Here is a 70,672-nt window from a genome sequence, read left to right as displayed (position 1 = left end):
AGGAGCCAGGGCCTCGCGTGGGGCTCCATAGAAACAGGCAGAAAGCTCAGCTTGCTCCCATCTGCTGACTTAAGAAAATTTTTTTTTTAATTATTTCTTTCCTGCAGCAGCAGTGGGAAGCCCATCCAGCACGGGCAGCATCAAAAAACAGCAAGGGTCCCGGGCTCCCAGGTGGGGACGGTGTCCCCGGGGGCGGTGTGGGTGCTGTGCCCGTGGTGATGTGCTCAGCAGGGGCACGGGTATGGCTGCAAACCGAGGGGGGTGGCTGCAGGACACAGCTCGCAGGAGGAGGGAGCAATGCTCCCTGGAGGACCCAGCTCCGTGGTGGCACAGCTGAAGGGGGCTGCATAGCCACGGCACTGTGAGCTTCATCCATCTTCCAGCTTTCCACCTAATGCCAGGCTTTCCAGCGCATCCCCAGTTCCACAGATGAGTTTGGCTCAGTCCTAGGAGGGATGTGAACTGGAGTTTTCTGCATGCCAAGGCTATGCTGTAGCTTGTAGGGCATGTTGTGTCCTCAAAACTGTGTCAATAGTGCTAGTTCAAATTAAACCACGTCTGTTGGTGGAAAAGAAGAAAGGTTGGCAAGGTTTGCCCAGCTAGGAGGTGGTGCAGACTGATGCGAGTTGCTCAACTTGAGCCGCGCTGCAGCGTGTTTCGTGCTGCACAAACCACACAGATACCTCCTGGAGGAGTTTTCTGCGGGTTCAGGGATGGAGTCACGGCTGTGCTGTCGTGATGCTTGGCCCCATCTTTGCAGAGAAGGGGAAAAAGTGATCCAAGGCAAGCTGCTGGGCTTTGCTCTTGGCAGTCGTGTGAGGACAAGGACAGCAGTAGGGTCTGGGCTGGCAGGACACGGAGATCCTGAGGAGCGTGTGGCCCTCTGAGATCTCTACCCTGTCCTCTCCTGCCTCTGCAAATGCTGGATCTCATGCCTTCCAGAAAAGCTACATCTTAAGTCTAGTACTATGACTTACTTCCATTCCTGCAAGATTTGCTGGGCAGAAGCAGACTGACTTTCAGACTTGGAAGTAAAAGATTTCTCAACAACATGATTCAGAGAGTAAAATAAAAAATTATTTTGTGCTTTAATCCTCACCCTGCCAGGACTGGAGCACTGCAGAAGGAATGAAGCTGAGAGAAACACTACAGGAGGCTGAAATGTTCACTGCAAGAGTTCATATGATGGGAGATGCGATGACCTGTGGTCCTTTGCTGTCCTCTACACCCACGCACGTGTGTGAACACAACCATCTGACTATGTTAGAGCATGCAGGCAGGTTACAATTACAGCATGCATTGGGGTGACGCAGTGGCACGTGGAGGTAAGTAAATACTCAGTAAATCTGAAGCATTTGTTTCCCAAGTTGGAAGAAATTCAGTTTTGTCTCCCCAGGTCCAATGCTGCCTTACTGATTTTTGATGCTGGAACAGATAGAGGCAATTAAGCAGATCATTTATTTTCTGGTTTTGGCTCTGGCACAGCAAGGCTTTTGCAAGAGCACCTTGGGGGCCCGGGACACCCACACACCCCAACGGCAGCTCTGCCCCCCGCAGCGGCACAAACCCTGCGGCGGAGGGGAGCGCGCCGCCAGGCAGCCTCTCCTTGTTTCACCCCGGATAAATCACAGCTTCCTGCTAACACACACACAGAGTCAGCCCCAGCACTGCAGAATTACATCTGCTTCATTTGCTTCATTTTTTTTTTTTTTTTTTCCCCCTAGGGAAAAGTGATATTTAGTCTTTCTTTAAGGGCCACGCGGCACATGCAAATAGCAAATATCACTCATTGGGGTGTGCACCAGAGCCCAGTTTGTTGGGTTTTTTGTTTTTTTTTTTTGGTGTGCAACAGTCCCAAAACACCTGTGGTGTGCATCAGTGGGGGGAATTGCTGCCACTGAGCCCCACCAGCTCGCTGTGCCAGTGGCAGCCGAGACTCGCTGGAGGAAGGCGGGGATGGGGATGAGGAGGCAGGGGACAGCCGAGCAGTTTGCAGAGCGTTTGCCGATGGAGCGAGCGATGCCAGGGGAACGGGGCTGCTGCCTCCCAGCAGGAGGAGAAACGTGGGACCCCATGGGCAAAGGGTGGCCATGGAGGGTGGCCGGGAGGGCAGTGCAAGCGCCCATGCTCCTCCCGAGTAGCCGGTCCCTGTTTTGAAGCAGGGTGGCCCATGGCCCCAAAAAGCTGGTCCCCACTGGGGTGACTGTGCAGGAGTGGGCTTCACCTGGGTCCCTGAAACCGGGGCTTGGTGGGGTCACGGCAGGTGGCTGGCAGGCACATGGGCTGCCATACACTGCTTTTGCACCCATTTCTGCAAGTGCCACAAGGAGGAGGGGCAAAATCCGCCAGCGCATGTGTGCGATTCATTGTGTCTCTGTCACTGCTTTAAATCAGATTAAACTCTACAAAAAAAGAAAACAAGGTTTTTACAGCAGCACCTGTTATGCTACTGCAATTAGGGCTCCATTATAGCCCCCCACACTAAAAGGTTTCAAAACACAGCTATATAAATCCCCTCAGATTGAAAAAGGAAGAAAATTGCCAGCAGACTGGTGCGTTTGGAAAGGGCTGTGGACAAGCAGGACCGACGACAGCTCCGGGGACTGAGTGCTTTGGGGATACTCAAATTATACACTTGGGCCACTAGAATGCACGGGTGATGTTCAGCCAGTGTGAGCAGGAGCTGCTCCCACTGACCCCCTCAGCACCTGCCCATGCTCCTGCTGCTCCAGGGGGGTCTGGCACCATTTTCTACCAGTCTCCAGTTTTCCATGGGGGCTATGTATTGAACAAAATAAAGGACAAACTCCTAGGACTGGTTTACAATAACATTATTAAACAGACTTGAGTCAGCCAGAAGAGGTGCCCAGTGTTTTGCAGCACCAGCAGCAAGGGTTTGCAAATGCTCTAATAACTGGTTAGCAGCAACCACCTTCGGAGGCTTAATAACCAGCTGCAGCTTAACTAGTTCGCTCTGAACAAAATGACATCATGATTTCCATACTGGCCAGATGTGGACGTGCCAGAAAGGTCCGACCACCCCACCACCGTCGCACAGAAAAGATGCATGACTCGCTGCAAATGATGGGGAAGACTGTGAGGGTCAGACTGATGGATTGCATATGAAATAGTGTGGAGCAAATCAACCAAAGAGGGTGACCGGGCTCTGACGCTTGCCCTGAGCGTGGCTTGGTTATAAAACCTTCGGCTGCCTCATATGGACGAGGCCCCTCTGCCACTGCCGACCACCCACCCTCATGGCAGTAGCTTCTTAAACGAATTATCTCCACACAGATGAGCCCTTGCAGACATTCATTGGCACAATAGATTAGAGCAGTTTCAGCAGATTTATGGATTTGGGGTTTATGGAGTCATTGATATGTGAATTAAGCACTGACTGACTGAGACTAACTCTTCAAAAGGAGTCATTATAATCTCTATAGATGCATAATGATTCTAGTGACAACATCTTCAATGAAACTTCAAAAACACTTATTAAAAAAAAAAAAAAGTACGGAAATATATATTTAAATAAAGCTCTAGTTCTCAGTTTTTCCCAGCCACCAAAAGCAAGGAAAATTCACCTTTCCAGAGGTCAGACATTTGGGCTTCATCCAGGGAGATGTTCAGTAAAAGCCTCTTCCCCCTTCCCTGGGGCATTGCTGGTGGCACCACAGTTCACACTGGTGTGGGCAATACAAAGGTGTGATACATGCACCCTCTGGCACTGGGAGAAAGCCATGGACTCACAGTGTGATATAGATAAGAACCAGCCTGCACCTTTCCCCCCTCCATCAAACCAAGCCTGGGATTAAGCTGGAGAAAATTCAGCCAGGAGGGAGAGGCCAAAGAGGTTTCTCACAAGGCTCCACTGTTTTTTCTCAAGGTCCTTGTGCTTGAGAATATCCTGCATCAGTGTGGCAAACAAATATTAACCTGGCTTTCATAAAGTTTTTGAGCAGTAATTTTGGTGCAGGAAAGCAAAATGCTGCAATGGAGAAGGACAAGCTCCTGCCCACCATGACCTCCCCTTCCTCTGCAGCAGAGGCAGCGCTGAGCTCCCAGCTCAGTCCTCAGCTTCCCTGGCACATCTGCAACAGCAGACATCTAGCTGTGGTGACGTGCCCAGCAGGCAGGTGCCTTTGCTCCAGAGGAGGTTTGCTCTTAACCACTTCACTTAAATAACAGAGTGGTGGAAGTTTGCCTGAATAGCTCAGGGGGGGCTTTATCCCTGATGACAGGCTGCTGGACACAGTGGAGCAATCAGCCCTCAGCCACCTCCAAGGGGAAACTCTCCCTGATAAGTGCAACCACCTCCAGGCGATGGGGCTGGTTATCCCCCCCAGCACTGACACACCTGGGGCTCCATCCCACTGCAGCCCATGGAGCCAATCCACGGTGAAGGGCCATGGCATCAGGCTGGTGTTTTAGCAAGGTGTAGGGCGAGTTAAGCATGGAGACACAATCGTGTCGATAATACATGGTCACTGTCATGCACAAAGCGCTTGTGCTCTTTGTGGTCCAGTTTGGCAGCTCCTGTGATGAATGGGATGAGGGCAGCCTGCTTGGCAGGACAGCGGCTTCTTTCTGAAGCCAGTGAGCTGTGGCATTTCAATCTCAAGGCTGCTCCAAGGGCTGGGGTGACGGACTCCACCCTGGCCTTGCTGCTGTTCACTGCCAGCTAACAGGCTACTGAGCACACAACCTGGACAGCTAATTACCATCCATCTACTCACCAGCTCACCACTAATGAAGAACAAGCAGAAGGAAACGCTCGGCAGGCGGCACCGCAGCGTGACCCTGGTGCACCAGCGGAGCATCCCCGGGGAGCAGAGCTGCTGCCGGGACCGGGGGGAGCCCGCGGGCGCTGCGCCCCAGCTGCGCCGCGCAGCACCGGGGCTGGCCGGGGCCGGGCCAGGCTGTGCTGGAGACACCTGCTTGGCGGAGCTGGTGGCGGTGGCGAGCACAAGGTTTGTGGCTGGAAAGGCCAGCGCCAGGAGAACGGGGGAGCCTGCCCCCCAGCCACACCATCCCCACTGGCCTCGCGTGAGGTCTGGCACGCTTCGGCATAGCTCCCGGCACGGCACGCAGGGCCTGGAGGGTTGCTCAAAGTGTTAAACAATTTAATTATACCAAAAAAAAAAAAAAAAAAGAAAACCAGTGTGAGAGATCCTGCTCACACAGGCCTATTTCAGACCTTTTCTGAGAGGAGGGGAAGGAAAACTTGGATGCTTATCCTTCAAAAACACCTAGGATGGGCTTTTTCAGCAGCAGCAGTTCACATGGAAAATTCTCCTGGCCCATCTTTCTGCGATGAAATGAGCAGTCGTGATTTTGCTCCCCAGTGAAATATTTACTAATGCCAGTGGTTTCCTTCCATGGCTTCACAGAAACAGTGTAGGATGTCACCAAACACCCATCCCTGGGTCTGGAGCACCCTCTTCTCTCAGGCAAAACTCTCATACTTTGCCGAAATGCATCTTCCAAATGCTTCCACTCAAAGCCAGGGGCCAGCATCCTCACTGCAGAAGCCAGTCTCCAGATCACAACCTGCTTCTTCCCTGCTAATGGACTTTTCAGTTTAAGGCTCAGTCCTCTCCTACCTACACCCTACACCGTAAAAACAGGAAGAAAAATATTGCAGGTGAAGCAATATATCACATTGCACTCCAAACCACCCCTCAGGAGGCAGTGGCTGCATAGGCACGTGCAGCCTCTGAGCAAACCTTTGCCTCATCCATCACTGACAATGCTATTAAAAATATCAGGCTAGCTTCTCCGCTGCAATAAATCACTGCAGCTGTGGGGTCTCCTCCACCCACGCGGGCTGAGATTTTGGCCCCACCACGATGCGTGAAACCTGCAGAAAGGGAGCAGATCAGGGCACACCCTGCTGAGGCCCTGCCAGTTGGGTTGCCAAGGCTGGGACTGGAGATCCAGCATGGCTTTCTGCAAGTGCATCGGAGCAATATGCCCCCATGGTCTCGGCAATGTGTGTTTTTCTCCTGGCACTTGGAGCTGATGAAAACCTTGGGTATTGTGGGAGACCCCTCCACGCCCCTTTCCCTGCCCCTCACCCCCACCAAGGAGTGCTGCGCCTCTAGAACCTTTGAGCGTGCTCCGTGGATGTTAGATGCAAGAAAAGAAATAAGCAGGAAGGCAATAAATAACCATAGAGAAGGGAAGAGGGAGAAAATAAGCCTCAAACCAAATATCCAGAAACATCAGGAGGCAAAGCAGCAGTGTGAAAGCCTCACAGAGGTTAGTGGGTGCAGGGCATCAGGGAGCTGTTGGCCAGCAACACCCCTGCAGATTCGGGCTGCGTGTATCCTTCACATTGTGGCTGAGAAAATCAAAACCCCCTTGAAATTTTCTTATAGCAAGAGGTCAATCAACACATGTCATCTATATGACCCTCCTAAGGACGGTAAACTGAATACCTGCATTTCACAGATGGGGAAACTGAGGCAGAGGGCACAGCAATGTGCTCTGGAGGTTGTCCTGATTCAGCTGTGTCTGTTAAACTCGGATTAAGCCAAAACGAGGACAAGACAAGCAAACACAGGGGCCAGGGACATCTACAAGCTGCATGAATACTTGCTGGGAATAGATCCCAGAGGGAGGGAGGGAGGGAGGGAGCAGGGGACCCCATGACTTCTCTCTGGCCACAGCCAGAGTGGTATCTCCCCATGCACAAGGCAGATAGGACAGGAACCCTGCACCTAAACCTCTGCTCACAGACACTCATCCAAATCCATCCTGAAGATCTCAGGTGGTGCAGATTCAACACGCAGAAAAACACTGTCCCGTTGCAGAGGGAGGGCAAGTTATTCTCTTTCTTTTTTTCAGCAGTCTTTTCCATAGCTGAAACCTGTTGAGTGGCCTCTCTTAACTGAAACAACCCCAGTGTTCTCAATCACTCTTCACAGCCCTTATTTTCTAGATCTCTGAAAAGCTGATCTGACCCCCTGCATGACTGTGACATTTTCTGCACCCCCCTCCATCCTGATTCTCTCCAGCTCTATTTATAGTCATTTTTATGCACCTACAACTTGACAAAATTTTTTGCAAAAGCCATGTGGAGAAGTGTGCTTGTGCATGGAGGGACTTCACTTCTGCAAGACTCAAAGATCATCAAGAGCAAAAAGAATTACATTAATCCTCTTTTCATGGAGAACAGCAACAGGTGGGAGAGTCCTGCAGCTTCAACCAGCCCTTGTTTTCAGCTGGGCAGGCTGCATTGAGATGACCAGACTTCTTTCACTGACCAGACCCTTCTCGTTTAATAAACACCAATGGAAAAACTTTGTTTTGTGGAGCATTGGTTGCATTGTCATTGACATTTCACCCCAGCTACACCCCTCAGTTCTGATATGAGCTGTGTTGGAAGAAGAGGTAAACCAGCATGTGAGGAGGAGCTGGATTTGATCCTCAGGGTAATTTTCATGTTTTTTGCTCCTTTGAGTGCTGCTGAGGCAGGGCATGTACTAAGGGCTCTACTTGCGAGCTGGTGCGCATCGGCATGATGAAGGCTGGAGGGGGTCTTGCCCCATGCTGGCCATGGTAAGCGGTTCTGCAGGAGGATCCAGCAGGCAAATCTCCAGATATATCTCCTCTGCCCTGAACCGGGCCCCAAAGCTGAGCAGACTGGGACTGTCCCGTCCTGGAAGGGGGTGGCAGTGCTGCAAGAGCATGTGCCATGGCCATGGGAACCAGGGAGAAATGTGCTGGACTTCAGGCTGAATTTGCTGCAAGAAGGCAAAAAGAAGAATCCCTTTCCTCGCAAACTGAGTGTAATGGATGGGAAATGGGACTGGGTTGCCGTGGAAATCCCCAAGGTTGTCACTTTTTGCCATGGTGAGGGGAAAGCCATATGTATTTGAAAGCCTGTGAGGCAGAAGCCTCCATTCTGCCTCAGTTGTGGCCTGACTCTCACCCTTTGCCATCATTTCCAGAAATATCTAGGTATTTACAGACACAGAGCTTGTACTTTGTTCTCTAACCCTTACCTAATGCCTAGATCTCTTCCAACACCTTTGCATCCTCATTAGCCTGGCAACAAGCAACTCCTCACCATTAGCATCTATCATCAATTGGGCTAACCCTAAAAAGACAGAGTGAAAACACTGCGACACTGCTGCATAATGAAGTACAGTCAGAAAAAGGAGCCAGGGTCACACAGCCAAGCAACTGAGAACAACCCTGGTTTGCCATTAAATCCAGGCTGCAAATTTCTCATAGAACATAGCTTGCAAAAATTGGCTACTGATTTGCAGCAGCCACTTGCCATGAGATCCCTGACCACAGCTCTGAAGCACCGATGCTTCCACCTGGATTTGCCAGCTTCTCTCTTGTGATTTCTCAACCCATTTTTGCCTCTTCTGTTTTCTTCTCCCTGGTTGCGTTGTCCTTGTAGGAAGGTGCAAACTTAGGCTGTTCCATCAGCCTGCTGCTGGCTCAGCCTGAGAACATCAATATTCAAAACCCCAGACAGTGATTAATCCGTTCTCACAACTGTGACTGGAGACCCAAAAGGCAATTAAACTGGTACTTCTGGGTGGAAGGTAGTTTCACAATGCTTCCTCCAGATGGCCAGATTTTCTCAGGAACATGTGTTCCTGTTGATGGCAGGGCTGAACAACCGTACAGAGCACCGCACGAACAACTGTACAGCGCAGCCAGGGTGCTGCATGACTGTTGCTGCGTCAGTGGGTAGATTAGCAAAGGCTGAGCAGGAGGTGATCTGAGGCATTGCTGGGGGAAAACAGTTGGAGGCCACCTGCTGCAAGGATTGGCTTTTCTCTCCAGTTCACTCATCCACTTTAAAGTAAGAGCATGGTTGTGAGCTCAGCATCAGAGGGCTGCACCTTCCTGGGGTCTGGGAGGGATGGAGGAGCATCATGGGCCTGTGATTCCCTGGCAGGGCTGGCTTGGGTGCCCCACGGCTCGCTGGGGACAGGGTAGTGTCCATGTGGTGCCCATGGCACTAAGGACCATGAGTTTTTTAGTGCAAAGTTCTCTGAACACTCACCAGCTCCATCATGGTACTGCTGAGAAAACATACGCCTGATATTGCAGGGCTGGTAATGGTGGCATGTGAGGGACCAGGGCTTCTTGAAGACTTTTCTCTCCAGGAAGGGATAGATGTATTACAGCATGACCCACCTTCACCATTTTATTGAACTTCACCACAATCTGTGGGATTTTTTACCTGAAGCCCCCTCCTGCAGTAAGAAGGCCCTTAGGTTTCATTTTTAAAGAAAATTAACCCTTGCAGCTAGCTTGAGGTTTATGACCTTCTAGCAAAATTGAAGGAAAATGGTAAACAACTGCACAACATAGCAAATTTTTAAATTCTCATGACTTTCTGGGGCCAGACTCCTTGAAATCAGCATTGCCCTGATGGTACTTCCAGGAGCAGGCATGCTCCTTGAGAGTGGGTACTGGGAGAGAGCACCGGAAAAACTGCAGGGAGGGAGATGGCCTAAACTGTGGGGTGCAGAGCTCCCCCAGGGATGTGTTTATTAGGTGCTAGCTGTGTTTTGGGGTAGTTAACAGCTCCCAGGGAGGTCCAGATGAGACCCCATCCATGTTGGACCTGCCACCTGCTCTGACTGCACCCCAGTTGTAGCAAGCCTGTCTGTACAAACCAACACCCTGTAAATGCCAGGCAGAGGAGACAATTACCAACCAGGATGGAAAGAAGTTTAGTTGGACTTTGAGTCCAAAGGGGTTTTCTACACCTCGGCATGTGACTGAGTAAATAGCTCCCTCCCTTTGTCCCTGTTGTCACCCTTCCAGAGCAGCAGAAGCATTACCCACTGCCGTTTTTCCCAGCACAGCAGGGTAGTCTCTGGCTTAAATGTGGCTTTGAAGAGCCCAAGGACGAAAAGCTCAGCACTGGGCCAGCTGGCTGGGGGAAGCTTCAGGCAGGATTCCCCCTGCACAAGGGGGCAGCCCCGAACGATGCTCTGCCCAGTCCCATCTCAACATCAGGGCATCTTCCCCCCAGCCCGTGCTGCTGCTCTTCCCTGTTCAGCTGATCATAATTATTCCCACCCCCCACACTTTCCATTGCCTGGACACACAGCCTCTCCCAGCCGTAGGAAAGTGATGAACCTCTCTGTTCTCTTCTGTGCGGCACAAAGTCCAAATGCCACAGGACTATTGATCAATCCCTCACTAAACCCTCTGATCTCCCCTACCACACTGACAAGTGACATGCTGGCAGGCTCCTAAAGCAAAGAAGTGTATGTTGCCCGTGTCATAGTGGTACCTCCTGATTTACCCCTCTTGCTTTACACCAGGGCCTTGCCCAGCAGGACTGCCTGGCTCACCTCCATCCTGGCACCACAGGCTCCCCAAGGTTACACCACTCAGTGACAAGGCAAGTAACTGTGCTTAATGTCATTTAAACATTCCAGACCCCTTTTTTGCTCCTTTGCTCTGAGTTCCCTCCAGGGTGCTCCGGGAATGGAGGAATCCAGGGCCAACATCCCCATGGAAATAACTTTCCCTGGGGCAAACTGTGGAGCAGGGAGGTGAATATATCAATGTATAACTCCAGGACACAGTGCTCCCTGTCCCTCACCCACACCTGGCAATCATTACTGGGACCAATCCACCCCTGACCTCCGGAAATAGAGCAGAAGGGGTTGAAGACATTTCAACACAATAGCTCTGGGGCTGCTTTAGAACCACCCACCCACACAGACACCGTGGGGGATTCACCCTGCCCGGGCAGGACCAGGTGCCAAAATCCTTCTCCCCCCAGCTTCCCTAGGCTGGCTGGCTCAGCCCAGCAGCCCACCCTGTTGTCAAGCCTCTGGTCTCACCTCCATCTCTATTTGTAGAGTAAATAATTAACCTTGAATGCTTGGAGCTCGTTCAACAGTTTTCCCCCGCCTCTCTCCTTCTTTTAGATGTCCAGACATAATGAAAGTGCCGGAAACAGTGACGGAATCTCTTCTGGGAAGCAAACAGGTGAAGGTGCTGGAGATCTTGGGCAGGTGGGGACAGGCCTTTTTTTTTTTTTCATTTTCAAGAGCCCTTTTCCAGAGGGCAAAGGAGGATGGAGAGTGGTGCCATGCCCGGAGGGAGCCCCTCGGCCAGCACAGACGTGTGAGATGATGCTCCAGGCAGCTGAAGTGGGCAAGCTCACCCAGACCTCTGTCCTGTACAGCTGCCCACCCACCACCACATCTCCCTGGGATTTCCTGCGGCACGGAGCTGCTCTCAGTTTCTGTGGATCACGCCTGTGTTATCCAACCTTGCTGCAGAAAGGATCAGTTCAGTCAGTAGCAGGGTGCGTATATATTCTCTTTCCTTGTTCTTGGTCTCACATCTTACAGTCCTCCTTCGCTGGCTCTCTCCACCGCACAGCTCACCCCTTTGATCCTCACTGCCGCTCTGCTCCAGCCACAGAGCCCCCATGCAGGGTTTGAGCTAGGGACTTGTCCCCCTTCCCACTGAAATCCCTGGAAAATGGGGTGTCCTCCTCTCCCTCCCACCCTCCGTATGGGCTGTGATGGGGTTTGCTCCTGAGCAAGGCAATGAATGATTAAATATTCCCCTGAGACGGAGCGGGTCTGAGCCCCACTGTGTGAGAAGCTCAGCAAACCCACAGGAAGATGTAATCACTGCAATTTATAGCCTGTGAAATAACCATGCACAAGGGAGCAAAACTCTGGCCAAACAGATTGAGGAAGGATGAGGTCTATTTCCAGAGTCCCAACATGTCTGCTCACTGCAATCATGCTTCAATCTCTGGCTCCTGTGAGCTGGACAGACCTGAGACAAGCAGTTCCTGGCTGACCTCAAGCAATAGCTGTTTCTAATGATTTAAACTGATCACTGAGCTGCCTTGAGCCTGCTGTGGGGAAATGTGGCAATTCCCATCCTCAGAGCTCTGCAATGTACAACCTCCCTGTGAACCGGACATGTTATCTGGTGACCTGGTGAGAGCTCTTTGCAAGGGTGGGAAAGCAAAACCTCTCCCTCTTCGCCCTTCCCAAGCACCTGGGTCGGCCCTCAGGGTGGGCAGAAGGGAGCTAGTCTGTCTGCAGCAGGACAGGAGCTGAGCAAGTGCAAGAGATGCGACTGCAGCCCAGCAGCACTGACAGGACCACTTCTGCTGAAATCTGAAACCTCCTGCAGCATCCCCTGCAGCTCACAGGAGCTTGCTTGGCTCTTGAGATACCTGTTCTTGGCACGCCAGGATGCAGTGCTCTGAGGCAGGATGAGTGACACGAACCCTCACTGCATCATACAGCCTCCCACGCTGTAACCATGCCGATTGTGGGGGGTTTGATGGAAGGGGCTAGGGGCAGGCTCAGCCACCCTCCGGGGACCGCTCACCCCTGGGCCACCTTCCAGCAACGACAGGTCAGGGCTCGAGCAGGGCAGAAGCAGCAGCACAACCCCAAGCTGCCATACCCACATCAGAAAGTGGCAGCAGCTCGGTGGGACTCACAATGGGTTATCATTCCTACATGGCTGGAAAACTACCTAGAAGAATGGAAAATAAAAACATACCTTGTTACCAACCAAAATGGTACATTTACACAGATTTCAGCATCTCTGACGTTTAGTGATTCCGCGGTGCTGGAGAAATAGCTGTCACTTGCCTGATTTATGGAGTTAAGCAGAGCTTTCCAGAGCTAAAAGCAGGCCAGCACCTGGTATCTGTGGGTAGAGTGTTTCTGTAACTACAGGCTAGAACAACTTGCTCTGTCCTTGTATCAGGCACAGGAAAGCGATGGAGCAGATTTTCAGTCCAGGACTGACTTTGGAGACACAGTCATACCCTGTTATGAATATCTCGTCTAATTCTGCTGTTCTATGCATTTCAGAGATTACTGACAACCTGTTTGGAAAACTCCTTATTGAAAGACGAGATGAATAAAAATACGGAGTTAGACCCAAGGAGCATGACCTCAGAACCAGCCTCTCCAATGAAGAGTGCAGAGGAGGAAAAGGTGGAGGTTGCCTCTGAACTGAGCAGCCCAACTTTGCATAGCAGGGACAGTGGGTTCTTTGAAAGAGGTATTAAAACAATGTTAAGCATCCGGAAATCAAAACGAAGTCTGAACAAAGAGAAAGGAAAGGAAGGTACTGGCACTTGGAAAGGAAAATCACTTTCTTTTCGATTCTCCAAGAGCTATGAGGAGAACAAAACCACGATCTGTAATGGTACAGAGGAGATTGGTGAGAAGATAGAAGCAGAGCCCATTCAAGGAAAACCTCTCTCAGGTAAGAAGCAAAGCCACTAGTATAATTCTCTCGGCAGGTTATATCTAACCTTCAAGTAATTTACACTTTGCAAGTCTTGGGCCCAACAGAGGTGCTAAAGAACCGGGCATCCCCTTACAGATCAGAGACAACTGTCACCCCTTGCACAAACTCGTCGGGGTGCTATCTGGCCCAGCCTGGGCAGGCTGCCTGTCACTGAACATGCTGCTCTGTGGCCTCCACTGTGTTAGTTTAACCATGTCAGCAAACTACCTAGCAACCTGTCGGCTCATATCAGCAGACATATTGCCCATCATACATACCAGTCACCAATCTGCTGAGCACAGTTTGGGAACTGCTGGTCTGACAATAGCTGGAAGTGCAATGTGGGCTATTCTTACACTGTTGCCTGCATTGCACTCCCAGACAATTTATCCTCTTCAGCTCTCAGACTGATGGTCCCCAGACTGTACTCTCTAGGTTGCAGCAAGATCTTGACGGGGAAAAAAGATGGTCTGGATGTGATCTGGTTTGGCACCTCCACCTTGTTTTGTTTCCTAATCTTAGAGACTGCTCTGCAAAGAGACCTCCCCAGATACTTTGCTCCCTCACACTGACTTTCCATCTGTTCTTCTCACAACAGTGATGCTGCAAGTATTTCTTTGGTTTGTTTTCCTCAGGCTGGCTACTCTCATGCATTTTGTCAGGATTATGTAGACAGGTCTTAGTGAAATTATAATGACTACTTTTAGGATAGCTCTCACCTTTACCCAAGTGTGGGCCGACTACAATGACTTTGGTCTTGGTTTGAGCACTGTTCTTCTCCATCTTCTCAAGGCAGAGGTACTGCAATGCATCCACCAGGAGATAGACTGAAATGGGTCAACATGGCTTGACCTTTCCTCAGCCTGAATTTCTAGAAAGAAATTCTTAGTCGACTGCGTAGGATGTTATGGGGATCAGATAGAAGGGCTGACATTGTCTCACTGCTGTAATGTGCTCTACTGTGCCATGAAGTTATTTTCTCCCTTTCACTGATACATTATGAGGTTGGTAAGCTGGATCTGAACCCATCTCATAAACTTTGCTACTCTGTTCTTGAAGGTCATAGATGAGGAGCAACAGGAAATGTTACCACAAGCCCTTTTCATCTCCTGCAATAAACAAGCTGGGAAATTGCATGAATAAGGCCCATCCTGTGCCCAATAATTCTCAATTGGCCTAGACTAGAGCAGATCTGACAGAAACAAATCCCATCCTGAGATAAATGTGACAAGCGATGGAGACTCCATCATGTGCACCATTAAGCTGCATAATAGTTAATTGCCTTTCAATTGTCTTCCTTCAACCACCAGCTGGCTGATCTTGTATTGTTAAATTAAAGATCTATTTAGCACCCAATATCACCTCCCTGAATAATTATCCTAGATGGTGATTAAATGGTGTTTTCTCACTTTGATAAACAGAACAGAATGTATTCCTTTAGTCTTTCACTGTAAGCACTTGTGCAAACACAGGTTTCGTATTAATTTATCTAGAAGAGACTAAGTTAATTGGCACAGTCTCTCTCTCCTTTGAGTGCAGAAGCAACTGTAGCTCCATATAGGCACTCAAAGCTCTATGCATTCTATGCTGCATCAATAATTGGATCATTTGGTGTATTTCTGTCTTCATACAGATATGCTTATGCTACACAGGTTATTTGGTGCATATGGTATAAAATCTGTGTGCAAACAAACCCAAGGACATTAAATTATGGCCTATGAACCAGTCATTCATATCTTCTTTGAGTGCTCTCCAAATTTTCCATATCATTTTATATGCACGTATTGGTCCCAGAAACAGTGGCCACACATGCCTAAATAATACCCTTCCCCTTCTCCTCTTCAATATTTGCCTTATGCCCATTATCACAGTGGGATCTGCTGTTCAGAGCATCTGTTATGATTCTGGAGATGGTGAGAGCTTTCTAGGGCCTCCCAAAATCTACCAGTGCTCTTGGATCTCCTCAATACATGGCAAATACTTATAGAACTGGCAAATAGACAGTGGCTCTTGCATCAGCAAGACTTTGAAAAATAAATTTAAACATTGGTAGACCTCAGCCACTTTGAGGGTAACAGTATTTGGTGACTTTCCCCCAGCCTCAGCCAACACCAGCCAGTACCAGGAGTGGGTGACAAAGGCAAAGGAGGTGGGGAAAACCCACATGAGACTTGAGCACCAAGGGAAAGCACCACCAGATTTGGATCCCCCTCCAATACACACACCTCCACAAATCATCCAGGGACAGCACTTGAAAAACAAATGTCACTGGTGAGAGCAGAGCTGTGCTGAGCACACTGGTATGCTGGGACACAAGGACACCAGTGCTAAAGGAAATCCTGCTGGTAGGGTATATCCTCAACTGTCCCCACTACCAGTCCCACTTCAGCTCCACACTAAGAGGGGCAGAGACAGTTTTGTGCAGCCTGAGACCCATGTCCCTCTCTGCAGCCTCATTAGCCATTGCTCGAGGTTTTCCTGCAGGGCTCTAATCAGTTTTTTTGATATTTCCTACCTCTGAAACCACCAGTTCAGAGATGTGGCTCAATTTGCAGTGATTACATTTCCATTGCTTTCCTCTCCTGCATCAGGCAGGAGCTGGAGAGATGGGGGAGGGGGGGGGGGGATCAGTCTCAGAGGCACTGCTGGGACCTGGCTACTCCGAGCAGACCCAAAAGCCTCCCTGGGGAGCATCTTGTTCTGTCACCAACTTGTCAATCACCTAACGCCTGCTTTGTCCCAACCCATTCCCCGCTTCTTTCTGCAGTAATGGAAATCAACGAACTTATTCAGAAAAAGCAACTTTTGGAAGCTTTTGCAAGCATTAAGTACTTGGAAGATGAGGCTATCGCTGAACGGGATGCTGAGAAATACAAAGATAACCCCCAGGAGTTTGTACGGAAGTCCAAGGATGTGGATTTGCTTTATAACTCCATCACGAACACCATCCAGTCCATCGTGGTGGCAACACTGGAGCATCCCACTGTAGAGGACACCATGCTGACCTCCCTGGTGACTTTAATTGCCCGTGAAGAAGCAGCTCATCCTAACACAGACAATGGTGCTGGTCCTGGGTCAGACTTACTTGGCACACCCAGAAAGTGGAGGGAGGAGTGGAGGGAGGCTATCAATGAGAGTGCTAGAAAAAGAATCCTGAGGGTACCCATGGCATCAAAGGAAGAAGAGAGTTCTTGGCTTGATCTCCACTTGGGTTTCCTCCAGAAACACCTGAGTGAAGACTTACTGAAAATCAAGTTATCAGTAAAAAAGTGCTATCCAGAGGAATATCGGGTGTGTGACATATATGTAGAGGCTTTTCACAAGGCCATTGCCTCACACTTGCAAGAGCTCTCCCAGAGACCACTGGAATTCAACGAGCTCTACACCTTGCTTGACTGGGTGGCCAACATCTACCAAAGGTAAGATGCTGCGTTTGCCATGATGCTTCAACCTCCCCCGGAGAGCGGCAGGACCACAGCATGCTTCAAAAGCACCAACCTGTTTTCAGTTTCCTGAGCAAGCAAGAGAGACACAGTCGCTTCTACAGTAGAGCCAGATAGCTAATCTATTAATAGATGGGACAAAGATTTGTGGAAAAAACACTTGCTGCTTTTCACAGATCTAAATTGCCTCATTTTCCCCTCCCTCTCCCACTTGCTGTTCTCACATGCCAGGAATCTCCTCCTCACACCTCTGATAAAACTGCTCCCTCTCGGCAAATATTTTGCAAGGTCCAGCAGCTGCTCAGTAACTTTTCTAGGCACAGGGAGGGACCTCTGGGGGACCCCTGCCTTCTTCCTGTTTAATTAAAACTGTGAAGGGTTTGGAAACAGACGACATTCCCCCCCGCCAATGCTTAGGGGTCAGACTCATCTTGAGGAGGCACCAGGATGCCACAGTGAAATTAGACACATTAAAACAAACGCTCTGTCTCAGACGTGTCCACTAGTTGAATGGGAGGTCCCTGTTTTTTAGAACCTCTTAAATCCCTCTGTAATTCAGGGGTTTCTAAAATATTATAGGAGCTATACAAACATATTTAACATCATCCCCAGGTCACCCTGTGTGTGGGGGAGTAAAGGCAGAAATTCTTCACAGCAACAGTAAGAACTGTGCTGCTGGACATTGCCTCTTTTTACAGCCAAAGGAGACATTTAAGATAGACACCTATGTAAGGTCCAGGCATTGTGTGTCCTCAGTTGTTTGTTGGGCTAGACTGCAGCCTATCATCCTGGCCTCAAAGAGCTCCCAGACTAAAACCCAACAGAAATATGCAGTGGGGTGGGAAGGAGGAGAGAGGCAACATCCACAGGAGATTTGTCTGCTAACAAGCATGTAAGAACAGCCATGACAGGGCAAAATCATCTCTGCCCCAATAGCTGGTCTCCAGGAATGGCCTGAACCAGATGGCCAAGGATGGGGCAAATGCACACCAATTGACTTCCCTCAAACAAACAAAAAAAGGAGTGAAGGCAGGAGTATCAACACTGAGTCAAACAGTGGACAAAAATGGGCAGGGAGGGGGCAGTGCTGGAACAGGTCAAACAGCAGTGACACTTGCCCAGAGCACCCCTAGCCTGGGGTGGCTTTTGGCACAGGGATATTTGGACCGCAGATGGTCTTTGCTTTGAACTGCCCTCATCTGATTTATCCTGTGAGCTCGCTTAGTTGCTTCTAAACCCCCATTTATGGTGCGGTGACCCTGATGACATGTGTATAACTCAGCATCTTGGCACTGGCTGACCAGTGTTATGGCAGGACCACTATGGGAATGACACTGGCACCCATTGCCCATCTCCCTCGTGTGTCCCTGCCAATCTCATCTGGAGGGAAAGTCCTGCATGTCCCCAGCCCCTGGGAGTTGTACTGAACCCCAACATTGCAGCAGCGGGGAGGAAGAACCAAGCTGCAGCAGCCAGGTTGTACACCAGAGAAAAGTGCCTCCATCGTATTTCTCTAACTTACTGTGAAAGAGTTCATTGAGAGCTTGCAGCCGTTTGGGGCGCTTCCTGCAAGCCCCTTGCTGGGTTGGGCTGTTTCTATTTGATTTTCCCATTCCAAAAGAACTTCATCCCCTCTCGGTATCCAAAAAAAAGAAGAAAATGTCTTACCTAAACTCATTATTAATGTTACAGGTCAAACAAATAGAAAAAAAAAAAAAAAAAAGAGAGAAGAAGGAGAATAAGCTCCTCAAGTATACATCTGAGACAGTCCTCTCAGTCACAGAGGAGAGTTCATGTTTAAATCTGTGCTGTCCTTTAATCTGCTGCTCCTGCAGCAGCTGCTCTGTGCAATGCTCCACATGTGCAGAAGTACCTCTCTGGGAAATCTGAACCATTATCACAGGAACATTGATGCCAGGACACTATCAGCAGGCTGAGCTTTTTTTCCTGCTGAGCAGCCACTCTGCACCAGCCTGACCTTGTACAGTACAGCCCTCACTTGGATCCAAACCTAACTGGCGCTGGTTTGACAACGGGACCCCTTTTTGGTGGATGGGCAAACGAGCCGGCTGTGTGCAGGTCGTTGCAGCTGTGTTCCCTGCCAACCAGGTGACTGCTTGCAACTTACGTCCCACATTCATCAAGTGCATGAATATTTTCTTCTTTCCCCCCCTCTACCTTCACTGCCCTGAAAGATGCAATGTCCGCGGCAGATCGCAAGGGTAGCACATTCAACTCTCACCCCAGAGGGAGAAACACAAACACCCACTCCCTTTCCCTGCCTCCCTGCTAATCAGCTGGCCTGATTACACGGCAATCCAGAGGAAATCGAGCGGTGAAGTTGTGTGTCAGCTGAGCGTACTTCAGAGCCGGACTCTGCAGCGGCACGTCCACCCACCGCTTCCATCGGCGGGGGAACTGCGCCGCTGCCGTGGCCGGTGGCCCAGGCATGGGGGTGCCTCCCCGAGGCTGCCCTGCGCCCATCAGGACCTGCTCTGCCACCCCCCCCCCCCCGAGGGATAATGCTCAGGGCAAAATAACAGGCTGACATAAGCCGCGATGTGACACCGGAGAGGAGCCAGGGAGATCAGCTAACTACAAAGCAGCACGCTGCTACAGGAATTACCCTGAAAGGCATTTCACAAGCTCGTAGTCAGATGAATCAGCTTCGGGTTGTTTATTTAAAAAAGTAAATTCTCATAGCACTTTTCATGTCCAAACAAGTCAGAAGTCTCATGATTTCTAAGGTGGGCTGGAACCTTAGATCATTTTGATTTTGAATAATTAGGATTTTGAATAGCGAGGAAAGATTTTCTTGTTAAAGCTTGAAAACAAGCATCGCAATTTAAGCTTTAAGTGTATTTCTCACGGCTTAATAATTATGTAGCTCATGCCACATGAATATTCCATCAGTTTACTCACGCTCTGAGGCAACATAATTTGTTCTTTTGAATCTTTCCAGTGAACTCTTTCTGGGTCACCCTGATCTCAAACCAGAAGTTAAGACAGAAAACCTGTCCCTGCTGTTAGCACCAGCTGATTGGGAGAAACTGAAAAATGACTACATCACTTCTGCAAAGGTGAGAGTTTTGACCTTGTCCCCACACGCCCCCCGGGGAAGGTATGGGAGCCTCCCGGGCAGCGGTCTTGGATAGCTGCGTTGTGGTTTCTTGCTCCACCAGGTGCTCAGTCCTGCCAGCTCCATGCAGAATGGCCTTTAATCAAAAGCAAAAAAAGCCCTGAATACCAGTTCAGGGATCGAAGCAGGCCATGGGCCTGAACCTGGATGATCACATATCCAAAGGGACTGTACCAGACCCTTACAGTATGGCAGAGGCTTACTGAAAAGTCATAGCTGGGCTTCATCAGATTGAGTGCATTGCAAAGCTAGATGTAAAGGCATTTTAGCTGCGACTTTCACAGCGTATGATCTCCTCCAGCACATCTGAAGTTTACTACAGGACAGCAGCTTTGGGCATGTCCCCACCAGAGGACCTCCCCCTGGTTCAGCTTCTCCTAGGAAGCCCCTTCTGCAGATGTCTTTCTGCTGTCCTTGGCTGGGACCCCGTGTGAGACTATATGCTTTGCTGGGCTCAGACATTTTCTTGCAAATGATTTCTGAAACAAGGCACTGCTCAAGGTGAGTTCAGGGTACCCAGCTGAATAAAACTGGTATTGCTCCCTCGTGCTGGTGAAGGATCATCGTGTTTCACCGACAACAAGATTGATTTATCAGCCAGGACTGAACAGTGCTGCTACTTATTCGAGTGGCTATACTGCCAGAAAGAACCAGTTTTATCTTTAATCCTGACCTTGTTCGTTACACGTGCTAGAGGACTTTGCAATCAAACAAACAGCTGACACAATATTTCTCTGCCAGGAGAATGATTCTCCCTTAATTTGGGAGTACCTTGCCCTTACACAGCACAGCTCCTGATTTTTCCCAAGATCCTGGGTACACCCATGGGGTCTGGAGCAAGACCTTTGCCTCTGCTTGCCTGTCCACACTGCACACATCAGTCTTACACACCTGTCGATGAAGCAAAACTTGGTGAGCCACTTTACTCATGCTTGCTTCCTTATCCTGAACGGTACGTTTCCTTCCTACGTTTAACATTTAGGGGAAAATCAAAAGCTATTTTGGAAACATCCTGAGACTGGAGGTCATGGAGAAGTGGGAGAAGGAAGTTCATCCAGAAGTGAAGGAAAACCTCTACCACTCCTCGCTCTCCTTTGATATTCAAACGGTATTTAACTAGCTGGGACAAAGTGCGGGGGAGGGCTCTGTGGTTCCAGGGAAACTGGATCGTTACCTTCTGGGGTGGAGGTACCGCCTCCTGCAATAATTTATGTTAGTCACGCACTGGCAGAATACATTAGAGCAGTAAATGCCATTTATTACAACTTTTAGCTCTCCCGCTTGCCTTCTAGCTGCAAATTAAACCTGCTGTCAATTGTGTCAGCAACATAATAGGCAACTGATTTTAAAAGTCCTTAAATCTCTTTGATTAGAAAGAAGAAAGAGAAAGGAAAAAAAAGAAAAGGCGGAAAGAAAAGGTTTGTTAGAGAAACCCCTTGGCTGAAAGAGTGACTTTGTCCCGGGGCTGTGACAGCTGTGGAAAGGCCGTAGGCAGTGACAGCCACTCCAATTTAAACAGTACAAAAAACAAAAGCTCTTACTAGCTTTTGGGACTTCAGGGTAATAAATCCAGGAGGGGTTTAGATTCATTCTCCTCACTCAAATGGTTGAGTCATTTCAATTAAATAATATCAAAAAAAAAAAAAAAAAAGAGGAGAGTGAAAGAAGGAAAATCAAAGAGGTTTGCCTGCTACCGTGATTCTTTTTCCTCAGAGGAATATTACACGTTATGTGATCACTAGGAAGGCAGGTCTGAATTGGATTAGCAGATGGGTAGGATGCCTCAGGAAGCGCCAAAGTGGGACTGCAGCCTGCCTCACTCCGGAGAGGCAGCCGGGGCTGTGGGAATGGAAATTAGGGAGGACGCCCAGTGCAAGCAAGATTTGGGGGTGATACCCAACCCTCTGTGTGGTCTTGGTATCACTCCTGAGAATGGGGCTTGTGTGGGACGCTAGGGATAGTGCTTATAGCCACCTTCAGCATGGAGACGTGGGGACAGTTCAGCTCCCCTTGGGCACTGAGTTGGGGATCCATCCCTCCTGCAGATCCCCCCCAGAAGAGGAGGATGGCCCCCCAGAAGAGGGGGCAGCTTGGGGCTCCAGTCAACACCACGTCTAACATGCTCAGACAGCAGAAGGACATGGGGCTATTAAGGATGAATGATTATGCCACAAATCATTTCGTGCCTCTTGGCCCATTCTGGATTATTATTTTTAAAACTGCCAGAGAATAATGAAAACCACCTGGCAAAAAGTCATCTGTTTCCCCCTTTGCTAGGCAAGTCATTTTTATTAACTAAAACTGCATGAGATTCTTGTGAAGGATGCTTTGCCCATGCTTGTCTCATTCACTGGAGTTTTTTCATGCCCTTTTCTAGATCATCGGGGAGCACATGAAGATATCTGGAGAGATCAGCAGAAGCCTGGAAATGAAAACACTTGAGCTGTGCCTGGCAGAGCTGCATGAATTCATACCAAGGTCATCACCGCTCTGGGCAGCACATTCCTTCCAAATGAGTCCCACACTGGTAAAAAAAGCAAGGAAAAGGTCCATACACTGGGCCAGAAGCTGGCACCAAGCAGGCATGGGCCTGCTCCTGGGAGAATTAGAGATCACAATGAGCCCAATAATGAGCAAGCTGCAAAACAACTTGGAGGGAGTCATAAACAGACCCAGATGGGACTCTTGCGAGTCCCAAAATCTGAGGTCAGAGCTCCAGGAAGGAGCTGCTGGCTGGAAAGGGACGGGACCACTGGGGTCCCATCCGTCTGGGACCTTTGTGGCGTTGGGTGCTGGTCGCTTGCAGCTGTAGCCACGAGCAAGCAGCAGTTATGCACACCCCAGATCCGGAGTCTGCTTGCCCAAAACATCATCTAGGTGTCCCAGGGTGAGTCCTGCCAAAAGGGTTTCCTCCTGCATCCCGTGGTTATGAGCATAGAAATGGCTCATGGGACACTCTCTGTTACACCCAGACAAAACATAAAGCCGGGCTGCCTTCTGAGTCTTTGTAAAAATATTTACTCAGTGTCTAAGGGACACAGGACCCTACACCTTTGCTGAATTAATGTTTTTCTGCTTGGCAGTTCCTGAGTTATGGCTTCAGATCTTATCCCCTGTAATGTGTTTGGGGGATGCTCCAGGGAAGGTTTTTGGCTCGCAGAGGGTCCCAGCACAGTGACACGCTGTCCGACCCCTCCCGTGGGGCTGTGTTTTGGGGGGTTGTTAGCTACTTGCCAGAGCAGCGATCTGCAGAGGCTGTTCAGCATGAATCAACCCCGAGCATGACTAAAAATAATTTTGCATCAACCTTTGAACTTTCCCACCTCCGGCAGGTGCTGGGTGGGGAGTTTGATAATAGACATTTTGCAGGAGCAAGGGTGGGGAGCTTGAGCTTTGCATTCTCAGATCATAAACCTGGGGCATGGCAGGTGTCCAAAGTGCTCTAAAGGCAATACTTTCGCTTCTAAACCCTCATCTCTAATAACCCAGTGATCTACACTTGTCTCCCATACCCTGAGCAAGCAGGGTAGTTCAATCCAGCTATTTGGCTTTGAAGTCTGCCTGAGTTTTTGAGAAGAAATGCAGTAGTGATGTTTCATTCTTCCTTTTTTTTTATTTTTTTTTCCCCCTTTTTTCTCCTTTTTTTTTTTTTCTTTATTCTCCATTTTTCTCTTTCTTTTCTTTTTAAATTTTTTTCTTTTTTGATTTTTTTAAACAGAATTAGTGTAAAATGCAATCTGGGACAGCAAGGGCTCCCAGATGAAAGAGTCACTGAAACTTAAGCTTTTTTCTTAAACAAACCTGAGATGCAAGCAGCTGAGGCTGGCCCAAACAGATTCCTTTACCCTGACAAATTATGGGACCACCAGGCAAAGCCTGCCTGAGCACGCAGCCTCTTGCCAGCAGTGCGGACCTGGCTGTAAAGCAGCTGTCAAAACTGTAAGAGCTGTGCTAAACAGAAAACAGCTACCTAACACACCATGCTGAGGTTACGGGGGAAATGTAGGTGTGCTGCCCCATTCCTATTCAACTTCTGTTGTGAAATTCGCCCTGAGGCAAATCCTTTCCTTGTGTGCTTAAGAGAGCACATGTTGTATTGCCCCAAAATACTGAGAAATGAAGGACCAGACTGATGAGCCTGAGTACCATGGCCACAGTTTATCCCTCAGCGTGTGGAAAAGTCAGAGATTCGGCATGCTGAGATCCCTGGCATCTCTCCAAAAGTGCTGTGTACCCTAAACCCGTAATTATCTGTCATCTATTCCCCTCTAATGCACATGTGTGTTGTGGCAGCTGGAAAAATCATGTCCGCATACAGAGGGGACAGGTTGGGACAGTCACTGGTGAATCCTGACATCGCCATCTATGCAGAAGATGAGCCATCCTTGGTCCCCCCCCCCCCCCGTAGCATTACCTGTGTGTCTTCTCCCACAGGTTCGGGGAGGAGTTTGTGGCATGGAGCGCTGCCCAGGACAGCCCCATCTTTGCACCCTATTTCGCTGCCTACATCAACAGCTTCCATGACCTGATGTAAGTCCGCTCCCCGCTGAGGCGAGCCGCCGCGTTGCCGGGGTCCAGGAGGGTGGCAGTGTCCAGAAAGAAAAGGCCAAGGTCTCCTTGGGGGGCTCAGCCTCCAGCCCTTACCTCACCAGAGAATGTTCCCCCAAAAATGCAGATAAAAGTCACAAGGGTGAAGAGACAGAAGTGGGGGATGGATCCGGTGCTGGCATGAAAGCTTTAAACTCATTTTCAGCCTCAGGGGAGGGTTTTTTTCATTTTTTGTTCTGGAGGTTTGCAGTATAAACCCAGGAACATTCTGAAGGCTGCTTTTGACACTGGGCTGGAAGAAACTCTGTGAAAGCACACAACCTGCAAATAAGCCCCTGCCATTGCTGCCGGTAGCAGGATCTTCCAGGGCTTTGCATGGGTTGCAAATTGGTTATTTAAAGCCGTGAGTCGAAAAGGCCCCTGATGAACAGGTGCGCCCACCGGCCCTGACTATCCTTCCAGTCCTTCCAGGAGAGGGGCTCTGTCCCCGTAAGCAGGACGGTGACAGCCGCTGTGTGTCCCAGGGTCTGGCCTATCAGCCCGGTGCTGTGGCACACGGCGACCTCGCAACTCCCACCCCGCAGCTGCCCACGCAGCCGCCGCAGCGTCACCGGGAACCGGGGCTGCTCCTACGGCACCTGCCCCGGGGGGATGGCCTGCAGCCACGCAGGGACATGGCCCGCCGAGGCCAGGGGCTCTTCGGCATCTGGGGTCGCCCCTGCCATGCAGACGGTGTGCCTCAGAGGCCGACCCAGCCAACCCACACGGGGCTAGCGCCTGGGGCCTGGCCTAAATAATAAATAAATATTATTTAGGGGCTGCAGAGGATTTGGCGTTGCGGTGTCTCCAGAGGAGCCGACGGCTCCAGCCGCAGCGAGCACTACCGTCGGGAAGTCTCTAGATGGCACGGTCTCTCCAGCAATGCTAACCTCACCAAGGAGCTAGCTGCCTTTCTCTGCCTCCTCCTCCCCCTGTGGAAAATTGCTCTCCCCTTCGCTGCTGGGGACTGGAGAGGTGGTGAAGGCTGAAGCCAGCCCCAGGAAGGCCACTGGCAGGAGTTTGGGTGGTGGATTGGCTCTGCTGGGTTTATTCCTGAATCGAGTTAAATATTTGTCAGCTGGGGGTGCTGACTTGCTGGGCAGGGGTAGGTGACCTAACAGCATGATTTAGTGGATGCTGGAGCCAGACGTCAGATGTTCGGCAGGAGTTATGGACCTGAGCCCCCAGCCTGGGGCGAGAGGGATGCTGTTAGGTGTTTTGTAGTTCTGCCTGGGCAGCCTCAGACATATGGGCTAACTACCAGGCAGCGGTAGGAACCCCCCCGTGCTCTGTGGTCACAGCAGTGCATCTAGCACACCCAGGGAAGCTCAGGGCCCACTAGCATTTTTGTGGTGCTGCCTTAATTCCCCGCAGAGCATGTTACAGCGGGGCAGGGATGGGGAGTGAGAGGAAAGCCAGGAGCTTGCAATGCCCCCCAGAGCCCACACATACTGCTGTGGATTTCATTAACCTCTCAGAAGTTATGTTTTCTTCCTCATTAGTGTGAAACCTTGCAGAAACGCATACTGTCCCTAGGAAATTCCACAGGTTTCCACCTCCCGTAGTTCACCGTCAGACGCTGCCGATAGACGCTGCGTGGAGTGAGTCAGCCAGGCCCTGGGGGACGCAGGGTCAGCAGCTTTCCCTTCTCTGCCTTTATGGTTTATTTCTTTCTTATCCCGTAAGCCCCTCAGTGCTCGTTCAGGTACCTGGAGATCATTTAGCAGAAGTGTTGCTCAAGTGAAAGAGTAACCAGCTTACGCAACTGGTCTGCATGGTTGAACCATCCCACCTTGATGAGGAAATGGTTTTTTAGTCAGTTACTCACTTGTGATTAATTTTCAGTGTATAGGAGTTGCAAAAAGAGTCATTATTTTGCCTCATTAAATGTTTCCAAGATTAATTATTAGATACATAAATTTATTTTAAAATAATTGTCAAGATACCAATCTAGATAAAAATGCAGTATAATAGTTTACATTTTAACATTAATACACTAGTGGTGTTTTTCTGTCTCTCTAGGTCAGGGTTAGAAACAGTGTTTAAAGTCAACACTGAGGAACTGCAGAAGATTTTGGCAGCTCTGACAAGGAACTTCACGAATATTTTTTTAAATAAATTAAGAACAAAAGCACAGGTAAGAGGATCTTGGCCACATTATTTCCTAAATATAAAGGGTATGCGCAGGACACTGCAGCATCTGAGGGCCATTGTCCTTTCCTTGTCTCACCAATTAGACCTCATTTTGCAGTGCATGACATTATGGTCCCTCCAAAATGCATTTTGCCAAATATTCATAGAAATCCTCCTTAACCCAAAGTGACACTTCCAGCATCCTGGGAGTTTTTCACTATGAGCAATGGTACATTTGCCAAACTGTTTACTTTAGTAGAATGGCAACCAAAAGAAAAGGGTATTTAGTGGCCTCTAGCATCTCAGGCAATGAATGCAGTGGGAGGAAACGTTACCGATAGTGAAGCACTGGGCAAGTCAGCTGGACACCACCAATGGGACATTTTTCATTCTATCGAAACATTTGGATTTTTCAGGACTTTGATTTACTCTTACTTATTTGTAGATCTGCCATCACAGTCTGTTATCAACCTCTTCAGACAGGACAGAATTCACTGTAGTAGAGGTGATTTTTCCAGGCTGTTTCCATGGTGAAGAAAGACTGATTCTTTCAGTGTGAGAATGTTAAAGCTCTGTTAACAGCTGATAAAGCTCCAATATCATCTTAACTTGTGTTAGGAGGCCTAAAAGGCAACATGCTGCAATGCAGTTTGTGCTTCCCAGGCATTGCAGAAGTGATTTTCTGCTCTCAGCCATCTGAAGGTCCACTAGCCCTAGCTGATATAACACAAGAGACAGGGGAAATTAAGCCTTTGGTCCCACTCCTTTTCACTCATCCTAATTCACTTTCTAAATCACCAACTTTCAGAAACCAGGACAGACACTCAACTGCTCCAATCTAAGCCAAGCCTGCCTGGCCAAGGGGACTTTCCAGTGACTGCAGAGCTTCTCTTGGAGCCTAAGGGGCAGGGGAGAAAGAAGTCAAGCCAAGGCATTGAGCAAGAGAGCCGAAATGCCGTGAGAACTGAGAGAAGCTGGGGCAGAACATTTGTAAACAGCCCTTCAGCAGGCTGGGAGCACAGCAGGGGGGCACAAATAGGGGAATAATTGGGAGAGAGATTTCCAAGAGTCTAAGGACAGAGATCCTGAGAGCTAAGAGGAGAAGAGTACAAAGGGGGATGTGCCAGAGAAGGAATATTTTGATTTTGGCTCTCAGGGGACTCTCTTCCAGGTGCCACCAGAAGCCTTTAGCAGCTATTGCTGTGTTTCTATGTGGAGGCACATTAGCTCTGGGGGCCTGGCGAGGGAAACAGGACACGGGAGACACTTGAACAGAGCACCTTGTACCCAGAGCAGATGGGAGACGGTGCCATCACTCCCGCATCATTACTGACCATGAGTCATGAAGTTGGGGATGTTCCCAGCTGCTATTCCACCACCACCACATCAGAGCAATGAGCAGAGGGAAAATCCCAGTGAGACTTTGTGCAAACATATGGGTCTGCAGGGAGCAGAGACAGCCCCCTGCAAGGGCTGTGAGCAAGAGGAGCTTGATTTCCTTGTGGAGAAGGCTGGAGGGGTGATGGGTTACTGGGCTAATTGCCAGCAGATTCACTACCAAGTGACTTTTCATGTCCATAGCTGGCGCAAACCCATGTAACAGTAGCATACATGGTTGTACACTACAGCCTGTTCTAGCCATGCCTGAGTTTCCTCTGATTAACGTTTACATCTGTTTCTTCATCCATACAGTAGGGACACAAATTTATTTACCTAAATAAATATAGCTGGTGGATTAGGAGGCAGCACAGAGCAAGGAAATGAGGTGTCCCAAGTAAGCCTTCAATGCCAAAGCATCTCCTGCTCAGGGAGTGACCCTTCTCCTGTCTGTGCTGGGGCGCCTACCCAGAAAGGGGACACGTGGGCCTGAATTCCTTGGGGTGGAGAGTGAAGCCCAACCTGCTCCGTGCTCCTGGTGCCGAGTTCCTGGTGTGTCTTCAGGCAGAGTGGACGCGCCATCAGTGCTCTACTTTTTTCGGTTGCAGCCCCCCCAGCAGGCATACAGCTGGGGGCCTTCAGCTAGTGCATCAGCTACTCTGAATATTACCGGTGACATCAGTGAGTTGGTCTTTTTTCAGCCACTCCTTAAGATGATCCTGACCAAGGACTGGATCTTGGCGACGGAAAGGCCAGACTCGCTGGCGTTGGCAGTCTCGCAGTTCTCCAAGCACCTGAAGCACCTGAGGGAGCCCATGGGTCAGGTAGGCAGCCGGTCCCGTGCCAGACACAGAGATGCTGGGGTGTCCCACTGTCATTCGCAGGCTGTGGTCCAACCTGCAGGCTCCTTTCCAGTGCCGGGGCGTGTTTATAACTGTGGGGACTGCTGATGCGGAGGAGTTCAGCTATTACTGCACCTACATGTGAGAATAAGCAACACCTTTCCTTTCTGTAGTTTAAATATGGGAACTAATTTCTTTAAAGAGTAACAAAACGCTTTGGTGAACATTACCACTGAACATATAATTCCACAAGTTGCAGGTTTATATACTCCTTTCACATCTATGCAGTTGTGAAATAAATGGGTAGGTGACAACAGCTCTATATTTAAAATCTGCAAGCACCATGAAAACCTACTTTTAAAATAATCCTAAATATCCCCCTTTGCTACTGAGAAGCCAAACTGCCAACACAAAATCATGGGCTATTTCATGGCGAGGTGTATTTCCATGGCATTCCCTTGGGCATTGCCATCCCTCTGTGCCAGAGCAAGGGGCTGCAAGCTGCCGGCTCCCTTCGGCAGGGCTGGCCTGGGGAGCATGTGCTGATGGTGTTCTGCCTTCGTGTGTCTCCTTGACACCCTTCGCTGCCGCTAAAGACCCACAGGCTTCCCCCGCCCCTCTCCCACTGCTGTGGCTTTGCGTGGGAACCACAGAAAAACCATGAGGTTTGCTTTGTTATTAACCAGGAGCTTCTACGCGATGTTCATAAGTATGTGGTGAAGAAATACATCATGCAGGTCATCAAACCCAGACGGAAAATGAACAGGGATACACGGCAGCAAGTGAGCGAAAAGATGAACCAGGAAGCCAGAATCCTTAATAACATGCTCATTGATCAGGTATGTGAGTTCCCTCCTGGCATCCCCTGGCTGCCTCATTCCCGAAGGTGAAATATCCTCCCTGGGCTTCCCAGGAGCTGAGGTGGCAGGCTCTCAAGGCGGGCAAGCCTCAGGAAATGTAAAAGTGCTTAAAAGAGAGTGAGCAAGGTGGTTACTGCAGGTTCATGGTGTGGACTCCCAGCCCGACAGCTACTCTGCTGTAGTGGTTTCTGCATGCTCAGCTGGCAGCTCTCCGGTTGCAGCGCCCGGTGTTTAAACACACTCCCAGGCCCACAGGAGCTTCGCACAGGGTGGTTCATGTGCTGTGGGATCACCAGCATCCCGTGGCAACTTCTTCCTGGGCCTGTTTTCCTTGGGCCGTGGGATGCACCTTGCCTCCGAAGGATCCCTGCCCTGGGTACAGCTCATGGAGATGTGTCTGTCGAGAAGATCCACCCAGGCACACAGTCTGCATACAGGAGGGTGATAGGGAGCAAATTGTGGCTGTTTGCGTGTTTTGTGACTAGGCAACATCAGTCTGGGGTTTTCAGGGAAGGCAAAGTTGAATTAATTGGATTTTGCAGAAATTCAAGTGGCCGGGGCCACTGAATTCCAGGGAGGCAGATGCCTCTCAGACATGAGACACACAGAACTATTCGGCACTGGGTGATGAAGTCTCTGGCATCTGCTGCTGTGCCTGACCACAGCCACATCGCCTCGATCGCCGGGGTGCTCGTGAGCATCAGGGAGCGCGGAGTCAGGCCCCAGCAGAGCTCCCAGGGGTGCCTGGCCATTGCCACCCTATGCCACCTCAGCCACCAGCCTGCTGTCCCCCCAGCAGCCCACTGCCCACCCCGGGGCAGCCCGTCCCTGCCCGCAGCAGTGCTTGTTCTCTGCGATGCAGGTAAAAAGGCATTTTGCGGGTGCTGCCCTCCCCACTGATGTCTCCGTATGCCTCCTCATTTGCAGGGCTCCGACTCTGACTGGCTCCTTCCCGCCATACACCACATTGCCAATATCATTGGGGAGAAGAAAAAAGACAAGATCAAGGAGTACATCAAGGAGCTGTGTCAGGATTACCCAGACATCAGGTACATGAAGCGGCAGATGCCAGAACTGCTGGGCTCCATCCCAAACAGCCCCAGCTCGCCCCATGCCTTGGCCAAGCTCTTCAGCTTCTCTTCTCTCCTGGTAGCCACACGTTAGAGGTCAAGGTGCTAGCAACAGGGGAAATCCCACCTTATTTTGCTTTCTTTATGGCTGTAGCCTTTCTCTTTTTCCCCCCTGACTCCTGGATCTTGTAGTGCACACATTATCTCAAAGGACTTTTCATTTTAGAATAGAATAGAATAGAATAGAATAGAATAGAATAGAATAGAATAGAATAGAATAGAATAGAATAGAATAGAATAGAATAGAATAGAATAGAGCAGAACAGAACAGAACAAAACAGTTCAGTTGGAAAGGGCCTGAAACAATCATCTAGCCCAATCGCCTGACCACTTCAGGACTGACCAAAAGTTAACATAAGGGCACTGTCCAAATGCCTCTTCAACACTGACAGGCTTGGGCATCAACCACCTTTTGAGGAAGGCTGTTCCAGTGTTTGACCACCCTCTCAGTAAAGAAATGTTTCCTAATATCAAGTCTAAACCTTCCGTGGCCTAGCTTTGAACCATTCCCATGCGTCCTATCACTGGATACCATTTTATTGCTCTAAATGAACCTCATTTCACTGTAAAGCTCCAGGTTGCTTTTCAGTGCATCACCAGTATTAGCCCAGCTTGCCAATCTGCAGACTCCAGCTTTGGAGCAAATAGTTTGGGTCATGTTCCCAGGCTCAGACCTCAAAGTGCAGCAGACATTCCACTAAATTTTGGAATAATTACAAATTCTTTCTTTTATACTTTCTGTTTGCTGTTCCAAAGCAGCATCTGCAAAATTTAAGGCTACTGAGAAAGTAAACAAAGTGACTAGCTCTGTGCATGGCTAAGCAGCTGCATATCAGAAGTCACCTCCTCTTCTACATCTCTTCTTCCAGACATTGAAAAAGAATATCAGTGGCACAGCTTGCAAAAAATTCCATTTCATTAGAGTAATTTCAGAAAAAGACCAAAAGTTTTTGCACTGGGTTACACAGTTCCTGCTGGATAACATTTATACAATCAAAATAAACCATAAATTGAACAAATTGCTCAGAACACTGAAGTGGACCCTGAAATATTCAGAAAAAAAATGACATTAAGTATTTTCCTCTCCCCAAAACTGAGTCTTAAAATTTTTCATAAGTATGCTTAACTTGAGTGGGTCAGATATGCTTTGGGCTTATATGTGTAGGGAAATTCAAACATGTGCTTGAAAAAAAATAATTGTTCCTGAGTCATTTCCTAGGTGAACATACCTATCCTACAAAAAAAATGCCTTAATCCCAGTGGCCAGACTAAGCTGATGAAGGAGGCACAGTGCCTGTTCTGGGAAGGATGGGGGAGGTAACTGATGGCTAGTCAGGTTTAGTTATTTGAAAACAATTTTCCAGGCAGAAAAGCCATTTACAAGGCTGTAATTTGTGGTACTTTTTTGCCATTAGCCTCAGACCCAAACTAGGTTTTAAGGCTCATCCTATTGGCTGATCTATTTCCTGGCTTTCCATTGTTGAGTAATATCATTTTTCACAATTAAGTTTGGAAAACGAGACAGAACCTGCTGGACCTGCGTTGCTTCCTGTTCAGGTCTCCGTTAATTCTTCCCCTGAGTTCTCAGAGATGTTGCTGAATTTGTATATACCAAAATTACTGGAACAGGGTATTTTTCCAGGTTGGCTTTCCTAGCTCTAATCTAATTAGTGCCTGTCAGCTTCCTAAATATTAGCACTTCCATTAACTCAAAATAAACATTAAATAAAAGGTCTGCAGCCTCTCGGAAAAACCTGCAAAAGACATCATGTTTGCATGGAGAGGGAGGAGGAAAGTCCCTGAAGCACCAGCAGCAGGAGGGTGTCCCAGCAGCACAGGGTGGTAGGAGCTGGTCGGTACCTCCGGAGGCTGCAGACCCCTGTCCTGGTGGCCCCCCCGGTGCGGTGAGGGGACATTCCCCGGTGCTTTGCCATGGCCCCGCGCCATCTCCAGTATGGCTGGTGGTTGCTTACCTCTGGGCTGGCTTTGCTCACCGGGACTGAGCGAGGTTTTGTTTGGTTTCTGCAGGAAGGAGCACATCCTGGCCGTGCTGGCGCTCCGGGGGCTGGGGCGCACCAGGAGACAGGCGATTTTTCGGCAAGGCTACCGTGCTCTGGAGAGCCCCGACGGTAGGGAGGGCAGAACACTCTTTGCTGAAATTGATGCCCCGGCGATCATCAGCTGCTTCTAGAACAGAACCAAAACAGCAGCCAGCAGCCTCCCTCCTCCTATGCTGCCTCTATGGTGTGATCCAAAATCTGCTACCCCACCTCGCTCCTCTGCAAACGCAGCTTTTTGACTGTTGTGGGAAAAGGAGTAGTTTTCTGAACTTGCCAGCCCAAGTTCAGAAACGGAAGGCAACAGACGAGCCAAGACACTAATCTCCTGCAAGAGCTCCCGGGCAGCAATTCCAGGCACTGCGTCCACCCTGTGTTCAATACAGATTTCATTGCTAGGAGGCTACTCTGGTATTTTGTCCAAGACTGAGCCTCTTTTCAGAGAACAGGAGAAAACTCAAAGGAGTTCACTCAGAGCTATATTAAGGCTTGGACTGTGCACTGCATAATTATACAGCAGCAGAGCAAGAGCCTCCTTCATAATTAGTGCCCCTGAGTAATCAAGGGGCAGAGCTTGGGCAGGGATGTGGTAGCGCCCAAGTCTTATTTCCTCCCCCCGTGAACCAGCTGGCCAGTCTGTCATGATACAAGTTTGGTGACGTGGTGACCTGGTGCCACAAACCACTACCTGCCTGAGGAGGAAAACCCTGGAGGGTAACCAAACCCCACAGTTGGGACACGTAGCACATGGACCGCTCTGCACTCCAGGATGGACCCTGTGGCCCTTCTAGTGTTTCAGAAGATTTTCCTCACTCGGGGGCTGCCTTAAAAACTCCTGTTGGACCACAGACCTGTTCATGCCATCACAGCCACTCAGTGTGGGCAGACGTTTCTGGATTGGACATGCCATGTGGAAGGAGGCTCCAAGTCCTCCTTCCCCTGGAGAAAAGGGTCACCATGCCCCTAGTCCATTTTCTTGTATGTTCAAATGTATTTTAACAAATCTGGTACAATCTGACTGTAGTATGAAGCCTAATGTGAGGTGGGCAGGCATAGTGCTACAGATCAGATCCTCATCTGGTGTAAACCAGCATCACACCATTGATGAGCATGGAACACCACTGATCTAACTCCATGAAGGATCCAAACCATCACATCCAGCATCTGCAGGGAAAAGAAAAGAGACATCCAGCAGCCTACGGCTGTGAAAATCTGATTTTGTTTAATCTAATTTATCCTTTAGGTTGTCCTCCGCAGAAATTAATCCAAGTGTCTGTAGAGAGACATGTTTACGATCTATCAATTAACATGATAAATGTGGACATGGCATAGCCTTGAACACTAATTTGTCTGCTGCAGAGCTTAGATCATCAGTAGCGAGCCTCTTTCATTCCCTTTGCTCCAGTTCACACCAGTATAAATTTCAGCCCAGTCAAGCAGCAGATGCTGGAAACAAGCCAAGGAGCTGTTCTGGTGCATAAGAAATAGAGACTGCACCTTTAATTCAGAGTCATCATATGAAAATTTTTATAGGGTAGACTAGCTACCTCCACAGTCAAGATGACATGTTTTTCTAAAGATGGCTTTAAATATCATGTATAAATTGAGAGCTTGAGGCAGGAAATCCTGGGAGGGATTTTCTGCCCTGCATCATTCTTCACTACAGCTCATGACAAGACCTGCAAATCCTCAGCTCAGTGATTTTCTGTATTTGCTATGGAGAAGGAGAAGTAAAATGTCATCTGCATCTCCCATTAGGTGTGCAGAGTTCAGGAACACTTTGGAGCATCCCTTCCCTGTCCTGTGGACATGGCGCAAGCAGGGAGCCCTGGATTAGACCCCCCACGGGCCTGTGAGCTACATCCCTCACCCCAGCAGAGGGAAAGGGTGTCAGTGCTGAGGGATTTTGCATTTAATGTCAAAAGCATTGACTAAGTGGATGAGATAAAAAGGGGCTTTCAACTTCTGCATCCTCAGTCTGAGACATTTAAGACGGGATTTTCAGAAAAATACAGGATTTGAGACACTAAAGCCTCAGCAGGAGGTTTTGTGCATCAGAAATTTCCCTCTGCCCTGTATTCATCTTTGATCCAAGCGCCCCACACAAGGCATCTGCAGCACAGAAATTTTCCCAAGTGCACTAAATGTACACTGGGTTTTCAATCTTATTATTTTACTGACAGTCTCTCCACAAAGCAGCTGTCTTTCCTCAGGCTCCAGCTGCCCGGCCCTGGGATTAAATAAGGCACTCAGCTTCCGTTTTCTAATAAAAGCAAGTTGCTGCCCTGAAGTCCTGGAGGAAAGCTGGGCACAATGACCTGCCTTTTGTCACAGCCTCTCCTGGGACACTTGGATCCTGCAGCCTGGCATCCTGTGAGCCAGCCATAGGAGCACAGCCTGCTTCCTCCGGGAGCTGCTGCTCTCCTGCTGCTTGCTCTTGAGAAAACCAGTTTAAGGTTAACCCCAGCGGGGCCAGGCTATGGTTCAGTCCCTCTCCTGCCCCAATAGCTGTGCCAGTGGAGTGGGAGCTCCAGGGCGGGTGGGGAGCAGGGGGATGCTCAGCCTGGGCTCTGAGAGCAGATCCTGGAGGCACCTGAGGAGAGAGAGGAAGGGCTGTGCTCTCCAAAACGAGCTGCTGCTGTCCAGCCGTCTTCTGTGAAACACCTGGTGTTCATTAGGATGATAAGTCACATTCCAATAAAAGAGAAGAAAGGCCTCCCAGGACTTTTATTGTGGAATATGTTGCTCTTGTAGGAAAGTGCCAAGGAGCTCACTTATTACCCTGTTAACTGCCTCTGTTGTTTCCCCGTGGTTTCCACAATCAGCCCTATTCCTACCCCCAGCACACAGTTATATTCCCCACTGGGAGACACGGCTCACTGACCCTGGAGGGCCCAAGCTACCAAGTGCAGATACACCCTCCAGTGAATAAAGCCTTCTCAAAAGTATCCAGCTACACAGAAGAGCCAAACTCACTACAGATTTAGCTTCTCAGGGGTGAATCCTGCATTTCAGGGGGGTGGAATCTGGCACAGCTCACAGCACTGTGTGGGTGGTGACAGTTATTTTTTTTGTTTCAGATGTCTCTGCTGTTTCACAATACCATTTGTTTCTGGTTTGGGGTGAAAAGCAATGTTTCCAGTACTCTCTGTCCACGGGAAGAGCGCCCGCAGTCGGGATGGCCCATGGGCTGGGGTTTGCCATCTGAGACCAGCCTTCTGGTGTCATCGTTTCAGCAATTTCAATCAGTGAAATTGTCCTTTACTGGAAGGAAGATACAGAAAACAGGCTTCCTCCAAGCAAGAACAGAACAATACCAAGACATTGCAGTGAAAGCACGGGAGGCTGTCCCTGAGCTAAGGATCATAATCAGGCAGTCAAAATATTCCAGAAAAAGCCTTTTAGTTCAGCAGCACTATAATATTTAGCTCCCTGCGATGTGGTATGTTTCAGCAAAGAACTCTCAATTGGGTTAAAATATTAAGGATGTTCAGTGAGAAGTGGATTGCAGTATTACATCCACTTTACGAGCTGGGCAATGTGGCTTGACACCACCCAGAAAACACATCTGGGAAGAAAAGAGACACCAGGATGTATCTCAGGGGTGGCTGAAAAGTAAAGTTATATCAGTTTTAGGCTTAACTACTTTGGTAATTATATATCACAGTTCTCCAAAGTACTGGTGTCTAGCAAATATTTATCTTCTGTATTTTGCATATTTCTCCATGAAATCTTGTGGTGGTTGGATTTACTGCCCCAAAGCCAATCATTTTTATTCTGTGGGCACTGGGCAGGTACAGGAGTACACTGCTCAGCATCACTGTGAACTTCTATCCCTTTAGGACATTTTTATGTAATACTTGTAATGGTGACATAACATTAGCATGGGGATTGGCCCACCTTTCCCATAAAACCCATGCAAGAGATCAGTCAGATTGCCAGAGCTTTTATTGGACATAGCATGTTTAAACTATTTACTATTACAATATAAGACAGTATTGGGAAAAAGTAAAGACTGATATAAAATAGTGTGTGGCAAAAGTGGATTAAGATTAACTTTTAAAGAACTACAGGAATCTTCCTCTAGTCCCGCAGCCACATAACTTACTATTCACCTGACAACACTGAACAAGCGTGAATTTTGTCTCCCTGCATTCATCCCTGTCACAAAGAGCACTGCAAAGAGCCTATAGTAGCCTTCCGATGTAGTACTCTCCATTTATATTTGTAAATTCATATTAAGTCATTCAAATACATTATCCCAGAAAAGGAGTAACCCATAAAGCAGAGAAACCTCCAGAAAAGGCTGTTGTAATATTTTTGCCATCTTGATACTACCAAAGTGAGATTCTCAAAATGGCTGTGTAAGGCTTTCTCTGTTAGCTGGGCAGAGATTACACCTCTTGCTAATGAGGCTGGAAAAGTGAATGGCAGATCAAAGATGAGCACCTAAGTCCCAAGATGTCTGACCAGGCATAGTTTATGTTTGACCATGCATGAAATTGTGCTTGGCAGCACGAGTAGGTCCATAGCCGGAGCTCTGGAACAAGCTCCATAATGGGCTTTGTTATGGGATGCAGGATTGTGCCTTGGTTCCCAGGACTGGGGGGACACTGGCATCAGGCTAGACAAAACTGCTTTTTTTGTAAATGGTGTTATACAAGTACAGAAAAAAGCAAATCAAGCCAGAAGGCAGAAAGAGGTGGTTTTACAGCTTGCCAAGCCATCCCCTGGCTGCACTCAGCCACTGGAAAAGGCCTGGAAAACTGCAGCTAGGAGAAAGATACTGATAATCAGAATTCTGTAAGCTTCATCCACAGAGAGAAACAGAGTTTTTTCTTAACATTTGTCAGTGCAGAGCGGTGGCCTTCAACTTCTTTCTGTCTATGGTCTAAAAAAGTACTTCCAGGGAAGGCACAGAGCACAGACACGGTAATTGTTTTCCACTCTGTTAAGAAATCGCTGCAAAAGGGAAGAATTAAGTTCCTCTCCTTTTTCTGTGGGGGCCAAGCATAGAGAAACAGGCTTCTACTAGAGCAAGTAGATGCAAGTTAGGTGCAGAAAACCGCCGCTGGTGCTGACGGGGCTGAGGACAGCGTGCTGGCTGTACCATCGGTGGCATTTAGCAGCAGGCCAGGCAAACACCTGTGAGAGATGTGCCGGCGTGGCTGGCCCTGCCCTGCAGTGGGGACAGACGCGCTGAGTCCCTTTCAGCAGCGCTGCAGGACCACAGGGACACTGTAGCAGGAGCGTGTTGGTGACCTGAGCCACCAAGCTGGTAACGCACGGTGACCCTTGCTGCTGTGACTCTCTGGGGCTGCGGTGACCTGGGGGACCATGGGGCCATAACCAGCCCCAGGGGGCTGCTTTGCTTTCAGATGCTGACCTACAACGAGGAGCTGCATCCTCGGTGGCCCACAGTGCCAGCAACAAGAACAAGACCAGGGAGTTTCTTTTGCTTTCACATGTACATATCCAACAGTGCTTTCTGCTGATGCTCATCATGGGTAATCCCAGTACTGGAATTAAAGAAGATCAAAATAATCATAAAAGTCTGTCATCCTGAGCAAGGCACGAAATGCTAGGGATCATTTCCTGAGAGAGGGAGATCACAACTTTACAATATGTTTTCCAAAACTTGGGGAAAAAAAATATTTCTGTTACAAACAGAACCTCATTGAGTAGATAATGGAATACATGGAATTAATCATCAGACATGATTCATTAGGAGGGGCAAGGCCAAGAAAGCTGGTGGCTTTTGTCTCCAAAAGCATGTCACTTGCACATGGGGACCGTCATCTCCCCCTCACAGCCCCAATTACAATGCAGGAATGCATTACCCATGATTTCATCTTGGGAGCCCTTTAAACAAGTGGGCCTTGAGCCCTCCAAAGCACTAGCAAGAGCCCACAGTGCCTCTTTCCCTCAGTGATCTCAAGGCTGAATTCACCCAGCACGTGTTCTTGCTGAGCAGTCATTAGTCAGCCTCCGAAACAAAGACTGTTCTCTGGGATGACGTGTGTACTGTCTTCAAGGAGATGCGTGGAGAGAACTAACAACCCAAAGGGCCAGGCTTGATTTGCCCGTGGTAAGGAGTTCTCCCAGCAAGCTTGGGGAGGAGCTGTTATTTGGAAACAAGATTGCTTGTGGCTGCTGAAGAGTGCACGAGACACCACGTTGGTTCAGGAGACCTGCTTCTGGACCTGATGAACTGGGTGCTGGTGGCACAGGGACAGGGGCGAAGGGGAAACAGCGGGGTGCAGGGAGGGGAAGCCCCGAGAAACAGTTTGTGCTGCTCACCCCACACACCTCCTGTCCCTGGCAGCCTGCAGCCCAGCCCTCCGCCTGCTTCTGCCCCATGGGAGACGACAGCCCTGGGAGAGGAGGCACCCGCACAGCTCTGGTCGTGCATCCCCACCTATCTCAGGAGTGTCTCTGGCTCTAGGAGTGGATGCGCAGTCCTGTGGCATCACATGTGAAATTCCCCTCTGCAACTCTGCTTTATCTGAAAACACAACTCTTTTTCCCTTTTTCGTTAAGCACGTGACTTTTGCTAATTTCTTCACTACCAAACAGCATAAAGCTAAATTCGCCCCCAGCACAAGAAAAAAAATCATAGAATGGTTTGGGTTGGAAGGGACCTTAAAGATCATCTAGTTCCAACCCCACTGCCAAAAATAGATCCATGGAATTGTACCAAGTTGTGGTGTAAGTTTCGACCTGATTATTCTGCGCAAGGTAAAAAAGCCACCTGTGAGAGGATCCTGCATTCACAGTGCTGGCTGGGCTCTCGGAGCAGCTGCCTCACCCTCCCGGGCTGGGCATGCCCTTGGCACGGCGGCACTTGGCGTTGCAGCGACGGCTGCGGCTGCCGCGGCGGGAGGGCACCTCTAAGAAGCCCCCGTGGTGGAGTCCCACGTGAGACATTTCAGCGCTGCCCACGGGGAGGGGGCTGAACCTGAACACATCATTTCCTCCGCTTTTGGACCCGACCCTCGGGTCTGGGATTTCTTGTTTCCACCAAAATGCCTTTCACAAGTGATTGGATACTGAAACAGCTCAAGGCTGTCTCTTCTGAGTGAATTCATTAAAAAAAAAAAAAAAAAAAAAAAAAATTTTTTTTTTTTGGTTTGCAACAGGGCAGGAATGCTTGAATGGCTGCCTAGTTTTGCTCTATCAGACATCCAGAGCAGAAGAAAATCATGAGTTAACAAAACTGCCTACAGGCTGACGGTAAAACTCACAGCAGTATTGTTCAATTTCCCAGAGTCATTCGCAATCCATTGCAAACAACAACTGCTATGTCTTCACAAACAGTTAACTTTGGGCCTTGGTATGCGGATTTAGATGCCATTGTTTTAGTCATGACATGAAAAATGAATTGCATTGTTGCTGTTACAGCTCTACTTCTGGGAAAATGCTTGCATGGGGTGTACCGAACAGAATCCTCAAAGGAATATTATTTTCCACCATTAAAAAAAATAAACTTTAATACTAAATGCAACAGCCCTTTCAACCTTTTTTAAGTGAAGCTGCTTCTTCCTACTGCAGGTGGATAGAAGCCTGAAGGAGTTAAAAGTGCATACACTGGACTTACCTTTAAATACTGCATTCAAAATACTGCCTTTACACAAGCATTGCAATGTTGTTTTTTGTATCCATAGCTCACCTTTACTTACTTTAGAGCTTTTCCTCTGTTCTATGAAGGGGAGGTTAGAAATCCTATGACAACCTCATCTGATGATGGCGTGGTTTAGGAAGGATTCATCTCTGGCTGCTGGGCTGTTGGGACAACTCCCAGGAGAGCAAATATGTACAAAGCACCTTACCCAGCCCAGAGGTGCAGGCTCTGCCAGGGCAGGGGGAGGCAAAGAAAAAGGTTATCATCCTGAAGAGCCAGCAGAATTCCTCAGATGTTTGTTGAGGAAAGAGGAATATTTTCTTGCAAGGTCAGTGGGAATTTCAGTCCTTGGGAGATCTGTAAATCTTACTCAGGAATATGTCATTATTTACAGAGAGATGAAGAGCCTTTTTCTGCTGCCAGTAAATTTGATAGCAACAACTCCATTGATTTCAACAGTGCAGGATAAGCCATGAGTTCCTTACCGAGTCAGAAGGTTTGAAATACAGGCTATTGAGCCCTCACAGCCACTTGGATTTTCCCCTGAAAACTTCCCTCTGTGCCATGCACCAAGCCTGAATTTGCTTGGACAAACAAGGATGGCCCAGCAGGAGAGAGACCAGGAACAGCAGTGGGCGAAGGCTGAGGACCCAAAAGGAAGTTCAAAACAGAAGAACTTCCTTGTGTCTTGATTTCAACACCTCAAAAAGAAGTACTTCTGTAGTTGCCCATGTGTTTTCCCCCTAGTACTTTCCACTGTGTGGTGATGGGGAATTTATGGGCAGCCTTTCTTGCTGGGGAAGAAGAGGTGCTCAAGGCAGCGAGTCCTGGGCTAGGGAAGGTGCCTGGGCTGGAGGCAAGCAACTGCAGTGAAAAGATGTCCTGATTAGTCCTGACAGGTCTAAATATGATGCTTCTACTGTCATGAGGGAGAGCCGGGACTTGGTGCCATCCAGTGACCTTTGGGATCAGTGTTTCATTCCCTGATCTAAAATTAGGCCTCTCGTCCCCTGCTCACAAGCTGAGCGCCAGCCCAAGGACACCCGTCAGCCTTTGGGGAGGACCCGTGAGCTGAGTGCTGGTGAGGACAGGCATGCCCCGACCCTGGCTTTTAAACATAGATGGACATATTTCTCCCACACCCGTGGGCAGCGGGTATTTGAGCAGCTCTGCCGACACAGCTGAAGCAGCTCTGGCTGCTGCAGGGTGGTTTTGGCAGTGCCAGGGCTCAGCTGGTGAGGCTTGTTTTGCCGTGCCTGTTGAGGATCACTTGACTTACAGGCAGCCCAGTGCGAATGTTAGCCTTGAGCCTGGGTTTGTATTCAAGACCTGATGCTGCAGAACAGGTTTATCAGGACCAGGAGATGGACAACCCAGCCCTGTGCAGCACAGCTGTGCCATCACATCTGGAAGCCCCAAGCCACATAGCAGAGAGCACGTATGTCTGATGCTGCCTAGAATGTGGCTTCTTGCACCATTTCTTGTAGCTTAACTGGTGAGGCAGTTCCCATTTGCCTTCCCTCAGCCCCTGGCTGTGCTGTGACCTCTGAGGGCCTTAGTGGGGCCTTTTTAATGCAGGAGCACTGTGAGAAAAACAGCGTGCATCTTGCAAGTGCACATGCTTGTTTAGCTTTACAGATGGTCCTTGTGTGTTCATGCTGCCCCCATCAAGGGCATTAGGAAGCTGTAAACAAAGAAGCAGTGTTATATAAAGAAGTGAGAGTAAGCTGGGAAAAATAAAGAACTGTAGGGTAGCAAGTGCTGAAGTACCTTAAAAATAGGGTGATAAAAACAACGGTACTTTTCTGTCAGAGGATCTTTGAGGCTTCTCAAAAGCAGCAGTGCTTCCCAAAACGTATGAGGTACAGGTAGAGGCGACTCCCATAACTGCCCCAGCCCAGAGCTCTTGCAGATCCGCTCCAAGTGCCTCCTTCAGCCCTGGCCCAGACCCAAGCCCGGTGCAGTGACCCCACAACATGCCCTCCATTCCCTGATGGGAACGGGATGACAAGAAACATGAGATCCCACTCCTCCAGAGTGAGTTATGCTGAGATAACTGTACTTCCACACCGGAAAAAGCCCTTCCAGTTTCCTTCAGGTGAAGAGGAAAAAGCTACATCCTTTCCTTAGTGCCTGCCGCTCCTCCTCAAGCCACTGTGCAGCAGATGTTGAGGATGCCCATCAGTCTGCAAGCAGCTCCAAACACAGGGACAATAACACTACCTCCAATTCATGGAGGAGGGCAATTTGTCCCAGGCTACGAAGACATTCAGACAAAGGTCCAGGGGTAGCACACTGAGAATGTCCACCTGCCAGGGCTGTCAGGACAAGAGGACCTCCCTTCCAGCACATGGTGTCTCCTGCCCTCTGTGAATATGTCAGGGACAGCTGGGCCCAGCCAGAAACCTCCACCGTGGACCCCTCCTCCAGTCTCCACGTCAGGTGGAGTGATTTTGAGCAACCACAAAAATGCACACCTCCCTCACAAAATATCAGGGGGACAGTGCCAGAGTGGCCTCAGAGACGGATGTCTCCTCCACCAGAAATATCACGGTGAAGGTGTCATCAGCCTCAGCTATGGACCACTCCTCAAGCTGAAATATCAGGGTGGGAATGCAGACCATGCTTGCATACAAGCCTTTCCTTTGCTGAAGATTTAGGACATTCCTGTCAGATTTGAATTCCTGGTTCATTCCTCAGACATGTAGGATTTTTGATGCCAGTAGAAACGAAAAATCAGGAAAGCTCTGTATAGTTAGTTCAGTTTAGATGCAGCTGGAGTTTTGTGCCGCTGGTATCAAAGTTCTCAAAAGCAGTTCACACTTTTTAAGCTACCAAATCACAGCTTTGCTGGGGGTCAAACCTCCAACACCCACCTCCTGGAAAGAGACCTGGATAAAAACATGTGTATTCACCATTTGGGGAAGAAGAAAAGAGAGGCAGAACTGAGAAAAGGATTGCAATACACTGCTGCAGTGGCTGTTGCTGCTGAACCTGACTGGCGAAGGCAACCCTGCTTGATTTTCACATCTAGATTTTGCAGAGCTGGAGCAGATCGCTCTTCTCAGCACAAGGGCAGGCTTTTGTCTGTGGCAGCAGGGTCCACATTGGAAAGGAAAAAGGATTTCATAGGAGGAAGGGAACTCTTTGGATCTGAGAACACCAGTGTGGGCAAGTCCTTCAATACTTAAAAAAATACTCTGTATTGTCTGGCATTAAGGTGTTGAGTTAGGTGCTGCTTTTGTCCAGTAAGATATTACTAGAATTGGCCAACTTGATGGTTCCACTTAACCTCAGACTGAGCTATCACAGACATGAGGGAAAAGTCTGCTCCTCGCCTACCACAAAACATAACCTGCACAAGGAGTTCTTTAAAGAAGACCATGAGTAGGCTTCAAAGACAACAGAAATCTGTCCCTTGGTGTGTTTTTGTGACCATTTTGAAAGCCAAGGGATGGTGTTCTTAAAACCACATAACTTAGCACAAGTCTACAGACGCAGAATTCATTGCAAATAAGTAATTATCAAGGATTGTGGGGCACAAATAAAAACAAAGTTGGGCCAGGGAAATAGTTCATGAAATAAGAGTTAAAATGAGAGGTTATATCCTGTCAGCTCACAGGACATGTCTCAGAGTGGCTAGAAACAACAGTCCCGTCAGCCTTCAAGGTTTCAGACTCGTGTCCCAGGAGATACTCTCCACTCACCTGTTGAAGCTGGGCCATAGGACATCTAGAATTCCATTTAGCTGCAACCTAGGAGGTTCTCAATTCATTGACACATAGAGAAACTGCAAGAGGAACGAAAACCTCATCTTGGTGATTTGGGATATTACACGGTGAACTCAAGACCCCTCACTTCCCATTTCCCATGATCTGTTCCTGCTGCTCACAACTACCCTGTTCCTATGCTATAAAGCCAATATTTGGGTACATCATCACAGCTCTTCTGAGCCTGGTCACTAACAGAGAAAAACAATTCTTGTTTCCATTATTTGCAGTCATTATGAATACCAGAGAGGAAGACACCTCAATCGATCAAAAGGAACATATCTTGGTGAGCACATCATCCAAGCAAGCTTTTTATGACCTGAGTGGTCCGAGTTAAAATGCACAACAGTCCTGAGAGCTGGATCCATCTCCGTTAGACCTCCCACCAGTTACCAGCTGTTATGCCTCAGCTGCTGAGCAGTTACAGTGCCTTTTGAGCCAGAAAGTTCCTCCACAGCTTACTGATCTGCCACGTCCCTCCACGCAGGGAGGGGAGCCGGGGCCCCTGACGGCCTAGCTGCCATTGCTCTGGCCTGACGGTCTGAGTCAGTCATCAGAACTCAAACTTTCAGCCCTTTCACTGACCCCAAACTTTATAAATTTCTGGAGAGAGCCAGTTAAATGTGGTTGGTGTGATGTCTTGGCTTTTTGCCCCCACAGTTTAACGAGGAACTCAAATTCTCCTGTTACCCCTGTTTGCACATGCCCCCACTTCTATCAAAATACCCCACAGTGGGCAGAAATAAAAGCCGTATTTCCGTTCACTGGAGCAGGTAAGCAACCAGGTATGAGCAGCTCAGGGCACAGCAGATGCCGTCCCCATCACATGCTCCTTCAGGGGCCTCCCCCGGCACTGCAGGGAGGTCAGCCACCATGGTGGCATCTCCCCCCCTCCCCAAGCAGCTGCACACCCCATCCCTCCTGGAAGAGCTGCTGGACATTACCTGACCCTGGTTTTCCAGTCCAGCCCCACATTTTCTGATGCTCTCAAGCTCTACTTGGGCTTGTGTGCCCCAACAGCTCCAGGAGATGGTCCCCAAATCCCCTGTGGAAGGTGACAGGGTGGTGTTTACCCACCCAGAGGGCTGCTGCTAACCACCTGCACCCAGACCTGCTGCTTCTCTATCACTGAAACATGCACAGTTGAAATTACTTAGGACAAATACGTTAAGTTCATGGAAAATCCCACAGGAAAACTAATAGTTCCCTTGTCTGGTAATAAAGCCATTTAAAACAAGCCTGAACAAAATCTCAAATACTGTTCAATGAATAAACATATTGAATTAATGGATTCCATGAAGGAAACCTTTACCCTCATAACAATCTCCTTCTTGACACACCTTTAGCTAGCGATGAAGGATAACAGCTCTTCAGCATGCTGAAAGAGGAAAATCAAACATCACTTCAAAAATAACCTTCTTATCAACACCTCTTGTTTATAGTCTCTTCATTTTTACAGGTAAGACAAATCTTTCATTGTTTACTGCAAAGGATGGCATCCCTTCCCTCCAGTGTGTCACCCCACCACACAGCTTGGTGTTGTTGGCAAATTTGTTGGGGGTGCACTCGATCCCACTGTCCATGTCACCGACAGAGATGTTAAACAGCGCCGGGCCCAACACGGACCCCTAAGGAACGCCGCTCATCACTGCTCTGCACGTGGACATCGAGTCGTTGACCTCAGCTGTTGATCCCCCAATTCCTTATCCACTGACTGGTCCATCTGTCCAATTCAGAGACAAGGATGTTGTGCGGGGAAAATCACACTTAAGATAGCTTCTTAGATAGCATAAACACAGAATATCAGCACAGCTCTACGCAATATATTCTGAGTAGTTCCAGAGCACAGAAAAATTTCTGTGCAGCACTAGAAGATGTGCAGCCTGCTATAACTTGGTTAGCTACTACCCAATATTATATAAGTAAATACAAGATGCCTGTCTTGGAAATCAGGCTACATAGACAAGCAGTGTCGTGCTGGTGTATCAGCAGGTGGTCAAAGTACAGTGATAGGTTTGTTTTGGGTAAAAAAGGGCACCTGAATAATGACACCTAAACTCTAAGCTTTTAATTTAAGATGCAATTACAGGATGCTTCTTGTTCCCCAGTCTGCTGACAGAATTGCCCTGACCCCACTGAAGTTAACTTACAGTAGCTAAAGACAAGGACCAGCAACAGATCCCACCATGTGAATCTACTTTGGATCCCACATGAATCATTCTGTACAGACATTTATCCAAGAAAACCAAGGATGCCCGCAGATTTGCAGCTACGTTTGCTAACACCAGCTGAGCACCAGACTCCTTTGGGCCTTCCCACATTGCTTGCTGTAGGAGTTTCCTACAGCCACGGCCTCCTGTATTAATCTGGGGATAAGACATCGATCTCATAAAACAGTATCGCTACTGCTGAGCCAAATGCAAAGACCCCTTGAATATTTAAAGAGAGGTTTCAGTGGGTCTGAGACATGTGTCACTGAGCCGCTTCCCGCTGCAGATTCACAGCACCCCTGGGGACAGACACCCCTGGGACCTGCAGAGATCACATAACCGAGGATGGGAGAAACAAACCAGCCCCAGGGTCCTCCCTGCACCCAGAACAACATCCTCTGCTTTCAGACAGCCATGAACACTGCCTGTCCAGCCGTGCCCAGACCTACATGTGTGTGCAACCCCCAGGCTACACCAGCCTCCCCAGTGCCTCCCAAGAACCACATCCCTTTGCCTCCTGCACAAAAGGGTCATTGGAGGCAGCATCCAGCTCACCTCCAGCTGCACCGAGCTGTCCCAAAACCAGCTGTAACTGCAGATGACAAACCTTGCCTCTCCCTTTCACATTGTCATTGGAGGAGGCAATGAAGCACAGAGAAAGTTACTGCACTGCAGGGCCAAATTTCACACCATTTCATGTTTCCAATGATTTTCAGGCTGACGTAGCACCCAGCATTTCTGTCCCATGATGGTGGTTGTTTCTGACCACTGATTGTCAAGCAGCAAGAGGACCCAACCCTGGGGCAATCCCAGAGGGGATCCCTCCACCCAGCTCAGCTGCAGACTGGCCTGAAATGAATCAGTGTTTTCCAGAGACCGGAGATCATGGGCTTGTCCATCGAGGCGGCCTCCCCACTTCTGTTTCCTGTTTTGGCAGACGTTGTCTGGGGGGAAGGGTTTTTTCCCTGCTACCGTGGTCTTTTGGGAGAAAGTGTCCCAGAGAGGAAAGCACCAGCCCCGTCAGGCAGCATGTCTGCTGAAAGGCACAGACTGGGAGAAGTATCTGCTCTCCAGCCCTGTGCCCGTTCAGCCAGACACGTCTTCCAGCACAAACATTGGTCTCAGACCACGTCTGCTGCTGGGGGATGCCCCCCCATGCTGGGCCTGCATAGCCCTGCCAAAATTTGTACAGCCAGACCAGAGCTGAGTGTGAGCATCAGCAGCACCATGAAAGCTCACGGTTCACACTCAGCTTTAAGTTTCTGGACTATTTTTTTTTGCATTTTGCATCAGATGACAGCTATCTGACATAAAACAGAAATCATTCCAGGCAGTGGGACCTGCTGACTGCCCCACTCCCTGCCCCACAACAGCTTCTTGGGAAAGGAGAGAGTAGGTAGGCCCTGCAGGACCACAATATTTTTATTTTCTGCTTGCAGGGCAGCTGCTTCAGCCCAGATCTCACCCAGGTGGGTACAGAAGATGCTCCATGCTATCTAAGCAAGGGATGGCACAGCCCTGGCAGCCTTCACGGACTCTCTGCAATGGCACCCCACAGCCATCACTGTCACCCAGGCATCTCCTCCAGCCATCCCCTGTCGTGGAAGCACATGTGCTTCTCCAGTGTGATGGCCTCATCACCACGTCCAGGGAAGCAGGTGCCTAGGAAATCAGGGACAGAAATCTGGAAGACAAATGTCGCTCCTGCAAGTAGAAGGTACAGGTTCTGAGGTTTTGGGGTGAGGAGGGAAGACTGTGCCTCCTGGTCCCTAGGCAGGGACTCAACCCACCACGTTCAAGGTTCTTGATGATATTCATGTCCCCTGGGAGTGCCGCAAGCCCTGCTCTGGGGAAGGCACTTCACCTTGGGCGCGGTGCAGGACCCCGATATGGCAAGCTGTGCTTTCAGGCACACACCTCACCCCTGCCAGCCGCCCGTAACAGCGCCCTGCTCAGGGAGCAGAGCTTTCAGAAGCACCTACTCCATCCCTTAAGGGTGGGTGTCCAAGCCTGCAATGGGACACACAGAAACCCTCGGGGCAGTGCGGCCAGGGTGCCTCGTACCCCAACCGGGGGTTCGTCAGGGGCTCAGCTCCCCTGCACCGACCAGCCCCGGGGCAGACTCCAGCACCCCCGGGGCCAGCCATCCCCTCCCTCCACGGGGACTTCTTCCCCGTCGGAGGGGATTTCTCGTTTCCTTTTGGCTTGAACCCATCTTCGGAAGGGAGGCGCGGACGGAGTTTCCCAGCCAGCGGGCTCTTTACGGCGGGTCCCCGCCTCCCCGCCCTCCCCTTATAGCCGGGCTGTCCCGGGGCCCCGCAGCCGCAGCCGCCCGCCAGCCCGCCCCGGAGCCGCACCAGGGTAAGTCCTTCGTGCCGTCTGTCCGTCCCGCGGAGCTCGGGGCTTTCCCCTGCCCCGTAAAGCCGGTGCCTCTCCCGCTTCTCCCGCCCCTCTGCCTCCCTCCCCCGCTCGCTTCTTGCAAGGCTATTGAGAGCGAAGGCTCTCCGTTGTGGCTGAGAGAGGGGAGAAATAAGTGGAAGGTGCTAAAGGATGGGTTCCCGGACGAAGTGATGGATTTCAGCCCCACCTTGGAATTGCCAGAATAGGGAATAAATCGCGCCGCTGCGAGAAGGACAGCAGCTCCAGACACATCCCAGGGCTGGGGACCACAAGGATATGTGTCTGGCAATTGCACTGTGACAGCTGCGTCTGATTTCTGTTGCTCATCCTCCAAATTTCAGGGCATGAACACAGGCTGTGAGCGGTGACTCCTGTTCGTTTCTCCCCTAGTCCCTTCCCCAACATAGAGTAGACCTCCCCAGACATAGATCTTGGGCACCAAAGATCCTAAACCCAGATCAGGCAGCAGGATCCAGATTTAGCCTGGCACTTCCCACCCCCTCCTCTTTGTCTCTGTTCGGAAGGAAGTGGTTTTCCCCCAAATGACAGGGAAATAGTTGGATTGTGATTCATTCAGCCCAGCTGCACTGGAAAAACACAATTTCAGTGACTGAATCCTGTATGGTCTCAGGCAGCCCCTGTGACCTACACCCTGGCAGGGTCACTGTGCCAAGCAGGCGAATTTCTACATTGCCATGTTTGTCGTTTTGTGACTACTTCCTTTCCTAGTCAGGGAAATCCCACTGCCCTTATGACCTGCCTTCTCCTAGAGCACTGCAGAGCCTGCCAAAATTCCCCCTGTCCTTGGGCAGCCACCCCACATCCACCACATCAGCTCCTCGGGCACACATTGAAAGGTACAACCTCAGTGTTAGAATCCTGTGTATGTTTAATGTAGGAGTTCTTCTTGAGGCTGCTACAAAGTAAGGAAGAGACTTTCTGTGACTGGAGCATATGGCTTTAGTCGTATGGCATCTAGAAGCCACAGTCCCTTGCCGTCACACCCAAGTTCAGAGCAGAAAACCTGAAGGAACAGTTATTCTCCAAAGCATTCAACCACCTGTCCCTGCCAAAGGGCTTTGAGGCTTGCCAGTTCTGATAAAGCCCATCAAACTGGAGCAGAGAGCTTTGGGAAACTGAGGTTTGGGTTTGCTTCAGTCACCCTCTCTGTAAAAAGAGGCCTGGAAAGCCAAAGAGCTTGAAAATGCCAGCAGAGGCAAGCGCTCCAGGAGCTCTGAGTCCGGCACCTGGAGAATTTGTGTATCTTCTCAGTCTCTGTTAGCTCTAGCAGTGAACTTTGCAAACTCCAGGCCTGAATGCAGGATTTGGCTTTGGGGATAGTAATATGAAAACAAAATCCTAAACAGCTGCAGCTGGTTTCTCTTTCAGCAGCAGCAGTTTAAAATGATACTGCCCGGATTTGAAGCGAGAAGAAAAAGCAGCATATCACAGTGTGCTTTCTCTGCTTTTTTCCAATAACAATATATATGTGTAATTTTCTCTTTTGCTGATTGAAAGATTCTCACCAACAACAGGAGACTCTGGTTTACAGGACCGTTTTCAGTTGTGTTTCAGTAATTTAAGGAAACCAAATCCTCGTTTAAAAATAACCAAGGCACTGTGTAGCTCTATCTATGCTGTTCCCCAAACAGGTGATAACATGGTTTAATGCTGGTTTAAAGCATCTCACACCAGGTGAGATGCCCTGGGATCCTCTGCCTGGTCTGCCACTACCATTCCCATAGGTCCCTTGTGTCCCCCACCACCCCCAGCCTCATAGGGGTGCCTGGCATGTGGACTGGGTCCCCTGGGGTGGCTCTGCTCCTGCCTGGACTTCTTTACTGGAGATGAGTTTCGTTTCCCCTCAGCTTTTGACCACATTAGGAGCAGAGCTTGGCCACCATGAGGATGGTGCTGGACCACATGGGGTGGTGGGTGTCCCGCAGGGGTGTGCGAGCAGGAGCATGGATTTGAGCAGCACAGAAAAACCTCAGGGTGGGGCCGTTGGTGGCTCAGCTCATCGCTGGACTGTGATTTCCCAGGCAGAGCCAAGCAGGAGCCCCCAGCTTCACGGTGTCTCCATTCAGTACCCAATCCAGCTAACGAAAATTGGTAGGGAAAAACCCCACCTCCTAGGAGGGCTTCCCAACTTACAAAGACTGGGTCTGGCATCTCTGTAGACTCTTTGGTTTGATTTTTTAGCAGCTTATTGGTGTGTTATTACGTAGTCTGAGGTACAATCAACCTGGCTGCACTGCTTTACTGCTTCAAAAGATGGTGTGACCCAGTGCGATTTTCTCATGCGGGCAGGGGTGACCCCACTTTCATGGGAAGCAGATGAGGGGAGAAAAGGCTGATGTAAATGCAGGGAACAAATTTTGCTAAATAACTCTGGCTTTCTGAAAGGCTATGGGAGACTGGGGGATTTCCACTAAAACAAGACATAAATCCTTGTGACCTAGGATGTCAGCAGGCTGGAGTGGACTGAAAATCCAAACAAATGCTTGTTAATACTGGCAGCAGCTCAGGAAAAAAGAATTCAAGAAAAAGTTCAGCAAAAAATTTCAAAATAGGGGTAATTAGCAAATCTCTTCCCCTGAGTGCCCTCTGGCCCACCATGAGCCACCCCTCACGAATGAACTCATTCCTAAGCATGCGGTGTGAAAGCTGTTTCCTTTGAGGAGGAAGAGGAGAAAACAGGAAGCCACCATGGCCAGAGCTCAGGTTGTGCCTTCTGTGTGGTGGCTCTGCTCCAGGTGTTTCCCTCACCCTTGATGCACACCCCAGAAAAGCTCCAGCTCGGAGGTACGCGCCGTGATCAGCCCCACGCGGAGAGCTCGCTGGGTCCCGCTCCAGCCACGTCAGCAGCCGACAGCGCTGCTGTCCTGATGGTACAGGGCTCTCTGTAGGGTAGCAGAGGATGCTATGCAAGCTGTGCCACTCTGCTGGTTGGAAACAATAAGCTGAACATACTATGTCAAAAATAATTAGAGCTAAAGACTCCCTTGGCACAAACTATAGTGCCACATAATAACGTTGATGTTGATGATAACAGTAAATTAACAGTGAATTATTAATAATAATGAGTTGGGATCTATGTCAAGTCTTGACCTTAAATCATTAAACTTCCCAAGACTTGGATTTGAGCTCTGTGCCTAGGAAATGATTCAGCATTTCTCAAAGTGTTAACTGCTAAAATAATTAGGAGCCTGATGGAGTTTTAACAAGCTTTGGTTTGCGAGCACAGCGGGCGTGGGGGGGGCACACGGGGCAGCGCGGGCACAGCATCTCCTGCCCGGGGTGGCTGCAACCAGTGCCACCTCCTTTAGCTGAGTGTCTCTCGCAGAAAGTGGTGGGATTTTTTTCTGTGAGAAAGCTTCTTACAGGAAGTTTCTTATGGGCATTTCTTACAGTAAGTGCTTCACCATTTAGTGATAAAGAGAAGAAATGGAGGGGCAGTTTTTGGTACCACTTGCCATAAGTGGCTGAGGCTGCATTTCAAGGCAGAAGTAGGAGATGGGGTTGATTGGTATTTCCTGCTGCAGATACAAACATATGCAAACCAGCAGCAGCAAAGTGATAAACATTGGGCAAGGATTCAAGGCAAATGTGAGTGAGAATCAACAGCCTTGCTCAGATGCTTAACTCCTTTGGCGTTTATTAGTTCAAGATGAAAAAGCACGCCCTGACATGCCACTATTGCCAACAGTTCTCCCGCTGCTGAATGTGCAGTCCCCGGGTGAAAACATAGGAGTTGATTTTTATCTTTCTTCTTATCTGGCTGTGGGACTTTTTTGGGCAGGGCAGGGCCCGGGGACACGCTGCAGACGATGGCCTGGTGCACTCTGCTGAGGGACCGCAGGGGCTGGCCCAGGCTGCCATCCCCCGCACACATGCCCAGCTCCCCGCTTCGCCCCGGCAGCGCCAGCCCCATCACAGAGTTACCAGGACAAAGTTCTGCCAGACATTAAAAACTAAGATTTTAACCACCTTAATTTTTCCCTTATGGACTCTTTTATATGTAGTGTCGTTCCAATGGTTTTCAAAGATGCATGGCATTTGTCTTAGTATTGAAGAAGAAGCAGAACCATTTCGAAATCCACTTTTCTGATCATCATTCATCAAAACAAAAGACTGTGAAAGTCACCTTTTGCTATAGGAAAGGGAGAAGTACTTTCTTTGTTTAGAAGCCAAATAATAATTTTTAAAAAAGGAAATAATAAATGCTTTGTTTGGAATAATAAGAGAGAGAGAAAGGATTCAGCTTGAACAAACAGGAAGGGCTTTGGCAGAATGAATCTAAACACAGCATTGTGTTGGGAAATGCAGGCTAGAAAAATAGCCCTACAAAAATTAAGAAAGTCCCAAACACTTATAGAGAATCTCTGTTACCATGATAATTTTTTGTAATGGAAATGTAACAAAAATGAGCTCCTTTCCACCATTTTTAGGATTCTAGTGGGGTGTCCTGACTCGAGTAGCCAGAGTGAACCGCGGGGGTTTTTCCTCCTTCCCTCCCCAGTAAATGTTCTAGGGCAAGAGTAGGTGCGTGGCTCCAGCCATGACTTGGGGCTGGGCAGTTCTGCTGCTCGGGCCCCCTTTGCTTGCCCACGCAGCCAGTCCCACAGCCCTGGGCCACGAGGACTCCGCCACCCACCTTAGGTTTTGCTTCACACTTTGCCCTGGGTCACAGACCACCAGTTTAGCTGAGAGCCAGCCAGATCATGCACACACCCCCACCCCCGGCCTTTCTCTCCTTCCCAAATGAGTTTTCACCTTCATTGTGTTTTAAAAGCAATAGCATTACTAATCCTGAACATGACTTGGCAGCCAAAGCACAGAGCAGGAAAGCTTTTAGTGATGCCAGGCTCTAACTGCTCTCTGTATCACCTGGCTGCTACCACTAACTTGATGCTTCAAAGCTCTCCAAGCTGTCGGGAGACAGCAGGGGGAATCACAATTAAAATGAAAAGCCACAGTCTTCCTACCAGTTTGCCCAGAAATAAGTATCATGGTTTGTATCAGCATGATACATATCAACAGTATAAACTTGGCAACGGTATTTGAAAATCACCACATTGTGGTCTTATAAATAAAGCCAAATTCTTCCTTTATTTAAAGCCTAATTCCTCTACCCTTACACAGTACAAGTAAGCCAAAACTTGCCTGAGAGTTCTTCATACAGAAGTGCATTGGTTTCCCAGAAAGTCACTTAAAAAAGAGAGTTGTTAGAACAAGGATTGGAAGGTATGAGTCACTTTATTTGTTTACAATCGTTACAAAATCATAATAATTATATAAATGAATATAGTTATGCAAATAAATACATAGCAATATATTATCTGATACATGCACATAAATAATTCTAAATATAAACCCTAAAAAGAAATTGATGCAATAACAGATTTCTATTGTTAATTATTTGTAGCACATGAGTGTTGGTGGTAGAGCAGGACTCTGGCAGGATAATGTCCGTTTAAACAAGGCTAAACCACCCTGATCCTCATGTTTCTGAACTCTCAGCCACCTTCTCTGGGAGTTCTCCTCAATAAAGCTAAGAATTTTACTACTGACTTAAATGGGGACACAGTTAAACCAGCAGGACTTTTGCTCAGCAAAGACCGACACGTACCTGGCTTGGTAGGCTCATCTCATTTTCATGTTGCACTTGCAAACTCGGTGTGCAATAAGCTACATGGGTGCTTCCACAAACAGATCTGCAGCCAGGTGAGATCAGCAAAAACAGGCTCTGAGGAAAGTGGAAATTGATCCCGATGCCATATAAAAGTATGGGAGTTTCATGGTTGCTTTGGATAAGCACAGGACGCTTGTCCCACCCACCCACATCACTCATGTGCAGCATCACTGTTCACATCCGTACTCCCACAGCATCCCGTGGGAGAGCCCTGCTCTCCCGTATCCAGAGAAGCTCGAGGTCTCAAATCAGGCTATCTGAATCTCCCTTAACTTCACTCACTGATTTTCTCTAATCTATTTAATAGACCAGAGAGCTGTTTCTGTCCTCTCAGTTACCTGAGGTGATGCTGCCCAGGAGCTGTCCTGCAGAGCTGTGCCCATACCAGGTGTGGGTAGCATTCCCCACACCACCCATACAGGGACAACTCTTTCCAGAAGTATGTGTTTTTTAGTGGGAATGCACCTTGACACATCGTGTCATGGTAGTTTTTATGCAAACTGCTATAATCTGACCAGTTCTTTCTGACATTTACAGGCTAGAAGGAAAATGATGAAAATGTTACCTTTTTTCCAAAGTGGTCCTATTGGAATACGCAATGGATCAGAGGGTTGCATTGGTGCAAACAGGCAGCTTGAAACCCCGTCGACATCAGTAGCTGATCAAGCCCCTGTCTGTCCTGAACCTTCTGGAGACGAGATCTGGTCCAGGGACCGGCAAAAGATGAGTGAAAGGCCAGAGGCAACCTGCAGACCCTCACGTGCATCTTCCATCACAAGCAACGGGAGCTGCACCTCTGCTGGGGACAGCCCTGAAAAGGGGAAGAAAGGAATAAAGGGAATCCTTACGAATGCACTTAAGAAAATGAAAAAGATCAAGCCACCCAGTGGTAAGTGCTCCTCCATCCTCCTTGCACCGCCTCATAGGCCATAGTTACCTCTAGAGGGGCTGCACGAGCTGGAGAATTGTCCCCTTGAGAAACAAGGGCACGGACAGATTGATGAGACTTGGCCAAGGAGCCTGGGGAAACATGGGCTGAAGGAGACATGACCTCAAGTCCTAGTCCTTCGGTACCAAGGGCTCACTCCTTGAGGAACAGCCAGTTTGCAGGTTTTCTGTCCAAAACTAAACTTATTTCTATCTTTTATGGGGCACAGAGATCTATGGGTGGGCAAGAAGCCAAGGCATACCTCTCTGCTCTGTTCCTCCATGAAACCTCTACCCTGTGAAATCTCCTCTTCCCCCCAGGACAGCAGTAAGCAGCACCTGAAGGTCTTTCCCAGGGCTGGTATATGAACATACAGTTCCTCCAGTCACGGGCACCGTCCCTTCAGGGTGCCTAGAGAGGTAGAAAAATACCTGCTCAGAGAAACCCAGAACTGGAGAGGAAAGTGCCCCTTGGCAATTTCAAGGCTCACCTGCCACTTCAGGTGACGCATCTCATTACCTGGTTCATAAACTTAGCAAGCTGTACCTTAAAATAAGTTAACTTCTTAGTTCTTCCTCCTTTACTTGGGGGCTCTTATAAAGTCTCACTGTTTTAGTACAAATTCTCTCATTTCCAGGCAAGACTTTACCTGTCTAATTGGCATATACTCCATGTATCAAATGATTTCCCTAACTGGTGGTTTTCCTTCTCAGCCTTGAATTTGTTCAGCTAAATGAACCAAGTGCACTGAAAACAGGCCCTGCATGCCTTTGTTCTTACTGCTGCATTGACACATTCCCAATGTCCTTTTATGAAATAAAGCAACCAGAATTGCAGAAAATATTCCAGATGAGATACCACCAATGCCTAGTACAATATGTTACTATTTTCCTATCTCAGCTGGAGACTCCTCATTGGATACATCCTGGGGTCATATCTGTGATTTTCACCATCACCTCACAGTAATGATTTACTAATTCTCCAGGCGTCTCTCTTGCTCCTCCATCTCAAGCTGATTCACATCCAGCTTGCAGCAGAAAATCCTATTTGTTGCTAAGTAACTTTTGTTCTATTGAATTTGTATCTTATACTTTGGGCTATTAAATTTCAGCCCATCTACTATTCAAGTTATCCTGTTGTTCCTATATAATACACCAAGCCCTCAGTTTCAATAATGTCTCTGAACTTTGTACAATCAGCAGATGCCAACAGGGCACTCCCAGATTTTGTGACGCAGTCTCTAAGGAGAATACAGAGTAAGATGAGTTTCATGAATAATGTAAGCTTTCTCCATCCAGAGTTTTCTGTACAAACCTTAAACACTTAACAAAACTTATTTTGGGATGCAACTTCTCCAGTTTAACTAATAATTTCCCAGGTTGAATCATATCAAGTAACTGGTTGTAGTTCAGATAAGATAGTTCAATTGTATTTATCTTGCCTGCTAAATGTGTCCTCCAAAAAAATTTCACAGGTCAGATTGTGCCAACCTATTTCTGGAAAACCCATGTGGTATTTCCTCTAGCACATCTTATTTAGCTACATCTTTCCATCTACATTTTTCCTAAAGCCATGCTTCTGACTTGGAGTCATATTAATGGGAACAGGGGTAATAAACAAACAAACAAACAAATAAATAAATAAAACTCCATACATCTAAATTTTGGAAAAAATTATAGGTAACTCATGAATATCTGACCATGTGTAACACATTGGTAATAGGTATGCAAATTTCCATTGCCCCAGTTAATGACAAGCTAGAAATAAACTTATCTTTAAATAAACAGAAAGATTTTCTGTATGGTAAAGGCGTCTAAGATCTAGCATTATAGAAATATAAACTTTTTTTTTAAAAAGTATTTCAGAGCCATCAGTTTTTATAAAACAGAAATTTAAACCTTCGCTATTGGGTAAAGAAAGGCTGTTCTTATTTCACCAGTCAAACAAGTCATGGAACTCCTTGAAGAGCAAAAGCTTTGTGACGCCACTCAGCAGCTGATTGTCCTGGAGAAGAGCCTGTCTAGCAAAAGCGAGGAGGGGCTGAGCACCAGTCAGAAAGATGTCGAGTCTGTCTACGAAATTCTGAAGCACAAAGTCTTCAGCATCTTGAAAGACTCCATACTGCTAGCAAAAACAAACCCAGACCTGCTGCAGCAGGCAGTAGAGGCACTGAAAGAGCAGGAGAAAGAAGATCAGAACTACATGTCAGAGAATCTACCTGACCAAAACATGCAATTTAGACCTAGAAAATGGAAACAGCTTTGGCTGGCTACAATAAAGGAGTCAGTAGAGACTCGAATGAAAGACACAAGCCATACTCCTAGAACTGAGAACCTCTCTACGGTTGGACAGAACCTCCTGCACATGGGAAAGACAATGAAAGAAGATTTGACAGTAATTGTGAAATACATTAAACAGCTTTACCCTCCTGAGTTTAATGTGTTCAGCACATATGCTGAACTCTACCACAATTATTTTGCCTCCCAGGCAAAGAAAAATGCTGAGTCTCACCTAGAAGACAAGGATATATACCTTCTCCTCTCATGGTTGCACAACATTTATCCAAAGTAAGTGAGGCTTTTACATATGTCTATCCCTGGTGATCACACAAGTTCACTGGCTGCAAAACCAGGCATTTGCTTGATTTATGCATCGGTATCACTGCGAAGCAGTCTGGCACCTGGCTAGGTTTTGGTGTCACTGGCATTGTGCTGATGTACACTAGCTGGCCAGGAGAGCTGGAAGGGACACGCTTGAGGCTGCTAGTCTGTAAATCAAGGGCTGACCCCGCCACTCAGGCTTCTGGGCAACAGACATACACACAGATGTTTGGGGCTTCTCTTGGGTAATTTGGGCAGGTTCATTGCCCTGATCTCTATTCTAGTTGCAGACCTGCACTCATTCTTGGAAAATTTGGAAATTTCAGTCCTCTGGACCAGAGGCCAGCCAATAAATAGAACAACCTGAGATGCAATTATCCTGGGCATGGAGGATGTTGCTTACATGTTACCCACAGTCTATGCTCTCCTCCTGGTTAGGAGACCAAAGGGTGCACCTCTGCAAGAGGACATCATCAGCCAAGGGTCACCCTTCATCCTCACAAGCCCTGTATGTTATAGAACTGAAAATATTCCTTGTTGTGGTTTATAGTACTGGATGGAGAATTGAGGGCTCTCATTTCTTAGATGAAAACCAGCAATATTTCTTCAGCTATTCTAAAGCCGTTCAACCTTTACCTCCACTTTTTCCTCCTTGTGTTTCACTGATGGAGTACGATGAGTCAGTGTTGATCCTGGAAGTTTTCCAGAGCCAGTGCTGTGCTCTAGGTCAGGCTATTCAGGTCCGAACCAGCGTGTGTTTCGGAATCAGTAGCTGCAAGGAGCAGGGCTCAGCTGGAGCAGCGCAGCCCGGCACTGGGGATGCTGTTGGCCAGGACAGCAGCTGCTTTGTGAGGTGTTCCCAGGGGCCACGTCCAGGTGTCTGCTGAGGAACCACCTCTCTCCACAGCCAGCAGCAAAGGGAGCAGTGAGGAGGAGGAGGGCTGCACAACAGCCTGGCCCCAGCTTCCAGTGTCATATCAGAAACAGCCCGTGTGTGGGAAACATGGCAGGGTACCCATGTGGAGCTGGGTGATGTGCAAACACAGGACTCAGGCGATGTTCAGGGTTATTCTCTGCAGCTCCAGGAGGAGAGGCTGCTTCCAAATTAGCCCCCCAACAAGTGCTGGCCTGAGCCCCCCACGGCTGGCAGGTCCTTTCCCTCAAAGCTGCTCAGGCGCACCCCACTCAGCCAGCACGCTGTGGGGACGTGACAGTGGGGGGGTACGAAACGGCCCACTCCATTCCCAACAAGCCACAAGACTCCAGCTTTTCATCTGGTCACCTCTCTATTGATGGAGAGAGGTGGTGTCCTGGGGCTAGATCCTCCTGCTCCCTCCAGGTCCCCCGTCCCCACCAGAGCGCCGTGACTGGTGCTCAGGGGCTTGGCAGAACATGACTTCATTCCTGAGGGTTGCTTGGGGTCCCACCCTCACAGCTCCCATCCCTGGAACAGATTCAGCTCCTCCAAGTCCTGCCTGGACTAAAGACAGTATGTTTCCATCTGTTTTTTCACTGATAGCCTAAAAAAATGTTAGTAATTTTCATCAACAGCTGTCTTGAATTACACTTTCCTTGAAAAAATGTGATTGTTTGGCTTTTTTGTTCCAGAGATATGAGAAAAGATCATGTTTTAGCCGAGGAGTTGGAAAAAGTTAAGCTTGGAAGCCTTTTGCCATCAAGTCTGAGCAATGAACTTGAAAAGAAATACCTTGACACTGAAGAGGTGAGAATCTGTTCAGTCCCTCCTCTTCCCTTTACTGCTCCCATATGACTCCTCAGAGGAGCTCTGACTTGTCCTGCCCATGCACTTCTCACCTGTGGCCCACACACCCTTTCAAACACAAGCAAACTCAAGAATGCTTTTGTTTCTTTTTGGGGACAGGTCAGCTTTCTGCTAGATGGGACTTGCAGAGCAAACTCCTGCTTAGCCCTGGGATCCATCAGAAAATAACTGCTCTGTTCTTGTAAACCTTGCAGTAGGAAGGTGGGAAAAAATCCAGCAACTCTTTATGGGCAACTTTCCAGTTGTCTGTTAAATCCCCAGAGGGATTTATGCTGCCTCTCGCAGATGATGGATTCAGAATTACTTCTGGTCTCTGCAGCACTGCCAGACCTTGGATGAGCTCAAAGCATGCAGGTCTGGTCTTGAAAATTCTGTTTCTTTGATAGAGAATGACTGGTCTGCAGAAAATAACAGTTAGTCTGGGTTTTGGAACACTCTTGCCTTCATGGAAACAAAAAGCAACTTTTACAGTACTCCCATAGCTTAGTGCTTTTGGCATTTTGGGCTGGAATTCCCGGAAAAATGAGAAGATAATTTCCAGGTTTAGCTGTAGTCCGTGATGGTTTGCATATGGGAGAGGTGGGTGTACGGGCTGCAAGGAGCATGAACACGGCTTTTGGGAATCAGAAATATATGCCAGCCACCGTACATACCATTTCCAAAGCCCCAAAGTGTGCACACAAGAGGGGCCGAAGCAGAGAAAAGTACTTGAGAACATTTTGTTTTACTCTGCAACGCTCATAAGACGTCAGAAGTGCTCATGAAAAAAGATTGCAAAACCAGGCCCAGCGGGCAGCACTGAAGCGTGACACACAGGCAGTGGGTGGCTGGGGGAATTTGGGCTCTGGCACACGTAGCTGCCTGCAGCCGTCCCACCCACCGCTCCCCTCCCCTGCCCTCCAGAGCACCGCCGACGTGGTGGAGAGGCGGGCAGGGACGTAGATCTTGATCTTCAGTCCTACCCTGAAATATTCAACTCCCTGTTGAATACGTGGATACTGGGGGCGGGGGGGTGTTGGGGGTGGGAGGGGGGTGGTGGTGTTTGTCCTTGCTGCCATGAAGGGGTGGATAAGGCATCTCGTAACAAAGAGACTTTATTTTTCACCCAGGACTGAGGAAAAAGTCTGCTGAGCCAGACAAATGGTGGGTGGGTGAGTAAAACCTGCATAAGGCAGGAGCTGCTACATCCACTTTGTGGTAAATGCTGTTGTTCTTCCTTCCCTAAAGGCTGCTATCAAGAATTCGTTGAGCAAATGTTTAGATAAAGAAATACAAAGATGGAAAGAAGACAAAGAACCGGAGAAACTAAATGGGCATTTCCAGAGTGAACTACTAGCAATATTTGTTATCCAGGTAATACAGATGTATACTAAAAATAAACAATTGCATCCTGCACATATTTAGGATTTAAGACCAACTATGGGCAGTGCAGGAAAGCAAAAAGCCAGGTTGCTTATGGAGGGCTATAGCAGAGGTGGGTGGTACAGGGGAGCCCAAACCTGTGGTCGGGCACCGTTCTGGTCTACCACGTTCGGAGACACACTGCTCTATAAACAAAATGAGCAAGAAAGCCACCTTCATTTCTCCCTGTGCAGTCTCCTCTGCACCCCCCCATCCCATGCCAAGGCATTAGGCACTGAGTAACGTAGCAGCAGAGAGACAAGAGGCAGGCTTAGCCCAGCAAGGAAGCAGCGCAGAGCGGCTGCCCTGCTTGCTCTCTGGGAAGCTGTCACAGGCAGAGCTGCTCCCAGTGCTCACGCCCTTTCCCCACGCTCAGCGCCCTCCTTCCTCTGGCTGCAGAGGGTTAGAAGAGTTTATTTAAAAAAAAAAAAAAAACCTTTCATGTATTGAGGTGGTTGTGCTTAAGTTGGTTTTTGGTTTGGTTTTTTTTTTTTTTAATGCAATCATATGACATTCGGGAAAAAAAGCAAAAAGTGTCATTTTCCCACTTTCTCAGCTATTTTATAGATTTTCATACCTCTTCACCTCTCTCCCCAGTTGAAAATGGAGTTCAAAATTGGCTTGAACCCACCAAATAAGTATAGCTGCTCTGCATTGTCCCTGGCTCAGTCACCGGGGCAGATGCAGGAGAGCTGGGCTCAGTTAATGCATTTTAAAGATGCTTTTAACCAGTGAATCCGGCCTTTTTGGAGCAGACAGCGTTTAAAATTGATCTTGTTTGCTAGAGTATCTACAGTGGCCAGAAGCGAGCCAAGGACATCAGCGTGGCAGTGGGCGAGGAGCTGTCGCATCGCCTGTCGAAGGAGCTGCCTGCCTTCCTGAAAAGGTGCGGTGGGGCAGCGTGGGGCAGCAGGGCTGGCAGGGCCACCCCGGGCACGCTCTCATCCGCCTCTCCCCTTCCCATCTCCCCTGCAGCTACAAGGATGCTTTTGAAGACTTTAAGGAGAAAAGCAAGAAGCACAGATACTACAGGCCTATACTGATTGCAAATATTAACAACTGCTGGAATTTTCGGTAAGGGTCCAAAAGAAAGGGCTTTGCTCCTTCCTCTGCAGGATGATAGCGTAATAGAGGGAAGGTACTCTAGAGCTGGGAGAGAAAGGTCCACCTGCCTGCAGAGGGAAGTTTGGAGATGTCTGAATTTCTCTCTTGTTTGGAGACAGGCTATTCTGACCTTGGTGATGGTTCCTTGCAGAGACTACGCAGAGAAAAACATGGCAGAAAAGGACGACAATAAAGCTAGTACCCTCAGCATGCTCGGCGACATTGAAAACAGCGGCTTTGATGTGCTGCTTCAGCAGCTCTTTGCTCAGCTGAAGGTACCGTATCTGTGCCCCACACCCTCCTGCCCCATGGCTCAGCCTGTGCCGGTGCTGGCCGTCTTCTCCTGCCACACTATCAGTTGCCCAAATCCCCAACTCAAGTGCAGCAAAGTTCAAAAGGGCTCTGGGCCAGGTCACCTCTCGGCATCGGCCCCAGCTCCCATTGCTGCCAGGAAACTCAGACTCACCTCTCCTTGAGTTGGTCCTCAAGCCTGTAGGCAAAATGGGCACAGCTACATAGGCATGACTGTGCAGGCAAGCCTAAAATGTGCTGATGGCATCTGAGATAACTGCTGCAGGAGGGAGAGTCTCAACCTGCAAGTGTTTACACTCCAAACTGTAGGTAGCAATCACAAATGACATGAACAGCTTTTAGCTGCTTTGTAAAGGTGGCCTGAAAGGCACTTTTGATTTCTTTCTTTTCTTTTATTTCTTTCTTTTTTTATATATAACACAAGCTTTTTAAGTTAAGCAAATGTGGTGGAGGGGAAGACGTAGGAGTCAGGAATGTTCAACTACGATCTCTCCTGCTTTCTCTGTAGGGCCTTTTGGAAGGCATGGCAGAGCAGGGGTGCTTTTTTTATTTTCATAATTCTTTACTGTGTCCAAGAAAAACTGTGATTGAAAACATCTCATAATGATTCACTTTTTTTCCGTGATGGTTCCATAATCCTCTAATCAGACAAGATGGTGTGGACAACACATTAAAAATGTGGAAATAAAAAAAGCATCCCCAATGTTAGCCTTTCCAGCCCTCAGTCTTCTTCATCATGAGGAAATAAGAAGGGGACACAAACCCAATACAGCCCCCTCTTCCCCTGCCCCTGTAAGTTCTCGTCACATGTCCCTGCACAGGATTGCATGCCATGCTGTCGCTATGTAGGATACTGTACATATCGAAATGCTAAATATACATGTGCATAGAATTTGTTTTGAGGGCACTAAGCAGATTTTCCTTTTTTCAGCCAATTTATAAGAAGTTTACAGAAAATAAGTGGGACTCCAGCAATGAAATTATGAATGAGATCATTAAAACCACCAGCAAACATATTTCAGACTTCCGGACCCTCAAGGACCCTTTCTACCATGTAAGTCCAAGAGAAATATTGGAGGGATTCTGGGATGCCGAGGCTGCATTTTCAGCTCCGATCCTCTGTGACCCGAGTGGCCTTGACCTGTGTTAGGCTCATGAGCTGACCTGGCATCATAGAGCTCTGTCAGGCAGGATTTCCATCAGTGTGCAGTTTGCCTAAGTTGGCCATATAAATCTTACTCTTCTCCAGCAGAAGCAGACTCCTGTAGCTCTGCTGCAACGTTTGCAGAGAAAACCACCCCTGCTGTAGAGAAGGTGCTCTAGGGACCACCCAAAATATGGCTTTATTTATGTATGGGTTTGGTTTAGCAACCTTGAAACACGGATGCAATTGCATGGTTCTGTCTCATGGCTCCTTTGATTGCCCTAAGGACTGGGGGAGATGGGTGCAGCTGGGACTAATCTCACATAACTGAGCCACAACCACATGCTCAGTGGTGCTGAATTATACATGAAACATCACCACATAAAAAAAAATATTTTATTTCCTGCCTTTGTCTTTTTAGTAGTGGAAACAAAATTATGATGTTTTGTGTATTGGAGAGAGGAACAGGAGGAGCAGCATGAATTCCTGTTTCTCTGGAGTCCTGTTACTTCTCTAACACATGGAGATCTTTTTGCTTGAAACTCTTCCCAGAAGGAAACAACATTTGGAAATTCCCGCTCTTCATTAGTTTGAATACAAAGAAATTCTCGGCATCTAGGATGTCGGGTAACCAGTCGTGGGGAGGTTGGCAACCAGTGCCGTTCCTGCCGGGTGATCAGCAGCAGGCATTTGGTGCAGCATGTGTTACAGCACCCACCCACTTTGTCCTCCATTCACACATATAGTTCACTTTGTCCCCAAGCAAGAGATAGACGGATGATCCCCCCTCTGCTTCCCAACAGGCTATTGTCGAGAAGATCCACGCCCATTTGGTTAAAGAGTACATCGTGAGGCTGCTGAAGAGGAAAGTCAGCCTGAAAGCCCCAGGACAACAGCAAAACCTGGCCCAACATATCTCCAAGAATGCCGCTGACCTGGAAGCCTTCTGCACCAGCAATGTATGTGAGCGATCGCCACATCCACAACAGCACAGGGCACAAGCACACTGAAAAACAGGAAAATTAATTTTCTGGGGCCTCTCATTAACTTTTCCAACTCAGCTTAATTTCCTGGAAGACAGGACCTTGGGCAGAAAGAGGTCTCCAAGTGTCTGCAGGCAGGAAGGCTCCCCCCCCCCCCACCCTGTCCCTCCCCTGGATGGAGTGCCATGATTTCATCCTCCTTCGCCCCATAGGCAGTGGTTTCCTTTTGAAGATTTATATCAATAGGATCAGAAGATTTATCTAAACACTGCGCTGCTCTCATTTCAGTAAAACTTGCGTGGAGTCTGGGTTTTGACGCTTCCCTCTCACCCCTGATTTCCCACACTTTGCTGCTTTTAGGTCAGTCAGGGGCTGGAACGGGCAGCACAGGGTCTCTGTACACAAGAAGCATGGCTGAAACACCCCTCTCTGCCTTCTAAAATCACCTCCCTCATTCCATGCCTCTAAATTTGACTATAAAATAGCTAAAAACTAAGTCAAACCCCACCCTCCACCACCCCATGCACATCTGACTGGAAAAGGAGCAAGACTGAGCATCACTCAGCACGGGTGGGAGGTCAGGCACTGTGGGATATCCAGTGGCCAGAAAACAGGTCCAGTCAGGGTTTTTACCTGAGTGGGAAGGGAGTGGATTTTGATAATGCCTGGAGATGCTAAAGGCAGGGTTGTGTGCAGAGCTGGGAGAGAACAGCACGTGGCAGGGCTCTACCCGGCCCACCAGACCTCGTACACACCCCAGTCTGCGTAGAAACCCAAGGAAAGGAAAATGTGATGGGAGGGAAGAGCAGAGTCTGTTGAGGTGGATGTGGAAACGTCAGCCTTATGGCAAACCCTACAGCACTTGTGTGAGGAGATTAAAAACCACCACAAAGCTAATCCGATTTCACCAAGGCTGGCTCAGTCTAGAAACATCACTGAAAACAGTTCGATACCTAAAATCACTGCCGTGTCCTTCCCTCTTGCCAGGAAGCAGCTTCAGGACCTGTCTTGACTGCATCCACCATGAAGCACAGATCCTGGGCTCGGCGGAGGTTTGCACCTCCACGATGCCCTGCTGATCGCTTTTTCTTCTGGCAGGGGTCTCAAGCCACGTGGCTGAATTCTGCCCTCCCCAAGCTGGCTGAAATAATCCGACTTCAGGATTTAGGTGCTATTAAAATTGAAGTTGCGACGCTTGCCACGACATACCCAGATATCCGGTAAGAGATGCTGAAACAGATTTGCAAATATTTGTATGGAATTTTAATTGAGCCGGGAAACAGCCAAATATGAGTATAGGTGAGGTTCATGTAGTCTGAGTCTATATGAATGGGTGGGGGCTGCCTGCCAGGCTGTCGCAATCCCAGTGCCATCAGACAACAAAATAAACTATTTTTAAAAGCCTGTTTATATATTCCAAATTCTGGCCTTATTTTCTCCTTTGCCTTGGGGATTCCCTACCCTACCCCAAACCTCCTGGGACAGTGCTGGGTCCCATGTAGGACTGCCAGAGGCTGAGCTGGCATCTGCCAGGGACCTCAGCACCTGCCAGGGTGTGGGGGGGCCACATCCTTGTTCAAGGGAACCCGCACGCAGAGCTCTGCAGGGGGACATAATGCCTGCTCATTTCTCTTCCACAGCAAAAGGCACCTGGAAGCATTCCTGTACATCAAAGCCAATTTGTCACGCAGTGAACTCAAAAGCATCCTGGGCTACTTGGCAGACAGCGCGGCATCCACGCTGCCAGGGGCCCCGCTCTTCTCCAACATAAATGTGTCCTAGACCAAGGCACCCCTTGGCACACCGTTGGGCTGGACTGTCAGCTAAGCTGAGGATGGAGACCATCCCCCGGCGCGATGCACAGTGCACACTGCCACCTTTCCCTACGGAAAGGACTTTGTCCTAGTCTGGTGCTCAGCATCTCGATGGGAATCACCGCCCTCCATGCAGAGGAAGGCGTGCCCACGGGAGAAGCAATGCCTGCAAGGATCAGGGCTGCTCCTCACACCAGTCATGGACACTCCCCAAGGTCTCCTGGGTGCCACCACGTTCTCTGCCCGGACACTGCCCTGGTTCTCTGACCTCCGTCTACCTCACAGGGTGCCGCGAAGGCCACATCTCTGACTCCCCAACTGGTCCAGACCGAGCAGGCACCTCCTATGTGGCTTTTCGTCTTCTAATGAAACGGAGGGAAACAAAAAACTGAAGCCAAAATTCAGAGATGTTGGAGAAGTCCCATGTGAGCATGCTTGCACCCTATCTGCCTTCCTCCGAGCCGGGCAGGGGCGGCTGCGTTAGGCTGATGGGAGCGGTACCAGGTTTTGGGTGGTGAGGAGCTGTTCCTCAGCCGCGGCAGGACTCCTGCCAGCAGCACCCCCAGACCCGGGGCTTGGAGGGGCCCCGGCTGCACCCTCTGCCCCATGCAGCCGCATTGCCCGGGGGCATCGGCACTGCCCAACCAGCCCTGGAGAAGCCCTGGCTGGCCAAGCAGCAGCAGACCAGCCAGGGAAGCGTGTGATCCCCTCACCTCCATGAGCGGGGAGGGCCCGACCCCCCCGGCAGCTGCCAGCCCCTCCGAAGTGACCCCATCCAACGCATTGGCACGGCAGTGGCACCCTGCTAACAGAAGGTCAGGAGCAAGATGCCTGTTGCAACGGATCATGTGGGCAAAGCCCCAGCATCTAGTAAAGCACCTCAGGTATCACTTAAGCCCTCCTTATCAAGGAGAGGACTTTTCCAGACCCCATTAACATCAACAGGCTTTGAATGGGTGGTGGAACTGGTCTCAAGTGCCATTAAACCGTATTGTATGCGTGTCCTGCATGCGTCACCATTTCCTTGCCTGCTCTTTCCCCTCTTGCTGTAAGGTAGATATGTGGAAACACGAATGGCTCTGTTGTGAAACTAGGTTTGGTTTTTACAGCTCAGTTTTTTGGGAAGCGAATCAAACCAGCAAGTTTTGGGGAAGCTTGCCAAAACAACAATGTGTTTAGTTGAAGACCTTTCCCTTTTTTTTTTTTTTCTATTTCAACTTTTGTATCAGTCTGTAGAAAGTCAGTCCGGAAGGAAGACGCATAATGACTGTGCAAACCATGTAATGTATTTATACGCATATGCAGTATACCATTGGTGTATTTTTGCATCTAATTTTATTTTTTCTCAGTTAGAGTTATTAATTTGCAATGTTTATATTTAAACAGTATTCAAATATGCTAGAAAAGTGACTCATTTATTCTGTCTCTGGCTGTTGTTTACTGTGTTGCCACATGTAGGCCTGTGTACTCCTTCAAAGGGCCAGTTCTTCCACTACTGCCAGCCTGCTCTGGTGACTGTCACCCACTGGTTCCAGGTAGGGAGGGTCTTACTGGGCTACAGACAAGCTAGAAAAGCAGAGGCACCCTCTGTTTGTGCTGTGTATATGTCTCATAACGTGGCTTTCCTTGCTCTCTGGAGCAAGGACTGCCGTGTGCACTGTGTTTATGTTATCTGGTATAACAAGGTCCAAACCGACAGCCTCTGAGCACTACCGCCGTCTCAATGTTGAATAATAAAAAGATATATATTCAACATACATCTCATCCTTACTGCTCTGGAATCCTCCTCCCTCCATCTCTGTTGTCTCCTCCTGTTCATATGAGTCTTTAGCATATGCAGCCCAACAGAATTTGGCCCCATCTGGCTCTGCTGTCCCCCTTTCACCCTCTTATCAGCTGCTATTAAACCCGTGGCTTTGGTGCTGTCTGCAGTGACATGGCTGCAGGAGGAGTCCTCTGTCAACAGGTTCTGTGACAAAATTGTATGCGGGGTCAAAAATAGTGTTTTGGCATCTGCTGCCTGGCCATGGGTAGTGCAAACTGGCCTCCTTCCATAAGCACTCTCACGCTCCCACAAAACTTCATATATACACATAATTTAAAAACTTATTACACATTATTTAAACACTTACCCCAGCTATGATGTAGAGCCAAATGCCGAAATTACTTCTGACAGTGCTGAGCACTCATGACAACTGTCACCTATTGTGTAACATTTTCGTTCCCAATTAGTAAAAGGTCATGTTATTGCTATAAATAATTGCATTTTGATTTAGAGATCTGTTAAGGGCCTACAGAAATGCATCATACAAGCGATTATGCTGGGTTTTTTTAAAAAAAAAAAAAAGTATTCCAGCTAAGTAAGTGCTCCAAGGAAAATAGTGACTCTATTTATATAGCATAATTAGGATGGGTAGGAGAAAATGGTTTTCATACACATTTCATAAGCCATATGGAACTACATTGTGCAATTCTCTCCATACTGCTATAAAAGCCCATCTTTCGGCTCTAATGAGCCCAGGAAACTACTTTATTTATCTTCCTGTATGACTTGACATTTACAATGGCATTTATTTATATGTGGCATATCACACATAGCCAGGTAATTTCAGGAGGTTGCACGAATGTCTTCTGATAACAGTGTTAGATTAATACTGATAAATAGCACTCCTATAAGCTAACTAAATAAAATTTTCTGAGCCCAGCGTGGCTGGATTTTCTTTATCATGCAACCTCTGCTGATGTTCATGTCTGCCCCTCGTTGGAGGCAGAGCAGATAGCCGAGATGAAAAAAAAAATAAAGTCAGCTTTATAAAACAGTTAAGAAAGCTGGTTCCTGTGCATAGTTGCTGTGGCATTGACTTCTCTCCCAGGCTATTGTCATCAGTGCCACCAGGAGCTCAGCCTGCAACAGCCACCATGTAGGACACAGCCTGAGCTCACACACACGCCCACACACACTCCTGGCTCCCTACCCATCCATCTCATCAGGCACCTCCATCATTTGGCAGGAGACTTGCAGTTTGTAGTGCAAAAGACACACGGATGCAAACCCCAGCGTACGAGAGGGAGGACAGAGGCATCCCTCGCCTCCTCTGCTCCCGCAGGAGCCACCTGCTGCGTGCCAAGTCACCGCGGCACCTAGGGAACCTCTGCCCTTGCTGCAGCGGAGGCCAAAACCAGCCAGAGAGCTCCTGGGCTCCTCCCAGCTGTCAGCATGATGTAAAAAAGCAGAAACCTTCTGTTAGAGCCTGAAGAGAAACTTTGGGATCCGCAGACCTGGAAATTAAGCATTAAGGAACCAGAATGCCTGCAATTCCTCCCTGTCAAGGCTGGATCTTCTCAGCAGGATCCCTTGAGATATGACAGCACTGGGCTAAAGGCCACAGGACTTACTGATGTGCTGGTTTTAAGAGACAGGCTCAACTGAAATGGGTTGGTGATTGGGCCTTTCTGAACCTCTGCATCTCTGGGTGGACAGTCCTGGCTTCACTGACATGCAGAGGGACGTGCACAGGTGACACGGTTCCTCACCCGCTAATTGATGTAAAGCAGGAAGAGTACACCCAATTACATATTCACAAAGGGTGTGGCAGCAATTTGCTGACCTCCCTTTGTAAATCTTGTATTTAGTTTAGCTAGCATGAACTTTAATAGGAGAAAACCTAGAAACTCCAATCCAGTGGGCAGAGTCCATGAAGCCTGGCAATGTGTGGAGTAGCCTGAAGTAAATGTGCACCTGCAGTGGGGGGGAAACAGCTGAGCCTCCTTCCCCAAGGGAATTAGGGCTCATAGGCTGTGGGTTCTGCATCTCCCAGCACAATTTCGTGTGCTGCCCCATCACCTGCCTCTGCTTTGCACAGCTCGGGTCAAAGGCTAGTGCTGGGGACCAAAAGTGCAGGAGTCAGCACCACTGAGCATTGAGAAGGAAGGGTATTTTGGGAACAGGGTAGAGCCCAGTAAGCTTGGTGTGACACTAGCAAAATCGTGCTTTGCCACGCTGTAGATTGAAACTCTTAAGACTAATTGCTGCCTTCCTGCATGACTTAAAAGAGGATGTGTCC

General features: G+C 48.7%; 2 protein-coding genes across 2 annotated transcripts; both read left to right on the top strand.

Annotated features, from left to right (window-relative positions):
- The first annotated feature begins 12,896 nt into the window (after nt 1–12,896).
- On the top strand, nt 12,897–34,008 carry EXOC3L4 (exocyst complex component 3 like 4). The gene is made up of 11 exons (XM_032981605.2): nt 12,897–13,251; nt 16,043–16,694; nt 19,681–19,798; nt 20,840–20,965; nt 22,235–22,335; nt 24,292–24,387; nt 26,467–26,581; nt 28,656–28,778; nt 29,483–29,635; nt 30,584–30,705; nt 32,815–34,008. Exons 1-11 carry the CDS (start codon nt 12,897–12,899, stop codon nt 32,975–32,977), a joined length of 2,124 nt encoding a protein of 707 aa, XP_032837496.2. The 3' UTR covers nt 32,978–34,008.
- A 14,607-nt stretch (nt 34,009–48,615) lies between these two features.
- Nucleotides 48,616–68,361, top strand: TNFAIP2 (TNF alpha induced protein 2). Its single transcript, XM_032981713.2, has 12 exons — nt 48,616–48,805; nt 55,077–55,428; nt 57,407–58,034; nt 59,676–59,790; nt 61,078–61,203; nt 62,037–62,137; nt 62,227–62,325; nt 62,507–62,630; nt 63,599–63,721; nt 64,615–64,770; nt 65,893–66,014; nt 66,435–68,361. The coding sequence occupies exons 2-12, from the start codon at nt 55,089–55,091 to the stop codon at nt 66,574–66,576; spliced, it is 2,076 nt and encodes a 691-aa protein (XP_032837604.2). The 5' UTR covers nt 48,616–48,805; nt 55,077–55,088; the 3' UTR covers nt 66,577–68,361.
- The last annotated feature ends 2,311 nt before the right edge of the window (nt 68,362–70,672 follow it).

Source organism: Tyto alba, unplaced genomic scaffold (genome assembly GCF_018691265.1).
Source record: "Tyto alba isolate M040663 unplaced genomic scaffold, T.alba_DEE_v4.0 Super-Scaffold_29, whole genome shotgun sequence".
NCBI classification, from domain to species: domain Eukaryota; kingdom Metazoa; phylum Chordata; class Aves; order Strigiformes; family Tytonidae; genus Tyto; species Tyto alba.
The sequence above is the reverse complement of the archived record's forward strand: the minus strand, read 5'-3'. Positions and strand labels throughout refer to the sequence as shown.

Bases quoted from the DNA above. Each gene is read 5' to 3' on its own strand.
- EXOC3L4 (XM_032981605.2), top strand. From the start codon at position 12,897: ATGAATAAAAATACGGAGTTAGACCCAAGGAGCATGACCTCAGAACCA. The intron at 22,336-24,291 runs GTCATCACCGCT...CTTCTCCCACAG, and splicing joins CTGCATGAATTCATACCAAG to GTTCGGGGAGGAGTTTGTGG. The intron at 30,706-32,814 runs GTACATGAAGCG...TGGTTTCTGCAG, and splicing joins CAGGATTACCCAGACATCAG to GAAGGAGCACATCCTGGCCG.
- TNFAIP2 (XM_032981713.2), top strand. From the start codon at position 55,089: ATGATGAAAATGTTACCTTTTTTCCAAAGTGGTCCTATTGGAATACGC. The intron at 64,771-65,892 runs GTATGTGAGCGA...TTCTTCTGGCAG, and splicing joins AAGCCTTCTGCACCAGCAAT to GGGTCTCAAGCCACGTGGCT. The intron at 66,015-66,434 runs GTAAGAGATGCT...TCTCTTCCACAG, and splicing joins ACGACATACCCAGATATCCG to CAAAAGGCACCTGGAAGCAT.